Genomic DNA, 72089 nt, shown 5'->3' on the forward strand with positions numbered 1-72089 from the left:
GTTTCTGAAGCTTTCTTCCTAGAAAACTCGAATGTGTGGAGGATTTGACTCCAGGTGGAACCAATTAGCGTTTGGCAGCTAAAAACAAAAACTTACATGCTAAAATGCATTCAAAACCGTAAACTCCATAGAGAATGTCCAGAAAACACAAACACACACAGAGGCTGTAGCAAGATCTGGGATTGAGATAGCTAAAAGTCACCAGATATCTTCGTTTTCATCCAGGAGTATCTGGACAAATTGTTGTAGTTTTGAGATGAAATTTAACCAAAAAATCACATTGAAAGTGGTTTTGGAGAAAAGCACAATCTTCCTGTTTGGCAAATGCATCCAATGTCATGTTTACAGAAAGAAATATCATGTTTTCTCAGGTTTCTGGAACTTTCTTCCTAGAAAACTCGAACGAGCGGAGGATTTGACTCCAGGTGGAACCAATTAGCGTTTGGCAGCTAAAAACAAATCCTTACATGCTAAAATGCATTCAAAACCGTAAAGTCCATAGAGAATGTCCAGAAAACACAAACACACACAGAGGCTGTAGAAGGTCTGGGATTGAGATAGCCAGAACACACCAGATAGTTTTGTTTTCATCCAGGAGTATCTGGACAAATTGTTGTAGTTTGAAGTGAAATTTAACCAAAAAATCACCGTGAAAGTGGTTTTGGAGAAAAGCACTCTCTTCCTGTTCGTCAAATGAATCCAATGTCATGTTTACAGAAAGAAATATCATGTTTTCTCTGGTTTCTGAAGCTTTCTTCATAGAAAACTCGAATGTGTGGAGTTTTTGACTCCAGGTGGAACCAATTAGCTTTTGGCAGCTAAAAATAAAAGCTTACATGCAAAAATGCATTCAAAACCGTAAAGTCCTTAGAGAATGTCCAGAAAACATAAACACACACAGAGGCTGTAGTAAGATCTGGGATTGAGATGGCCACAACACACCAGAAAATTTTGTTTTCATCCAGGAATATCTGGACAAATTGTTGTGGATTTCGGGTGAAATTTAGCAAAAATCACCGTGAAAGTGGTTTTGGAGAAAAGCACAATCTTCCTGTTCGGCAAATGCATCCAATGTCATGTTTACCAATACAAATATCATGTTTTCACAGGTTTCTGAAACTTTCTTCCTAGAAAACTCGAATCTTTGGAGTATATGACTCCAGGTGGAACCAATTAGCGTTTGGCAGCTAAATACAAAAACTTACATGCTAAAATGCATTCAAAACCTTAAAGTCCATAGAGAATGTCCAGAAAACACAAACACACACAGAGGCTGTAGCAAGATCTGGGATTGAGATAGCCACAACACGCCAGATAGTTTTGTTTTCATCCAGGAGTATCTGGACAAATTGTTGTAGTTTTGAGGTGAAATTTAACCAAAAAATCACATTGAAAGTGGTTTTGGAGAAAAGCGCAATCTTCCTGTTTGGCAACTGCATCCAATGGCATGTTTACGGAAAGAAATATCATGTTTTCTCAGGTTTCTGAAGCTTTCTTCCTAGAAAACTCGAATGAGTGGAGTAATTGACTCCAGATGGAACCAATTAGCGTTTGGCAGCTAAAAACAAAACCTTACATGCTAAAATGCATTCAAAACTGTAAAGTCCATAGAGAATGTCCAGAAAACACAAACACACACAGAGGCTGTAGCAAGATCTGGGATTGAGATAGCCACAACACACCAGATAGTTTTGTTTTCATCCAGGAGTATCTGGACAAATTGTTGTAGTTTTGAAGTGAAATTTAAGCAAAAAATCACCGGGGAAGTGGTTTTGGAGAAAAGCACAATCTTCCTGTACGGCAAATGCATCCAATGTCATGTTTACAGAAAGAAATATGTTTTCTTAGGTTTCTGGAGCTTTCTTCCTAGAAAACTCGAATGTTTGGAGGATTTGACTCCAGGTGGAACCAATTAGCGTTTGGCAGCTAAAAACAAAACCTTACATGCTAAAATGCATTCAAAACCGTAATGTCCATAGAGAATTTCCAGAAAACACAAACACACACAGAGACTGTAGCAATATCTGGGATTGAGATAGCCACAACACACCAGATAGTTTTGTTTTCATCCAGGAGTATCTGGACAAATTGTTGTAGTTTTGAAGTGAAATTTAACCAAAAAATCACGGTGAAAGTGGTTTTGGGGAAAAGCACAATCTTCCTGTACGGCAAATGCATCCAATGTCATGTTTACAGAAAGAAATATCATGTTTTCTCAGGTTTCTGGAGCTTTCTGCCTAGAAAACTCGAATGTGTGGAGGATTTGACTCCAGGTGGAACCAATTAGCGTTTGGCAGCTAAAAACAAAAACTTACATGCTAAAATGCATTCAAAACCGTACAGTCCATAGAGAATGTCCAGAAAACACAAACACACACAGAGGCTGTAGCAAGATCTGGGATTGAGATAGATAAAAGTCACCAGATATCTTTGTTTTCATCCAGGAGTATCTGGACAAATTGTTGTAGATTTGAGGTGAAATTTAACCAAAAAATCACATTGAAAGTGGTTTTGGAGAAAAGCACAATCTTCCTGTTAGGCAAAGGCATCCAATGTCATGTTTACAGAAAGAAATATCATGTTTTCTCAGGTTTCTGGAGCTTTCTTCCTAGAAAACTCGAACGAGCGGAGGATTTGACTCAAGGTGGAACCAATTAGCGTTTGGCAGCTAAAAACAAATCCTTACATGCTAAAATGCATTCAAAACCGTAAAGTCCATAGAGAATGTCCAGAAAACACAAACACACACAGAGGCTGTAGCAAGATCTGGGATTGAGATAGCCACAACACACCAGATAGTTTTGTTTTCATCCAGGAGTATCTGGACAAATTGTTGTAGTTTTGAAGTGAAATTTAACCAAAAAATCACCGTGAAAGTGGTTTTGGGGAAAAGCACAATCTTCCTGTTCGGCAAATGCATCCAATGTCATGTTTACAGAAAGAAATATCATGTTTTCTCAGGTTTCTGAAGCTTTCTTCCTAGAAAACACGAATGTGTGGAGGATTTGACTCCAGGTGGAACCAATTAGCGTTTGGCAGCTAAAAACAAAAACTTACATGCTAAAATGCATTCAAAACCGTAAAGTCCATAGAAAATGTCCAGAAAACAGAAACACACACAGAGGCTGTAGCAAGATCTGGGATTGAGATAGCCACAACACACCAGATAGTTTTGTTTTCATCCAGGAGTATCTGGACAAATTGTTGTAGTTTTGAGGTGAAATTTAACCAAAAAATCACATTGAAAGTGGTTTTGGAGAAAAGCACAATCTTCCTGTTAGGCAAAGGCATCCAATGTCATGTTTACAGAAAGAAATATCATGTTTTCTCAGGTTTCTGAAGCTTTCTTCCTAGAAAACTCGAACGAGCGGAGGATTTGACTCAAAGTGGAACCAATAAGCGTTTGGCAGCTAAAAACAAAAACTTACATGCTAAAATGCATTCAAAACTGTAAAGTCCATAGAGAATGTCCAGAAAACAGAAACACACACAGAGGCTGTAGCAAGATCTGGGATTGAGATAGCCACAACACACCAGATAGTTTTGTTTTCATCCAGGAGTATCTGGACAAATTGTTGTAGATTTGAAGTGAAATTTAACCAAAAAATCACCGTGAAAGTGGTTTTGGAGAAAAGCACAATCTTCCTGTTCGGCAAATGCATCCAATGTCATGTTTACAGAAAGAAATATCATGTTTTCTCAGGTTTCTGTAGCTTTCTTCCTAGAAAACTGGAATGAGTGCAGGATTTGACTCCAGGTGGAACCAATTAGCGTTTGGCAGCTAAAAACAAAATCTTACATGCTAAAATGCCTTTAAAAACGTAAAGTCCATAGAGAATGTCCAGAAAACAGAAACACACACAGAGGCTGTAGCAAGATCTGTGATTGAGATAGCTAAAATACACCACATATCTTTGTTTTCATCCAGGAGTATCTAGACAAATTGTTGTGGATTTTGGGTGAAATTTAACCAAAAATCACCGAGAAAGTGGTTTTGGAGAAAAGCACAATCTTCCTGTTCGGCAAATGCATCCAATGTCATGCTTACAGAAAGAAATATCATGTTTTCTCAGGTTTCTGAAGCTTTCTTCCTAGAAAACTCGAATGTGTGGAGGATTTGACTCCAGGTGGAACCAATTAGCGTTTGGCAGCTCAAAACAAAAACTTACATGCTAAAATGCATTCAAAACCGTAAAGTCCATAGAGAATGTCCAGAAAACAGAAACACACACAGAGGCTGTAGCAAGATCTGGGATTGAGATAGCCACAACACACCAGATAGTTTTGTTTTCATCCAGGAGTATCTGGACAAATTGTTGTAGATTTGAAGTGAAATTTAACCAAAAAATCACCGTGAAAGTGGTTTTGGAGAAAAGCACAATCTTCCTGTTCGGCAAATGCATCCAATGTCATGTTTACAGAAAGAAATATCATGTTTTCTCAGGTTTCGGTAGCTTTCTTCCTAGAAAACTCGAATGAGTGCAGGATTTGACTCCAGGTGGAACCAATTAGCGTTTGGCAGCTCAAAACAAAAACTTACATGCTAAAATGCATTCAAAACCGTAAAGTCCATAGAGAATGTCCAGAAAACACAAACACACACAGAGGCTGTAGAAAGATCTGGGATTGAGATTGCCACAACACACCAGATAGTTTTGTTTACATGCTGGAGTATCTGGATAAATTGTTGTGGATTTCGGGTGAAATTTAACAAAAATCTCCGTGAAAGTGGTTTTGGAGAAAAGCACATTCTTCCTGTTCGGCAAATGCATCCAATGTCATGTTTAGAAATACAAATATCATGTTTTCTCAGGTTTCTGAAGCTTTCTTCCTAGAAAACTCGAATGTGTGGAGGATTTGACTCCAGGTGGAACCAATTAGCGTTTGGCAGCTCAAAACAAAAACTTACATGCTAAAATGCATTCAAAACCGTAAAGTCCATAGAGAATGTCCAGAAAACAGAAACACACACAGAGGCTGTAGCAAGATCTGGGATTGAGATAGCCACAACACACCAGATAGTTTTGTTTTCATCCAGGAGTATCTGGACAAATTGTTGTAGATTTGAAGTGAAATTTAACCAAAAAATCACCGTGAAAGTGGTTTTGGAGAAAAGCACAATCTTCCTGTTCGTCAAATGCATCCAATGTCATGTTTAGAAATACAAATATCATGTTTTCTCAGGTTTCTGAAGCTTTCTTCCTAGAAAACTCGAATGTGTGGAGGATTTGACTCCAGGTGGAACCAATTAGCGTTTGGCAGCTCAAAACAAAAACTTACATGCTAAAATGCATTCAAAACCGTAAAGTCCATAGAGAATGTCCAGAAAACAGAAACACACACAGAGGCTGTAGCAAGATCTGGGATTGAGATAGCCACAACACACCAGATAGTTTTGTTTTCATCCAGGAGTATCTGGACAAATTGTTGTAGATTTGAAGTGAAATTTAACCAAAAAATCACCGTGAAAGTGGTTTTGGAGAAAAGCACAATCTTCCTGTTCGGCAAATGCATCCAATGTCATGTTTACAGAAAGAAATATCATGTTTTCTCAGGTTTCTATAGCTTTCTTCCTAGAAAACTCGAATGAGTGCAGGATTTGACTCCAGGTGGAACCAATTAGCGTTTGGCAGCTCAAAACAAAAACTTACATGCTAAAATGCATTAAAAACCGTAAAGTCCATAGAGAATGTCCAGCAAACACAAACACACACAGAGGCTGTAGCATGATCTGGGATTGAGATAGCCACAACACACCAGATAGTTTTGTTTACATCCAGGAGTATCTGGACAAATTGTTGTGGATTTTGGGTGAAATTTAACCAAAAATCACCGAGAAAGTGGTTTTGGAGAAAAGCACAATCTTCCTGTTCGGCAAATGCATCCAATGTCATGTTTACAGAAAGAAATATCATGGTTTCTCAGGTTTCTGAAACTTTCTTCCTAGAAAACTCGAATGTGTGGAGGATTTGACTCCAGGTGGAACCAAATAGCGTTATGTAGCTAGAAACAAAAACTTACATGCTAAAATGCATTCAAAACCGTAAAGTCCATAGAGAATGTCCAGAAAACACAAACACACACAGAGGCTGTAGCCAGATCTGGGATTGAGATAGCCACAACACACCAGATAGTTTTGTTTACATGCAGGAGTATCTGGACAATTGTTGTGGATTTTGGGTGAAATTTAACCAAAAATCACCGTGAAAGTGGTTTTGGAGAAAAGCACATTCTTCCTGTTCGGCAAATGCATCCAATGTCATGTTTACAGAAAGAAATATCATGTTTTCTCAGGTTTCTGTAGCTTTCTTTCCTGAAAACTCGAATGTGTGGAGGATTTGACTCAAGGTGGAACCAATTAGCGTTTGGCAGCTAAAAACAAAAACTTACATGCTAAAATGCATTAAAAACCGTAAAGTCCATAGAGAATGTCCAGAAAACAGAAACACACACAGAGGCTGTAACAAGATCTGGGATTGAGACAGCCACAACACACCAGATAGTTTTGTTTTCATCCAGGAGTATCTGGACAAATTGTTGTAGATTTGAAGTGAAATTTAACCAAAAAATCACCGTGAAAGTGGTTTTGGAGAAAAGCACAATCTTCCTGTTCGGCAAATGCATCCAATGTCATGTTTACAGAAAGAAATATCATGTTTTCTCAGGTTTCTGTAGCTTTCTTCCTAGAAAACTGGAATGAGTGCAGGATTTGACTCCAGGTGGAACCAATTAGCGTTTGGCAGCTAAAAACAAAAACTTACATGCTAAAATGCCTTTAAAAACGTAAAGTCCATAGAGAATGTCCAGAAAACACAAACACACACAGAGGCTGTAGCAAGATCTGTGATTGAGATAGCTAAAATACACCACATATCTTTGTTTTCATCCAGGTGTATCTAGACAAATTGTTGTGGATTTTGGGTGAAATTTAACCAAAAATCACCGAGAAAGTGGTTTTGGAGAAAAGCACAATCTTCCTGTTCGGCAAATGCATCCAATGTCATGCTTACAGAAAGAAATATCATGTTTTCTCAGGTTTCTGAAGCTTTCTTCCTAGAAAACTCGAATGTGTGGAGGATTTGACTCCAGGTGGAACCAATTAGCGTTTGGCAGCTCAAAACAAAAACTTACATGCTAAAATGCATTCAAAACCGTAAAGTCCATAGAGAATGTCCAGAAAACAGAAACACACACAGAGGCTGTAGCAAGATCTGGGATTGAGATAGCCACAACACACCAGATAGTTTTGTTTTCATCCAGGAGTATCTGGACAAATTGTTGTAGATTTGAAGTGAAATTTAACCAAAAAATCACCGTGAAAGTGGTTTTGGAGAAAAGCACAATCTTCCTGTTCGGCAAATGCATCCAATGTCATGTTTACAGAAAGAAATATCATGGTTTCTCAGGTTTCTGTAGCTTTCTTCCTAGAAAACTCGAATGAGTGCAGGATTTGACTCCAGGTGGAACCAATTAGCGTTTGGCAGCTCAAAACAAAAACTTACATGCTAAAATGCATTAAAAACCGTAAAGTCCATAGAGAATGTCCAGCAAACACAAACACACACAGAGGCTGTAGCATGATCTGGGATTGAGATAGCCACAACACACCAGATAGTTTTGTTTACATGCAGGAGTATCTGGACAAATTGTTGTGGATTTTGGGTGAAATTTAACCAAAAATCACCGAGAAAGAGGTTTTGGAGAAAAGCACAATCTTCCTGTTCGGCAAATGCATCCAATGTCATGTTTACAGAAAGAAATATCATGGTTTCTCAGGTTTCTGAAACTTTCTTCCTAGAAAACTCGAATGTGTGGAGGATTTGACTCCAGGTGGAACCAAATAGCGTTATGCAGCTAGAAACAAAAACTTACATGCTAAAATGCATTCAAAACCGTAAAGTCCATAGAGAATGTCCAGAAAACACAAACAAACACAGAGGCTGTAGCAAGATCTGGGATTGAGATAGCCACAACACACCAGATAGTTTTGTTTACATCCAGGAGTATCTGGACAATTGTTGTGGATTTTGGGTGAAATTTAACCAAAAATCACCGTGAAAGTGGTTTTGGAGAAAAGCACATTCTTCCTGTTCGGCAAATGCATCCAATGTCATGTTTAGAAATACAAATATCATGTTTTCTCAGGTTTCTGAAGCTTTCTTCCTAGAAAACTCGAATGTGTGGAGGATTTGACTCAAGGTGGAACCAATTAGCGTTTGGCAGCTCAAAACAAAACCTTACATGCTAAAATGCATTCAAAACCATAAAGTCCATAGAGAATGTCCAGAAAACAGAAACACACATAGAGGCTGTAGCAAGATCTGGGATTGAGATAGCCACAACACACCAGATAGTTTTGTTTTCATCCAGGAGTATCTGGACAAATTGTTGTAGATTTGAAGTGAAATTTAACCAAAAAATCACCGTGAAAGTGGTTTTGGAGAAAAGCACAATCTTCCTGTTCGGCAAATGCATCCAATGTCATGTTTACAGAAAGAAATATCATGTTTTCTCAGGTTTCTGAAGCTTTCTTCCCAGAGAACTCGAATGTGTGGAGGATTTGACTCCAGGTGGAACCAATTAGCGTTTGCCAGCAGAAAAGAAAAAGTGTCCTGCTAAAATGCATTCAAAACCTTAAAGTACATAGAGAATGTCCAGAAAACACAAACACACACAGAGGCTGTAGAAAGATCTGGGATTGAGATTGCCACAACACACCAGATAGTTTTGTTTACATGCTGGAGTATCTGGATAAATTGTTGAGGATTTCGGGTGAAATTTAACAAAAATCTCCGTGAAAGTGGTTTTGGAGAAAAGCACATTCTTCCTGTTCGGCAAATGCATCCAATGTCATGTTTAGAAATACAAATATCATGTTTTCTCAGGTTTCTGAAGCTTTCTTCCTAGAAAACTCGAATGTGTGGAGGATTTGACTCAAGGTGGAACCAATTAGCGTTTGGCAGATCAAAACAAAAACTTACATGCTAAAATGCATTCAAAACCGTAAAGTCCATAGAGAATGTCCAGAAAACAGAAACACACACAGAGGCTGTAGCAAGATCTGGGATTGAGATAGCCACAACACACCAGATAGTTTTGTTTTCATCCAGGAGTATCTGGACAAATTGTTGTAGATTTGAAGTGAAATTTAACCAAAAAATCACCGTGAAAGTGGTTTTGGAGAAAAGCACAATCTTCCTGTTCGTCAAATGCATCCAATGTCATGTTTAGAAATACAAATATCATGTTTTCTCAGGTTTCTGAAGCTTTCTTCCTAGAAAACTCGAATGTGTGGAGGATTTGACTCAAGGTGGAACCAATTAGCGTTTGGCAGCTCAAAACAAAAACTTACATGCTAAAATGCATTCAAAACCGTAAAGTCCATAGAGAATGTCCAGAAAACACAAACATACACAGAGGCTTAGCAAGATCTGGGATTGAGATAGCCACAACACACCAGATAGTTTTGTTTTCATCCAGGAGTATCTGGACAAATTGTTGTAGATTTGAAGTGAAATTTAACCAAAAAATCACCGTGAAAGTGGTTTTGGAGAAAAGCACAATCTTCCTGTTCGGCAAATGCATCCAATGTCATGTTTACAGAAAGAAATATCATGTTTTCTCAGGTTTCTGTAGCTTTCTTCCTAGAAAACTCGAATGAGTGCAGGATTTGACTCCAGGTGGAACCAATTAGCGTTTGGCAGCTCAAAACAAAAACTTACATGCTAAAATGCATTTAAAACTTTCAAGTCCATAGAGAATGTCCAGCAAACACAAACACACACAGAGGCTGTAGCATGATCTGGGATTGAGATAGCCACAACACACCAGATAGTTTTGTTTACATGCAGGAGTATCTGGACAAATTGTTGTGGATTTTGGGTGAAATTTAACCAAAAATCACCGAGAAAGTGGTTTTGGAGAAAAGCACAATCTTCCTGTTCGGCAAATGCATCCAATGTCATGTTTACAGAAAGAAATATCATGGTTTCTCAGGTTTCTGAAACTTTCTTCCTAGAAAACTCGAATGTGTGGAGGATTTGACTCCAGGTGGAACCAAATAGCGTTATGTAGCTAGAAACAAAAACTTACATGCTAAAATGCATTCAAAACCGTAAAGTCCATAGAGAATGTCCAGAAAACACAAACACACACAGAGGCTGTAGCCAGATCTGGGATTGAGATAGCCACAACACACCAGATAGTTTTGTTTACATGCTGGAGTATCTGGACAATTGTTGTGGATTTTGGGTGAAATTTAACCAAAAATCACCGTGAAAGTGGTTTTGGAGAAAAGCACATTCTTCCTGTTCGGCAAATGCATCCAATGTCATGTTTACAGAAAGAAATATCATGTTTTCTCAGGTTTCTGTAGCTTTCTTCCTAGAAAACTCGAATGTGTGGAGGATTTGACTCAAGGTGGAACCAATTAGCGTTTGGCAGCTAAAAACAAAAACTTACATGCTAAAATGCATTAAAAACCGTAAAGTCCATAGAGAATGTCCAGAAAACAGAAACACACACAGAGGCTGTAGCAAGATCTGGGATTGAGACAGCCACAACACACCAGATAGTTTTGTTTTCATCCAGGAGTATCTGGACAAATTGTTGTAGATTTGAAGTGAAATTTAACCAAAAAATCACCGTGAAAGTGGTTTTGGAGAAAAGCACAATCTTCCTGTTCGTCAAATGCATCCAATGTCATGTTTAGAAATGCAAATATCATGTTTTCTCAGGTTGCTGAAGCTTTCTTCCTAGAAAACTCGAAAGTGTGGAGGATTTGACTCAAGGTGGAACCAATTAGCGTTTGGCAGCTCAAAACAAAAACTTACATGCTAAAATGCATTCAAAACCGTAAAGTCCATAGAGAATGTCCAGAAAACAGAAACACACACAGAGGCTGTAGCAAGATCTGGGATTGAGATAGCCACAACACACCAGATAGTTTTGTTTTCATCCAGGAGTATCTGGACAAATTGTTGTAGATTTGAAGTGAAATTTAACCAAAAAATCACCGTGAAAGTGGTTTTGGAGAAAAGCACAATCTTCCTGTTTGGCAAATGCATCCAATGTCATGTTTACAGAAAGAAATATCATGTTTTCTCAGGTTTCTGTAGCTTTCTTCCTAGAAAACTCGAATGTGTGGAGGATTTGACTCCAGGTGGAACCAATTAGCGTTTGGCAGCTCAAAACAAAAACTTACATGCTAAAATGCATTAAAAACCGTAAAGTCCATAGAGAATGTCCAGCAAACACAAACACACACAGAGGCTGTAGAAAGATCTGGGATTGAGATTGCCACAACACACCAGATAGTTTTGTTTACATGCTGGAGTATCTGGATAAATTGTTGAGGATTTCGGGTGAAATTTAACAAAAATCTCCGTGAAAGTGGTTTTGGAGAAAAGCACATTCTTCCTGTTCGGCAAATGCATCCAATGTCATGTTTAGAAATACAAATATCATGTTTTCTCAGGTTTCTGAAGCTTTCTTCCTAGAAAACTCGAATGTGTGGAGGATTTGACTCAAGGTGGAACCAATTAGCGTTTGGCAGATCAAAACAAAAACTTACATGCTAAAATGCATTCAAAACCGTAAAGTCCATAGAGAATGTCCAGAAAACAGAAACACACACAGAGGCTGTAGCAAGATCTGGGATTGAGATAGCCACAACACACCAGATAGTTTTGTTTTCATCCAGGAGTATGTGGACAAATTGTTGTAGATTTGAAGTGAAATTTAACCAAAAAATCACCGTGAAAGTGGTTTTGGAGAAAAGCACAATCTTCCTGTTCGTCAAATGCATCCAATGTCATGTTTAGAAATACAAATATCATGTTTTCTCAGGTTTCTGAAGCTTTCTTCCTAGAAAACTCGAATGTGTGGAGGATTTGACTCAAGGTGGAACCAATTAGCGTTTGGCAGCTCAAAACAAAAACTTACATGCTAAAATGCATTCAAAACCGTAAAGTCCATAGAGAATGTCCAGAAAACACAAACATACACAGAGGCTTAGCAAGATCTGGGATTGAGATAGCCACAACACACCAGATAGTTTTGTTTTCATCCAGGAGTATCTGGACAAATTGTTGTAGATTTGAAGTGAAATTTAACCAAAAAATCACCGTGAAAGTGGTTTTGGAGAAAAGCACAATCTTCCTGTTCGGCAAATGCATCCAATGTCATGTTTACAGAAAGAAATATCATGTTTTCTCAGGTTTCTGTAGCTTTCTTCCTAGAAAACTCGAATGAGTGCAGGATTTGACTCCAGGTGGAACCAATTAGCGTTTGGCAGCTCAAAACAAAAACTTACATGCTAAAATGCATTTAAAACTTTCAAGTCCATAGAGAATGTCCAGCAAACACAAACACACACAGAGGCTGTAGCATGATCTGGGATTGAGATAGCCACAACACACCAGATAGTTTTGTTTACATGCAGGAGTATCTGGACAAATTGTTGTGGATTTTGGTTGAAATTTAACCAAAAATCACCGAGAAAGTGGTTTTGGAGAAAAGCACAATCTTCCTGTTCGGCAAATGCATCCAATGTCATGTTTACAGAAAGAAATATCATGGTTTCTCAGGTTTCTGAAACTTTCTTCCTAGAAAACTCGAATGTGTGGAGGATTTGACTCCAGGTGGAACCAAATAGCGTTATGTAGCTAGAAACAAAAACTTACATGCTAAAATGCATTCAAAACCGTAAAGTCCATAGAGAATGTCCAGAAAACACAAACACACACAGAGGCTGTAGCCAGATCTGGGATTGAGATAGCCACAACACACCAGATAGTTTTGTTTACATCCAGGAGTATCTGGACAATTGTTGTGGATTTTGGGTGAAATTTAACCAAAAATCACCGTGAAAGTGGTTTTGGAGAAAAGCACATTCTTCCTGTTCGGCAAATGCATCCAATGTCATGTTTACAGAAAGAAATATCATGTTTTCTCAGGTTTCTGTAGCTTTCTTCCTAGAAAACTCGAATGTGTGGAGGATTTGACTCAAGGTGGAACCAATTAGCGTTTGGCAGCTAAAAACAAAAACTTACATGCTAAAATGCATTAAAAACCGTAAAGTCCATAGAGAATGTCCAGAAAACAGAAACACACACAGAGGCTGTAGCAAGATCTGGGATTGAGATAGCCACAACACACCAGATAGTTTTGTTTTCATCCAGGAGTATCTGGACAAATTGTTGTAGATTTGAAGTGAAATTTAACCAAAAAATCACCGTGAAAGTGGTTTTGGAGAAAAGCACAATCTTCCTGTTCGTCAAATGCATCCAATGTCATGTTTAGAAATGCAAATATCATGTTTTCTCAGGTTGCTGAAGCTTTCTTCCTAGAAAACTCGAAAGTGTGGAGGATTTGACTCAAGGTGGAACCAATTAGCGTTTGGCAGCTCAAAACAAAAACTTACATGCTAAAATGCATTCAAAACCGTAAAGTCCATAGAGAATGTCCAGAAAACAGAAACACACACAGAGGCTGTAGCAAGATCTGGGATTGAGATAGCCACAACACACCAGATAGTTTTGTTTTCATCCAGGAGTATCTGGACAAATTGTTGTGGATTTCGGGTGAAATTTAACCAGAAATCACCGTGAAAGTAGTTTTGGAGAAAAGCACAATCTTCCTGTTCGGCAAATGCATCCAATGTCATGTTTACAGAAAGAAATATCATGGTTTCTCAGGTTTCTGAAACTTTCTTCCTAGAAAACTCGAATGTGTGGAGGATTTGACTCCAGGTGGAACCAAATAGCGTTATGCAGCTAGAAACAAAAACTTACATGCTAAAATGCATTCAAAACCGTAAAGTCCATAGAGAATGTCCAGAAAACACAAACAAACACAGAGGCTGTAGCAAGATCTGGGATTGAGATAGCCACAACACACCAGATAGTTTTGTTTACATCCAGGAGTATCTGGACAATTGTTGTGGATTTTGGGTGAAATTTAACCAAAAATCACCGTGAAAGTGGTTTTGGAGAAAAGCACATTCTTCCTGTTCGGCAAATGCATCCAATGTCATGTTTAGAAATACAAATATCATGTTTTCTCAGGTTTCTGAAGCTTTCTTCCTAGAAAACTCGAATGTGTGGAGGATTTGACTCAAGGTGTAACCCATTAGCGTTTGGCAGCTCAAAACAAAAACTTACATGCTAAAATGCATTCAAAACCGTAAAGTCCATAGAGAATGTCCAGAAAACAGAAACACACACAGAGGCTGTAGCAAGATCTGGGATTGAGATAGCCACAACACACCAGATAGTTTTGTTTTCATCCAGGAGTATCTGGACAAATTGTTGTAGATTTGAAGTGAAATTTAACCAAAAAATCACCGTGAAAGTGGTTTTGGAGAAAGCACAATCTTCCTGTTTGGCAAATGCATCCAATGTCATGTTTACAGAAAGAAATATCATGTTTTCTCAGGTTTCTGGAGCTTTCTTCCTAGAAAACTCGAATGTGTGGAGGATTTGACTCCAGGTGGAACCAATTAGCGTTTGGCAGCTAAAAACAAAACCTTATATGCTAAAATGCATTCAAAAGTGTAAAGTCCATAGAGAATGTCCCGAAAACACAAACACACACAGAGGCTGTAGCACGATCTGGGATTGAGATAGCCACAACACACCAGATAGTTTTGTTTTCATCCAGGAGTATCTGGACAAATTGTTGTGGATTTTGGGTGAAATTTAACCAAAAATCACCGTGAAAGTGGTTTTGGAGAAAAGCACAATCTTCCTGTTCGGCAAATGAATCCAATCTCATGTTTACAGAAATAAATATCTGGGATTGAGGTAGCTAAAAATCACCACATATCTTTGTTTTCATCCAGGAGTATCTGCACAAATTGTTTTAGTTTTGAAGTGAAATTTAACCAAAAAATCACGGTGAAAGTGGTTTTGGAGAAAAGCACAATCTTCCTGTTCGGCAAATGCATCCAATGTCCTGTTTCCAGAAAGAAATATCATGTTTTCTCAGGTTTCTGAAGCTTTCTTCCCAGAAAACTCGAATGTGTGGAGGATTTGTCTCCAGGTGGAACCAATTAGCGTTTGGCAACTAAAAACAAAACTTACATGCTAAAATGCATTCAAAACCGTAAAGTCCATAGAGAATGTCCAGACAACACAACAAACACAGAGGCTGAGCAAGATCTCGGATTGAGATAGCGAAAAATCACCAGATATCTTTGTTTTCATCCAGGAGTATCTGGAGAAATTGTTGTACTTTTGAAGTAAAATTTAATCAAAAAATCACCGTGAAAGTGGTTTTGGAGAAAAGCACAATCTTCCTGTTTGGAAAATGCATCCAATGTCCTGTTTACAGAAAGAAATATCATGTTTTCTCAGGTTTCTGAAGCTTTCTTCCTAGAAAACTCGAATGTGTGGGATATTTGACACCAGGTTGAACCAATTAGCGTTTGGCAGCTAAAAACAAAACCTTACATGCTAAAATGCATTCAAAACCGTAAAGTCCATAGAGAATGTCCAGAAAACACAAACACACACAGAGGCTCTAGCAAGATCTGGGATTGAGATAGCCACAACACACCAGATAGTTTTGTTTTCATCCAGGAGTATTTGGAAAAATTGTTGTAGTTTTGAAGCAAAATTTAATCAAAAAACACAGTGAAAGTGGTTTTGGAGAAAAGCACAATCTTCCTGTTCTGCAAATGCATCCAATGTCATGTTTACAGAAAGAAATATCATGTTTTCTCAGGTTTCTGAAGCTTTCTTCCTAGAAAACTCGAATGTGTGGAGGATTTGACTCCAGGTGGAACCAATTAGCGTTTAGCAGCTAAAATCAAAAACTTACATGCTAAAATGCATTCAAAATTGTAAAGTCCATAGAGAATATCCAGAAAACACAAACACACACAGAGGCTGTAGCAAGATCTGGGATTGAGATAGCCACAACACACCAGATAGTTTTGTTTTCATCCAGGAGTATCTGGACAAATTGTTGTGGATTTCGGGTGATATTTTACAAAAATCACCGAGAAAGTGGTTTTGGAGAAAAGCACAATCCTCCTGATTGGCAAATGCATCCAACATCATTTTTACAGAAAGAAATATCATGTTTTCTCAGGTTTCTGAAGCTTTCTTCCTAGAAAACTCGAATGTGTGGAGGATTTGACTCCAGGTGGAACCAATTAGCGTTTGGCAGCTAAAACCAAAACCTTACATGCTAAAATGCATTCAAAACCGTAAAGTCCATAGAGAATGTCCATAAAAAACAAATACACACAGAGGCTGTAGCAAGATCTGCGATTCAGGTAGCCACAACACACCAGATAGATTTGTTTTCATCCAGGAGAATCTGGACAAATTGTTGTAGTTTTGAAGCAAAATTTAATCAAAAAACACAGTGAAAGTGGTTTTGGAGCAAAGCACAATCTTCCTGTTCGGCAAATGCATCCAATGTCATGTTCACAGAAAGAAATATCATGTTTTCTCAGGTTTCTGAAGCTTTCTTCCTAGAAATCTCGAATGTGTGGAGGATTTGACTCCAGGTGGAACCAATTAGCGTTTGGCAGCTAAAAACAAAAAGGGTCCTGCTAAAATGCATTCAAAACCGTAAAGTCCATGGAGAATGTCCAGAAAACGCAAACACACACAGAGGCTGTAGCAAGATCTGGGATTGAGATAGCCACAACACACCAGATAATTTTGTTCTCATCCAGGAGTATCTGGACAAATTGTTGTAGTTTTGAAGTAAAATTTAATCAAAAAATCACCATGAAAGTGGTTTTGGAGAAAAGCACAATCTTCCTGTTCGTCAAATGCATCCAATGTCATGTTTACAGAAAGAAATATCATGTTTTCTCAGGTTTCTGAAGCTTTTTTCCTAGAAAACTCGAATGTGTGGAGGATTTGACTCCAGGTGGAACCAATTAGCGTTTGCCAGCAGAAAAAAAAAAGGGTCCTGCTAAAATGCATTCAAAACCTTAAAGTCCATAGAGAATGTCCAGAAAACACAAACACACACACATTCTATAGGAAGATCTGGGATTGAGATACCTAAAAATCACCAGATGTCTTTGTTTTCATCCAGGAGTATCTGGACAAATTGTTGTAGTTTTGAAGTGAAATTTAACCAAAAATCACCGTGAAAGTGGTTTTGGAGAAAAGCACAATCTTCCTGTTCAGCAAATGCATCCAATGTCATGTTTACAGAAAGAAATATCATGTTTTCTCAGGTTTCTGAAGCATTCTTCCTAGAAAACTCGAATGTGTGGAGGATTTGACTCCAGGTGGAAACAATTAGCATTTGGCAACTAAAAACAAAACCTTACATGCTAAAATACATTCAAAACCGTAAAGTCCATAGAGAATGTCCAGAAAACAGAAACACACACAGAGGCTGTAGCAAGATCTGGGATTGAGATAGCCACAACACACCAGATAGTTTTGTTTTCATCCAGGAGTATCTGGAAAAATTGTTGTAGTATTGAAGTAAAATTTAATCAAAAAATTACCATGAAAGTGGTTTTGGAGAAAAGCACAATCTTCCTGTTTGGCAAATGCATCCAATGTCATGTTTACAGAAAGAAATATCATGTTTTCTCAGGTTTCTGAAGCTTTCTTCCTAGAAAACTCGAATGAGTGGAGGATTTGACTCCAGGTGGAACCAATTAGCGTTTGGCAGCTAAAAACAAAACCTTACATGATAAAATGCATTCAAAACCATAAAGTCCATAGAGAATGTCCAGAAAACACAAACATACACAGAGGCTGTAGCAAGATCTGGGATTGAGATAGCTAAAAATCACCAGATAGATTTATTTTCATCCAGGAGTATCTGGGCAAATTGTTGTAGTTTTGAAGTGAAATTTAACCAAAAAATCACCATGAAAGTGGTTTTGGAGAAAAGCACAATCTTCCTGTTCGGCAAATGCATCCAATGTCATGTTTACAGAAAGAAATATCATGTTTTCTCAGGTTTCTGAAGCTTTCTTCCTAGAAAACTCGAATGTGTGGAGGATTTGACTCCAGGTGGAACAAATTAGCATTTGCCAGCAGAAAACAAAAAGGGTCCTACTAAAACGCATTCAAACCCGTAAAGTCCATAGAGAATGTCCAGAAAACACAAACACACACAGAGGCTGTAGCAAGATCTGGGATTGAGATAGCCACAACACACCAGATAGTTTTGTTTTCATCCAGGAATATCTGGACAAATTGTTGTGGATTTTGGGTGAAATTTAACCCAAAAATCACGTGAAAGTGGTTTGGGAGAAAAGCACAATCTTCCTGTTCATCAAATGCATCCAATGCCATGTTTACAGAAAGAAATATGTTTTCTTAGGTTTCTGGAGCTTTCTTCCCAGAAAACTCGAATGAGTGGAGTATTTGACACAAGGTGGAACCAATTAGCGTTTGGCAGCTAAAAACAAAACCTTACATGCTAAAATGCATTCAAAACTTTAAAGTTCATAGAGAATGTCCGGAAAACACAAACAAACACAGAGGCTGTAGCAAGATCTCTGATTGTGATAGCCACAACACAACAGATAGTTTTGTTTTCATCCAGGAGTATCTGGACAAATTGTTGTAGTTTTGCAGTGAAATTTAACCAAAAAATCACCGTGAAAGTGGTTTTGGAGAATAGCACAATCTTCCTGTTCGACAAATGCATCGAATGTCATGTTTACAGAAAGAAATATCATGTTTTCTCAGGTTTCTGAAGCTTTCTTCCTAGAAAACGCGGATGCGTGGAGTATTTGACTCCAGGTGGAACCAATTAGCGATTGCCTGCAGAAAACAAAAAGGGTCCTGCTAAAATGCATTCAAAACCGTAAAGTCCATAGAGAATGTCCAGAAAACACAAACACACACAGAGGCTGTAGCAAGATCTGGGATTGAGATAGCCACAACACACCAGATAGTTTTGTTTTCATCCAGAGTATCTGGACAAAATGTTGTAGTATCTGGGTGAAATTTAACCAAAAAATCGCCGTGAAAGTGCTTTTGGAGAAAAGCACAATCTTCCTGTTCGGCAAATGCATCCAATGTCATGTTTACAGAAAGAAATATCATGTTTTGTCAGGTTTCTGAAGCTTTCTACCTAGAAAACTCGATTGTGTGGAGGATTTGACTCCAGGTGGAACCAATTAGCGTTTGGCAGCTAAAAACAAAAACTTACATGCTAAAATCCATCAAAACCGTAAAGTCCATAGAGAATGTCCAGAAAACACAAACACACACAGAGGCTGTAGCAAGATCTGGGATTGAGATAGCCACAACACACCAGATAGTTTTGTTTTCATCCAGGAGTATCTGAACAAATTGTTGTGGATTTCGGGTGAAATTTAACAAAAATCACCGTGAAATTGGTTTTGGAGAAAAGCACAATTTTCCTGTTCAACAAATCCATCCAATGTCATGTTTACAGAAAGAAATATCATGTTTTCTCAGGTTTCTGGAGCTTTCTTCCTAGAAAACTCGAATGTGTGGAGGATTTGACTCCAGGTGGAACCAATTAGCGTTTGGCAGCTAAAAACAAAACCTTACATGCTAAAATGCATTCAAAACCGTAAAGTCAATAGAGAATGTCCAGAAAACACAAAAACACACAGAGGCTGTAGCAAGATATGGGATTGAGATAGCCACAACACACCAGATAGTTTTGTTTTCATCCAGGAGTATCTGGACAAATTGTTGCAGTTTTGCAGTGAAATTTAACCAAAAAATCACCGTAAACGTGGTTTTGGAGAAAAGCAAAATCTTCCTGTTCGGCAAATGCATCCAATGCCATGTTTACAGAAAGAAATATCATGTTTTCTCAGGTTTCTGAAGCTTTCTTTCCTGAAAACTCGAATGTGTGGAGGATTTGACTCCAGGTGGAACCAATTAGCGTTTGGCAGCTAAAAACAAACTCTTACATGCTAAAATGCATTCAAAACCGTAAAGTCATAGAGAATGTCCAGAAAACAAAAACACACAGAGGCTGTAGCAAGATCTGGGATTGAGATAGCCACAACACACCAGATAGTTTTGTTTTCATCCAGGAGTATCTGGACAAATTGTTGTGGATTTCGGGTGAAATTTAACTAAAAAATCACGTGAAAGTGGTTTTGGAGAAAAGCACAATCTTCCTGTACAGCAAATGCATCCAATGCCATGTTTACAGAAAGAAATATGTTTTCTTAGGTTTCTGGATCTTTCTTCCCAGAAAACTCATATGAGTGGAGTATTTGACACCAGGTGGAACCAATTAGCGTTTGGCAGCTAAAAACAAAAACTTACTTGCTAAAATGCCTTCAAAACTTTAAAATTCATAGAGAATGTCCAGAAAACACAAACAAACACAGAGGCTGTAGAAAGATCTCAGATTGTGATAGCCACAACACACAAGATAGTTTTGTTTTCATCCATGAGTATCTGGACAAATTGTTGTGGATTTCGGGTGAAATTTAACCAAAAATCACCGTGAAAGTGTTTATGGAGAAAAGCACAATCTTCCTGTTCGGCAAATGCATCCAATGCCATGTTTACAGAAAGAAATATCATGTTTTCTCAGGTTTCTAAAGCTTTCTTCCTAGAAAACTCGAATGTGTGGAGGATTTGACTCCAGGTGGAACCAATTAGCGTTTGGCAGCTAAAAACAAACTCTTACATGCTAAAATGCATTCAAAACCGTAAAGTCGTAGAGAATGTCCAGAAAACAAAAACACACAGAGGCTGTAGCAATATCTGGGATTGAGATAGCCACAACACACCAGATAGTTTTGTTTTCATCCAGGAGTATTTGGAGAAATTGTTGTGGATTTCGGGTGAAATTTAACCAAAAAATCACGTGAAAGTGGTTTTGGAGAAAAGCACAATCTTCCTGTTCAGCAAATGCATCCAATGCCATGTTTACAGAAAGAAATATGTTTTCTTAGGTTTCTGGAGTTTTCTTCCCAGAAAACTCATATGAGTGGAGTATTTGACACCAGGTGGAACCAATTAGCGTTTGGCAGCTAAAAACAAAAACTTACATGCTATAATGCATTCAAAACTTTAAAATTCATAGAGAATGTCCAGAAAACACAAACACACACAGATGCTGTAGCAAGATCTAGGATTGAGATAGCTAAAAATCACCAGATAATTTTGTTTTCATCCAGGAGTATCTGGACAAATTGTTGTGAATTTCGGGTGAAATTTAAGCAAAAAATCACCGTGAAAGTGGTTTTGGAGAAAAGCACAATCTTCCTGTTCGGCAAATGCATCCAATGTCATGTTTACAGAAAGAAATATCATGTTTTCTCAGGTTTCTGAAGCTTTCTTCCTAGAAAACTCGAATGAGTGGGGGATTTGACTCCAGGTGGAACCAATTAGCGTTTGCCAGCAGAAAATAAAAAGGGTCCTACTAAAACGCATTCAAAACCGTAAAGTCCATAGAGAATGTCCAGAAAACACAGAGGCTGTAGCAAGATCTGGGATTGAGATAGCTAAAAATCACCAGATATCTTTGTTTTCATCCAGGAGTATCTGGACAAATTGTTGTAGTTTTGAAGTGAAATTTAACCAAAAAATCACCCTGAAAGTGGTTTTGGAGAAAAGCACAATCTTCCTGTTCAGCAAATGCATCCAATGTCATGTTTACAGAAAGAAATATCATGTTTTCTCAGGTTTCTGGAGCTTTCTTCTAGAAAACTCGAAGGTGTGGTGTATTTGACTCAAGGTGGAACCAATTATCGTTTGGCAGCTAAAAACAAAAACTTACATGCTGAAATGCATTCAAAACCGTAAAGTCCATAGAGAATGTCCAGAAAACACAAACACACACAGAGGCTGTAGCAAGATCTGGGATTGAGATAGCCACAACACACCAGATAGATTTATTTTCATCCAGGAGTATCTGGACAAATTGTTGTGGATTTCCAGTGAAATTTAACAAAAATCACCGAGAAAGTGGTTTTGGAGAAAAGCACAGTCTTCCTGTTCTGCAAATGCATCCAATGTCATGTTTACAGAGAGAAATATCATGTTTTCTCAGGTTTCTGAAGCTTTCTTTCCTGAAAACTCGAATGTGTGGAGGATTTCACTCCAGGTGGAACCAATTAGCGTTTGGCAGCTAAAAACAAAACCTTACATGCTAAAATGCATTCAAAACTTTAAAGTTAATAGAGAATGTCCGGAAAACACAAACAAACACAGAGGCTGTAGCAAGATCTCTGATTGTGATAGCCACAACACACAAGATAGTTTTGTTTTCATCCAGGAGTATCTGGACAAATTGTTGCAGTTTTGCAGTGAAATTTAACCAAAAAATCACCGTAAACATGGTTTTGGAGAAAAGCACAATCTTCCTGTTCGGCAAATGCATCCAATGCCATGTTTACAGAAAGAAATATCATGTTTTCTCAGGTTTCTGAAGCTTTCTTTCCTGAAAACTCGAATGTGTGCAGGATTTGACTCCAGGTGGAACCAATTAGCGTTTGGCAGCTAAAAACAAACTCTTACATGCTAAAATGCATTCAAAACCGTAAAGTCATAGAGAATGTCCAGAAAACAAACACACACAGAGGCTGTAGCAAGATCTGGGATTGAGATAGCCACAACACACCAGATAGTTTTGTTTTCATCCAGGAGTATCTGGAGAAATTGTTGTGGATTTCGGGTGAAATTTAACTAAAAAATCACGTGAAAGTGGTTTTGGAGAAAAGCACAATCTTCCTGTACAGCAAATGCATCCAATGCCATGTTTACAGAAAGAAATATGTTTTCTTAGGTTTCTGGAGCTTTCTTCCCAGAAAACTCATATGAGTGGAGTATTTGACACCAGGTGGAACCAATTAGCGTTTGGCAGCTAAAAACAAAAACTTACATGCTAAAATGCATTCAAAACTTTAAAATTCATAGAGAATGTCCAGAAAACACAAACAAACACAGAGGCTGTAGCAAGATCTCAGATTGTGATAGCCACAACACACAAGATAGTTTTGTTTTCATCCATGAGTATCTGGACAAATTGTTGTGGATTTCGGGTGAAATTTAACCAAAAATCACCGTGAAAGTGTTTATGGAGAAAAGCACAATCTTCCTGTTCGGCAAATGCATCCAATGCCATGTTTACAGAAAGAAATATCATGTTTTCTCAGGTTTCTAAAGCTTTCTTTCCTGAAAACTCGAATGTGTGGAGGATTTGACTCCAGGTGGAACCAATTAGCGTTTGGCAGCTCAAAACAAACTCTTACATGCTAAAATGCATTCAAAACCGTAAAGTCATAGAGAATGTCCAGAAAACAAAAACACACAGAGGCTGTAGCAATATCTGGGATTGAGATAGCCACAACACACCAGATAGTTTTGTTTTCATCCAGGAGTATCTGGAGAAATTGTTGTGGATTTCGGGTGAAATTTAACCAAAAAATCATGTGAAAGTGGTTTTGGAGAAAAGCACAATCTTCCTGTTCAGCAAATGCATCCAATGCCATGTTTACAGAAAGAAATATGTTTTCTTAGGTTTCTGGATCTTTCTTCCCAGAAAACTCATATGAGTGGAGTATTTGACACCAGGTGGAACCAATTAGCGTTTGGCAGCTAAAAACAAAAACTTACATGCTAAAATGCATTCAAAACTTTAAAATTCATAGAGAATGTCCAGAAAACACAAACAAACACAGAGGCTGTAGCAAGATCTCAGATTGTGATAGCCACAACACACAAGATAGTTTTGTTTTCATCCATGAGTATCTGGACAAATTGTTGTGGATTTCGGGTGAAATTTAACCAAAAATCACCGTGAAAGTGTTTATGGAGAAAAGCACAATCTTCCTGTTCGGCAAATGCATCCAATGCCATGTTTACAGAAAGAAATATCATGTTTTCTCAGGTTTCTAAAGCTTTCTTTCCTGAAAACTCGAATGTGTGGCGGATTTGACTCCAGGTGGAACCAATTAGCGTTTGGCAGCTAAAAACAAAAACTTACATGCTAAAATGCATTCAAAACTTTAAAATTCATAGAGAATGTCCAGAAAACACAAACAAACACAGAGGCTGTAGCAAGATCTGGGATTGAGATAGCCACAACACACCAGATAGTTTTGTTTTCATCCAGGAGTATCTGGAGAAATTGTTGTGGATTTCGGGTGAAATTTAACTAAAAAATCACGTGAAAGTGGTTTTGGAGAAAAGCACAATCTTCCTGTACAGCAAATGCATCCAATGCCATGTTTACAGAAAGAAATATGTTTTCTTAGGTTTCTGGAGCTTTCTTCCCAGAAAACTCATATGAGTGGAGTATTTGACACCAGGTGGAACCAATTAGCGTTTGGCAGCTAAAAACAAAAACTTACATGCTAAAATGCATTCAAAACTTTAAAATTCATAGAGAATGTCCAGAAAACACAAACAAACACAGAGGCTGTAGCAAGATCTCAGATTGTGATAGCCACAACACACAAGATAGTTTTGTTTTCATCCATGAGTATCTGGACAAATTGTTGTGGATTTCGGGTGAAATTTAACCAAAAATCACCGTGAAAGTGTTTATGGAGAAAAGCACAATCTTCCTGTTCGGCAAATGCATCCAATGCCATGTTTACAGAAAGAAATATCATGTTTTCTCAGGTTTCTGAAGCTTTCTTCCTAGAAATCTCGAATGTGTGGAGGATTTGACTCCAGGTGGAACCAATTAGCGTTTGGCAGCTAAAAACAAACTCTTACATGCTAAAATGCATTCAAAACCGTAAAGTCATAGAGAATGTCCAGAAAACAAAAACACACAGAGGCTGTAGCAATATCTGGGATTGAGATAGCCACAACACACCAGATAGTTTTGTTTTCATCCAGGAGTATCTGGAGAAATTGTTGTGGATTTCGGGTGAAATTTAACCAAAAAATCATGTGAAAGTGGTTTTGGAGAAAAGCACAATCTTCCTGTTCAGCAAATGCATCCAATGCCATGTTTACAGAAAGAAATATGTTTTCTTAGGTTTCTGGAGCTTTCTTCCCAGAAAACTCATATGAGTGGAGTATTTGACACCAGGTGGAACCAATTAGCGTTTGGCAGCTAAAAACAAAAACTTACATGCAAAAATGCATTCAAAACTTTAAAATTCATAGAGAATGTCCAGAAAACACAAACAAACACAGAGGCTGTAGCAAGATCTCAGATTGTGATAGCCACAACACACAAGATAGTTTTGTTTTCATCCATGAGTATCTGGACAAATTGTTGTGGATTTCGGGTGAAATTTAACCAAAAATCACCGTGAAAGTGTTTATGGAGAAAAGCACAATCTTCCTGTTCGGCAAATGCATCCAATGCCATGTTTACAGAAAGAAATATCATGTTTTCTCAGGTTTCTAAAGCTTTCTTTCCTGAAAACTCGAATGTGTGGAGGATTTGACTCCAGGTGGAACCAATTAGCGTTTGGCAGCTCAAAACAAACTCTTACATGCTAAAATGCATTCAAAACCGTAAAGTCATAGAGAATGTCCAGAAAACAAAAACACACAGAGGCTGTAGCAATATCTGGGATTGAGATAGCCACAACACACCAGATAGTTTTGTTTTCATCCAGGAGTATCTGGAGAAATTGTTGTGGATTTCGGGTGAAATTTAACCAAAAAATCATGTGAAAGTGGTTTTGGAGAAAAGCACAATCTTCCTGTTCAGCAAATGCATCCAATGCCATGTTTACAGAAAGAAATATGTTTTCTTAGGTTTCTGGAGCTTTCTTCCCAGAAAACTCATATGAGTGGAGTATTTGACACCAGGTGGAACCAATTAGCGTTTGGCAGCTAAAAACAAAAACTTACATGCTAAAATGCATTCAAAACTTTAAAATTCATAGAGAATGTCCACAAAACACAAACACACACAGATGCTGTAGCAAGATCTAGGATTGAGATAGCTAAAAATCACCAGATAATTTTGTTTTCATCCAGGAGTATCTGGACAAATTGTTGTGGATTTCGGGTGAAATTTAAGCAAAAAATCACCGTGAAAGTGGTTTTGGAGAAAAGCACAATCTTCCTGTTTGGCAAATGCATCCAATGTCATGTTTACAGAAAGAAATATCATGTTTTCTCAGGTTTCTGAAGCTTTCTTCCTAGAAAACTCGAATGAGTGGGGGATTTGACTCCAGGTGGAACCAATTAGCGTTTGCCAGCAGAAAACAAAAAGGGTCCTACTAAAACGCATTCAAAACCGTAAAGTCCATAGAGAATGTCCAGAAAACACAAACAAACACAGAGGCTGTAGCAAGATCTGGGATTGAGATAGCCACAACACACCAGATAGATTTGTTTTCATCCAGGAGTATCTGGACAAATTGTTGTGGATTTCCAGTGAAATTTAACAAAAATCACCGAGAAAGTGCTTTTGGAGAAAAGCACAGTCTTCCTGTTCAACAAATCCATCCAATGTCATGTTTACAGAAAGAAATATCATGTTTTCTCAGGTTTCTGGAGCTTTCTTCCTAGAAAACTCGAATGTGTGGAGGATTTGACTCCAGGTTGAACCAAATAGCGTTTGGCAGCTAAAAACAAAAACTTACATGCTAAAATGCATTCAAAACCTTAAAGTCCATTGAGAATGTCCAGAAAACACAAACAAACACAGAGGCTGTAGCAAGAACTCGGATTGTGATAGCCACCGCACACCAGATAGTTTTGTTTTCATCCAGGAGTATCTGGACAAATTGTTGCAGTTTTGCAGTGAAATTTAACCAAAAAATCACCGTAAACGTGGTTTTGGAGAAAAGCACAATCTTCCTGTTCGGCAAATGCATCCAATGCCATGTTTACAGAAAGAAATATCATGTTTTCTCAGGTTTCTGAAGCTTTCTTTCCTGAAAACTCGAATGTGTGGAGGATTTGACTCCAGGTGGAACCAATTAGCGTTTGGCAGCTAAAAACAAACTCTTACATGCTAAAATGCATTCAAAACCGTAAAGTCATAGAGAATGTCCAGAAAACAAACACACACAGAGGCTGTAGCAAAATCTGGGATTGAGATAGCCACAACACACCAGATAGTTTTGTTTTCATCCAGGAGTATCTGCAAAAATTGTTGTAGATTTCGGGTGAAATTTAACCAAAAAATCACGTGAAAGTGGTTTTGGAGAAAAGCACAATCTTCCTGTTCAGCAAATGCATCCAATGCCATGTTTACAGAAAGAAATATGTTTTCTTAGGTTTCTGGAGCTTTCTTCCCAGAAAACTCGAATGAGTGGAGTATTTGACACCAGGTGGAACCAATTAGCGTTTGGCAGCTAAAAACAAAAACTTACATGCTAAAATGCATTCAAAACTTTAAAATTCATAGAGAATGTCCAGAAAACACAAACAAACACAGAGGCTGTAGCAAGATCTCAGATTGTGATAGCCACAACACACAAGATAGTTTTGTTTTGATCCATGAGTATCTGGACAAATTGTTGTGGATTTCGGGTGAAATTTAACCAAAAATCACCGTGAAAGTGTTTATGGAGAAAAGCACAATCTTCCTGTTCGGCCAATGCATCCAATGTCATGTTTACAGAAAGAAATATCATGTTTTCTCAGGTTTCTGAAGCTTTCTTCCTAGAAAACTCGAATGAGTGGGTGATTTGACTCCAGGTGGAACCAATTAGCGTTTGCCAGCAGAAAACAAAATGGGTCCTACTAAAACGCATTCAAAACCGTAAAGTCCATAGAGAATGTCCAGAAAACACAGAGACTGTAGCAAGATATGGGATTGAGATAGCTAAGAATCACCAGATATCTTTGTTTTCATCCAGGAGTATCTGGACAAATTGTTGTAGTTTAGAATGAAATTTAACCAAAAAATCACCCTGAAAGTGGTTTTGAAGAAAAGCACAATCTTCCTGTTTGTCAAATGAATCCAATGTCATGTTTACAGAAAGAAATATCATGTTTTCTCAGGTTTCTGAAGCTTTCTTCCTAGAAAACTCGAATGTGTGGAGGATTTGACTCCAGGTGGTACCAATTAGCGTTTGGCAGCTAAATACAAAAACTTACATGCTAAAATGCATTGAAAAGCATAAAGTCCATAGAGAATGTCCAGAAAATACAAACACACACAGAGGCTGTAGCAAGATCTGGGATTGAGATAGCTAAAAATCACCAGATACTTTTGTATTCCTCCAGCAGTATCAGGACAAATTGTTGTGGATTTCGGGTGAAATTTAACCAAAAATCACCGTGACAATGGTTTTGGAGAAAAGCTCAATCTTCCTGTTCGGCAAATGCATCCAATGTCATGTTTACAGAAAGAAATATCATGTTTTCTCAGGTTTCTGGAGCTTTCTTCCTAGAAAACTCGAATGTGTGGAGGATTTGACTCCAGGTTGAACCAAATAGCGTTTGGCAGCTAAAAACAAAAACTTACATGCTAAAATGCATTCAAAACCTTAAAGTCCATTGAGAATGTCCAGAAAACACAAACACACACAGAGGCTGTAGCAAGATCTGGGATTGAGATAGCCACAACACACCAGATAGATTTGTTTTCATCCAGGAGTATCTGGACAAATTGTTGTGGATTTAGGGTGAAATTTAACAAAAATCACCGAGAGAGTGCTTTTGGAGAAAAGCACAGTCTTCCTGTTCGGCAAATGCATCCAATGTCATGTTTACAGAAAGAAATATCATGTTTTCTCAGGTTTCTTTAGCTTTCTTCCTAGAAAACTCGAATGTGTGGAGGATTTGACTCCAGGTGGAACCAATTAGCGTTTGGCAGCTAAAAATAAAAGCTTACATGCTAAAATGCATTCAAAACCGTAAAGTCCATAGAGAATGTCCAGAAAACAAAAACACACAGAGGTTGTAGCAAGATCTGGGATTGAGATAGCCACAACACACCAGATAGTTTTGTTTTCATCCAGGAATATCTGGACAAATTGTTGTGGATTTCGGGTGAAATTTAACCAAAAAATCACGTGAAAGTGGTTTTGGAGAAAAGCACAATCTTCCTGTTCATCAAATGCATCCAATGCCATGTTTACAGAAAGAAATATGTTTTCTTAGGTTTCTGGAGCTTTCTTCCCAGAAAACTCGAATGAGTGGAGTATTTGACACCAGGTGGAACCAATTAGCGTTTGGCAGCTAAAAACAAAACCTTACATGCTAAAATGCATTCAAAACTTTAAAGTTCATAGAGAATGTCCAGAAAACACAAACAAACACAGAGGCTGTAGCAAGATCTCAGATTGTGATAGCCACAACACACCAGATAGTTTTGTTTTCATCCAGGAGTATCTGGACAAATTGTTGTAGTTTTGAAGTGAAATTTAACCAAAAAATCACCGTGAAAGTGGTTTTGGAGAATAGCACAATCTTCCTGTTCGACAAATGCATCCAATGTCATGTTTACAGAAAGAAATATCATGTTTTCTCAGGTTTCTGGAGCTTTCTTCCTAGAAAACTGGAATGTGTGGCGGATTTGACTCCAGGTGGAACCAATTAGCGTTTGGCAGCTAAAAACAAAAACTTATATGCTAAAATGCATTCAAAACCGTAAAGTCCATAGAGAATGTCCAGAAAACACAAACACACAGAGAGGCTGTAGCAAGATCTGGGATTGAGATAGCCACAACACACCAGATATCTTTGTTTTCATCCATGAGTATCTGGGCAAATTGTTGTAGTTTTGAAATGAAATTTAACCAAAAATCACCTTGAAAGTGGTTTTGGAGAAAGCACAATCTTCCTGTTCAGCAAATGCATCCAATGTCATGTTTACAGAAAGAAATATCATGTTTTCTCAGGTTTCTGAAGCTTTCTTCCTAGAAAACTCGAATGTGTGGATTATTTGACTCCAGGTGGAACCAATTAGCGTTTGCCAGCAGAAAACAAAAAGGGTCCTACTAAAATGCATTCAAAACCGTAAAGTCCATAGAGAATGTCCAGAAAACACAAACACACACAGAGGCTGTAGCAAGATCTGAGATTGAGATAGCCACAACACAACAAATAGTTTTGTTTTCATCCAGGAGTATCTGGACAAATTGTTGTGGATTTCGGGAAATTTAACAAAAATCACCGTGAAAGTGGTTTGGGAGAAAAGCACAATCTTCCTGTTCATCAAATGCATCCAATGCCATGTTTACAGAAAGAAATATGTTTTCTTAGGTTTCTGGAGCTTTCTTCCCAGAAAACTCGAATGAGTGGAGTATTTGACACCAGGTGGAACCAATTAGCGTTTGGCAGCTAAAAACAAAACCTTACATGCTAAAATGCATTCAAAACTTTAAAGTTCATAGAGAATGTCCGGAAAACACAAACAAACACAGAGGCTGTAGCAAGATCTCTGATTGTGATAGCCACAACACACCAGATAGTTTTGTTTTCATCCAGGAGTATCTGGACATTTGTTGCAGTTTTGCAGTGAAATTTAACCAAAAAATCACCGTAAACGTGGTTTTGGAGAAAAGCACAATCTTCCTGTTCGGCAAATGCATCCAATGCCATGTTTACAGAAAGAAATATCATGTTTTCTCAGGTTTCTGAAGCTTTCTTCCCAGAAAACTCGAATGTGTGGAGGATTTGACTCCAGGTGGAACCAATTAGCGTTTGGCAGCTAAAAACAAACTCTTACATGCTAAAATGCATTCAAAACCGTAAAGTCATAGAGAATGTCCAGAAAACAAAAACACACAGAGGCTGTAGCAAGATCTGGTATTGAGATAGCCACAACACACCAGATAGTTTTGTTTTCATCCAGGAGTATCTGAACAAATTGTTGTGGATTTCGGGTGAAATTTAACAAAAATCACCGTGAAATTGGTTTTCGAGAAAAGCACAATTTTCCTGTTCAACAAATCCATCCAATGTCATGTTTACAGAAAGAAATATCATGTTTTCTCAGGTTTCTGGAGCTTTCTTCCTAGAAAACTCGAATGTGTGGAGGATTTGACTCCAGGTTGAACCAAATAGCGTTTGGCAGCTAAAAACAAAAACTTACATGCTAAAATGCATTCAAAACCTTAAAGTCCATTGAGAATGTCCAGAAAACACAAACAAACACAGAGGCTGTAGCAAGATCTCGGATTGTGATAGCCACCGCACACCAGATAGTTTTGTTTTCATCCAGGAGTATCTGGACAAATTGTTGCAGTTTTGCAGTGAAATTTAACCAAAAAATCACCGTAAACGTGGTTTTGGAGAAAAGCACAATCTTCCTGTTCGGCAAATGCATCCAATGCCATGTTTACAGAAAGAAATATCATGTTTTCTCAGGTTTCTGAAGCTTTCTTTCCTGAAAACTCGAATGTGTGGAGGATTTGACTCCAGGTGGAACCAATTAGCGTTTGGCAGCTAAAAACAAACTCTTACATGCTAAAATGCATTCAAAACCGTAAAGTCATAGAGAATGTCCAGAAAACAAAAACACACAGAGGCTGTAGCAAGATCTGGGATTGAGATAGCCACAACACACCAGATAGTTTTGTTTTCATCCAGGAGTATCTGCAAAAATTGTTGTAGATTTCGGGTGAAATTTAACCAAAAAATCACGTGAAAGTGGTTTTGGAGAAAAGCACAATCTTCCTGTTCAGCAAATGCATCCAATGCCATGTTTACAGAAAGAAATATGTTTTCTTAGGTTTCTGGAGCTTTCTTCCCAGAAAACTCGAATGAGTGGAGTATTTGACACCAGGTGGAACCAATTAGCGTTTGGCAGCTAAAAACAAAAACTTACATGCTAAAATGCATTCAAAACTTTAAAATTCATAGAGAATGTCCAGAAAACACAAACAAACACAGAGGCTGTAGCAAGATCTCAGATTGTGATAGCCACAACACACAAGATAGTTTTGTTTTGATCCATGAGTATCTGGACAAATTGTTGTGGATTTCGGGTGAAATTTAACCAAAAATCACCGTGAAAGTGTTTATGGAGAAAAGCACAATCTTCCTGTTCGGCCAATGCATCCAATGTCATGTTTACAGAAAGAAATATCATGTTTTCTCAGGTTTCTGAAGCTTTCTTCCTAGAAAACTCGAATGAGTGGAGGATTTCACTCCAGGTGGAACCAATTAGCGTTTGCCAGCAGAAAACAAAATGGGTCCTACTAAAACGCATTCAAAACCGTAAAGTCCATAGAGAATGTCCAGAAAACACAGAGACTGTAGCAAGATATGGGATTGAGATAGCTAAGAATCACCAGATATCTTTGTTTTCATCCAGGAGTATCTGGACAAATTGTTGTAGTTTAGAATGAAATTTAAGGAAAAAATCACCCTGAAAGTGGTTTTGGAGAAAAGCACAATCTTCCTGTTCGGCAAATGCATCCAATGTCATGTTTACAGAAAGAAATATCATGTTTTCTCAGGTTTCTGGAGCTTTCTTCTAGAAAACTCGAAGGTGTGGTGTATTTGACTCCAGGTGGAACCAATTAGCGTTTGGCAGCTAAAAACAAAACCTTACATGCTGAAATGCATTCAAAACCGTAAAGTCCATAGAGAATGTCCAGAAAACACAAACACACACAGAGGCTGTAGCAAGATCTGGGATTGAGATAGCCACAACACACCAGATAGATTTGTTTTCATCCAGGAGTATCTGGACAAATTGTTGTGGATTTAGGGTGAAATTTAACAAAAATCACCGAGAGAGTGCTTTTGGAGAAAAGCACAGTCTTCCTGTTCGGCAAATGCATCCAATGTCATGTTTACAGAAAGAAATATCATGTTTTCTCAGGTTTCTTTAGCTTTCTTCCTAGAAAACTCGAATGTGTGGAGGATTTGACTCCAGGTGGAACCAATTAGAGTTTGGCAGCTAAAAATAAAAGCTTACATGCTAAAATGCATTCAAAACTTTCAAGTCCATAGAGAATGTCCAGAAAACACAAACACACAGAGGTTGTAGCAAGATCTGGGATTGAGATAGCCACAACACACCAGATAGTTTTGTTTTCATCCAGGAATATCTGGACAAATTGTTGTGGATTTCGGGTGAAATTTAACCAAAAAATCACGTGAAAGTGGTTTTGGAGAAAAGCACAATCTTCCTGTTCATCAAATGCATCCAATGCCATGTTTACAGAAAGAAATATGTTTTCTTAGGTTTCTGGAGCTTTCTTCCCAGAAAACTCGAATGAGTGGAGTATTTGACACCAGGTGGAACCAATTAGCGTTTGGCAGCTAAAAACAAAACCTTACATGCTAAAATGCATTCAAAACTTTAAAGTTCATAGAGAATGTCCAGAAAACACAAACAAACACAGAGGCTGTAGCAAGATCTCAGATTGTGATAGCCACAACACACCAGATAGTTTTGTTTTCATCCAGGAGTATCTGGACAAATTGTTGTAGTTTTGAAGTGAAATTTAACCAAAAATCACCGTGAAAGTGGTTTTGGAGAATAGCACAATCTTCCTGTTCGACAAATGCATCCAATGTCATGTTTACAGAAAGAAATATCATGTTTTCTCAGGTTTCTGGAGCTTTCTTCCTAGAAAACTGGAATGTGTGGAGGATTTGACTCCAGGTGGAACCAATTAGCGTTTGGCAGCTAAAAACAAAAACTTATATGCTAAAATGCATTCAAAACCGTAAAGTCCATAGAGAATGTCCAGAAAACACAAACACACAGAGAGGCTGTAGCAAGATCTGGGATTGAGATAGCCACAACACACCAGATATCTTTGTTTTCATCCATGAGTATCTGGGCAAATTGTTGTAGTTTTGAAATGAAATTTAACCAAAAAATCACCTTGAAAGTGGTTTTGGAGAAAGCACAATCTTCCTGTTCAGCAAATGCATCCAATGTCATGTTTACAGAAAGAAATATCATGTTTTCTCAGGTTTCTGAAGCTTTCTTCCTAGAAAACTCGAATGTGTGGAGGATTTGACTCCAGGTGGAACCAATTAGCGTTTGCCAGCAGAAAACAAAAAGGGTCCTACTAAAATGCATTCAAAACCGTAAAGTCCATAGAGAATGCCCAGAAAACACAAACACACACAGAGGCTGTAGCAAGATCTGAGATTGAGATAGCCACAACACAACAAATAGTTTTGTTTTCATCCAGGAGTATCTGGACAAATTGTTGTGGATTTCGGGAAATTTAACAAAAATCACCGTGAAAGTGGTTTTGTAGAAAAGCACAATCTTCCTGTTTGGCAAATGAATCCAATGTCATGTTTACAGAAAGAAATATCTGAGATTGAGATAGCTATAAATCACTATATAGTTTTCTTTTCATCCAGGAGTATCTGGACAAATTGTTGTAGTTTTGAAGTAAAATTTAACCAAAAAATCACCGTGAAAGTGGTTTTGGAGAAAAGCACAATCTTCCTGTTCGGCAAATGCATCCAATGTCATGTTTACAGAAAGAAATATAATGTTTTCTCAGGTTTCTGAAGCTTTCTTCCCAGAAAACTCGAATGTGTGGAGGATTTGACTCCAGGTGGAACCAATTAGCGTTTGGCAGCTAAAAACAAAAACTTACATGCTAAAATGCATTCAAAACCGTACAGTCCATAGAGAATGTTCAGAAAACACAAACACACACAGAGACTGTAGCAAGATCTGGGATTGAGATAGCCACAACACACCAGATAGTTTTGTTTTCATCCATGAGTATCTGGACAAATTGTTGTAGTTTTGAAGTGAAATTTATCCAAAAAATCACCGTGAAAGTGGTTTTGTAGAAAAGCACAATCTTCCTGTTCGTCAAATGCATCCAATGTCATGTTTACAGAAAGAAATATCATGTTTTCTCAGGTTTCTGAAGCTTTCTTCCTAGAAAACTCGAATGAGTGGAGGATTTGACTCCAGGTGGAACCAATTAGCGTTGGGCAGCTAAAAACAAAACCTTACATGCTAAAATGCATTCAAAACCATAAAGTCCATAGAGAATGTCCAGAAAACACAAACACACACAGAGGCTGTAGCAGTATCTGGGATTGAGATAGCCACAACACACCAGATAGTTTTGTTTTCATCCAGGAGTATCTGGAAAAATTGTTGTAGTTTTGAAGTGAAATTTAACCAAAAAATCACCGTGAAAGTGGTTTTGTAGAAAAGCACAATCTTCCTGTTCGTCAAATGCATCCAATGTCATGTTTACAGAAAGAAATATCATGTTTTCTCAGGTTTCTGAAGTTTTCTTCCTAGAAAATTCGAATGTGTGGAGGATTTGACTCCAGGTGGAAACAATTAGCGTTTGCCAGCAGAAAACAGAAAGGGTCCTACTAAAACGCAATCAAAACCGTAAAGTCCAAAGAGAATGTCCAGAAAACACAAACACACACAGAGGCTGTAGCAATATCTGGGATTGAGATAGCTAAAAATCACCAGATATCTTTGTTTTCATCCAGGAGTATCTGGACAAATTGTTGTAGATTTCGGGTGAAATTTAACCAAATAATCACCGTGAAAGTGGTTTTGGAGAAAAGCACAATCTTCCGTTCGGCAAATGCATCCAATGTCATGTTTACAGAAAGAAATATCATGTTTTTTCAGGTTTCTGGAGCTTTCTTCCTAGAAAACTCGAATGTGTGGTGTATTTGACTCCAGGTGGAACCAATTAGTGATTGGCAGCTAAAAACAAAACCTTACATGCTAAAATGCATTCAAAACTTTCAAGTCCATAGAGAATGTCCAGAAAACACAAACACACACAGAGGCTGTAGCAAGATCTGGGATTGAGATAATCACAACACACCAGATAGTTTTGTTGTCATCCAGGAGTATCTGGACAAATTGTTGTAGTTTTGAAGTGAAATTTAACCAAAAAATCATCTTGAAAGTGGTTTTGGAGAAAAGCACAATCTTCCTGTTTGGCAAATGCATCCAATGTCATGTTTACAGAAAGAAATATCATGTTTTCTCAGGTTTCTGAAGCTTTCTTCCCAGAAAACTCGAATGTGTGGAGGATTTGACTTCAGGTGGAACCAATTAGCGTTTGGCAGCTAAAAACAAAAATTTACATGCAAAAGTGCATTCAAAACCGTAGAGTCCATAGAGAATGTCCAGAAAACACAAACACACACAGAGGCTGTAGCAAGATATCGGATTGAGATAGCCACAAGACTCCAGATAGTTTTGTTGTCATCCAGGAGTATCTGGATAAATTGTTATGGATTTCGGGTGAAATTTAACCAAAAATCATCGTGAAAGTGGTTTTGGAGAAATGCACAGTCTTCCTGTTCGGCAAATGCATCCAATATCATGTTTACAGAAAGAAATATCATGTTTTCTCAGGTTTCTGGAGCTTTCTTCCTAGAATACTCGAATGTGTGGAGGATTTGACTCCAGGTGGAACCAATTAGCGTTTGGCAGCTAAAAACAAAAACTTATATGCTAAAATGCATTCAAAACCGTAAAGTCCATAGAGAATGTCCAGAAAACACAAACACACAGAGAGGCTGTAGCAAGATCTGGATTGAGATAGCTAAAAATCACCAGATATCTTTGTTTTCATCCAGGAGTATCTGGGCAAATTGTTGTAGTTTTGAAATGAAATTTAACGAAAAAATCACCTTGAAAGTGGTTTTGGAGAAAAGCACAATCTTCCTGTTCAGCAAATGCATCCAATGTCATGTTTACAGAAAAAAATATCATGTTTTCTCAGGTTTCTGAAGCTTTCTTCCTAGAAAACTCGAATGTGTGGAGGATTTGACTCCAGGTGGAACCAATTAGCGTTTGCCAGCAGAAAACAAAAAGGGTCCTACTAAAATGCATTCAAAACCGTAAAGTCCATAGAGAATGCCCAGAAAACACAAACACACACAGAGGCTGTAGCAAGATCTGAGATTGAGATAGCCACAACACACCAAATAGTTTTGTTTTCATCCAGGAGTATCTGGACAAATTGTTGTGGATTTCGGGAAATTTAACAAAAATCACCGTGAAAGTGGTTTTGTAGAAAAGCACAATCTTCCTGTTTGGCAAATGAATCCAATGTCATGTTTACAGAAAGAAATATCTGAGATTGAGATAGCTATAAATCACTATATAGTTTTCTTTTCATCCAGGAGTATCTGGACAAATTGTTGTAGTTTTGAAGTGAAATTTAACCAAAAAATCACCTTGAAAGTGGTTTTGGAGAAAAGCACAATCTTCCTGTTCGGCAAATGCATCCAATGTCATGTTTACAGAAAGAAATATTATGTTTTCTCAGGTTTCTGAAGCTTTCTTCCCAGAAAACTCGAATGTGTGGAGGATTTGACTCCAGGTGGAACCAATTAGCGTTTGGCAGCTAAAAACAAAAACTTACATGCTAAAATGCATTCAAAACCGTAAGTCCATAGAGAATGTCCAGAAAACACAAACACACACAGAGGCTGTAGCAAGATCTGGGATTGAGATAGCCACAACACACCCGATACTTTTGTTTTCATCCAGGAGTATCTGGACAAAATGTTGTAGTTTTGAAGTGAAATTTAACAAAAATCACCGTGAAAGTGGTTTTGGAGAAAAGCACAGTCTTCCTGTTCGGCAAATGCATCCAATGTCATGTTTACAGAAAGAAATATCATGTTTTCTCAGGTTTCTGGAGCTTTCTTCCTAGAATACTCGAATGTGTGGAGGATTTGACTCCAGGTGGAACCAATTAATGTTTGGCAGCTAAAAACAAAAACTTATATGCTAAAATGCATTCAAAACCGTAAAGTCCATAGAGAATGTCCAGAAAACACAAACACACTGAGAGGCTGTAGCAAGATCTGGGATTGAGATAGCTAAAAATCACCAGATAGATTTGTTTTCATCCAGGAGTATCTGGGCAAAATGTTGTAGTTTTGAAGTGAAATTTATCCAAAAAATCACCGTGAAAGTGGTTTTGGAGAAAAGCACAATCTTCCTGTTCGGCAAATGAATCCAATGTCATGTTTACAGAAAGAAATATCATGTTTTCTCAGGTTTCTGAAGCTTTCTTCCTAGAAAACTCGAATGAGTGGGGGATTTGACTCCAGGTGGAACCAATTAGCGTTTGCCAGCAGAAAACAAAAAGGGTCCTACTAAAACGCATTCAAAACCATAAAGTCCATATAGAAAGTCCAGAAAACACAGAGGCTGTAGCAAGATCTGGGATTGAGATAGCTAAAAATCACCAGATATCTTTGTTTTCATCCAGGAGTATCTGGACAAATTGTTGTAGTTTAGAAGTGAAATTTAAGGAAAAAATCACCGTGAAAGTGGGTTTGGAGAAAAGGACAATCTTCTTGTTCGGCAAGTGCATCCATTGTCATGTTTACGGAAAGAAATATCATGTTTTCTCAGGTTTCTGAAGCTTTCTTCCTAGAAAACTCGAATGAGTGGGGGATTTGACTCCAGGTGGAACCAATTAGCGTTTGCCAGCAGAAAACAAAAAGGGTCCTACTAAAACGCATTCAAAACCATAAAGTCCATAGAGAATGTCCAGAAAACACAGAGGCTGTAGCAAGATCTGGGATTGAGATAGCTAAAAATCACCAGATATCTTTGTTTTCATCCAGGAGTATCTGGACAAATTGTTGTAGTTTAGAAGTGAAATTTAAGGAAAAAATCACCGTGAAAGTGGTTTTGGAGAAAAGCACAATCTTCCTGTTCGGCAAGTGCATCCATTGTCATGTTTACGGAAAGAAATATCATGTTTTCTCAGGTTTCTGAAGCTTTCTTCCTAGAAAACTCGAATGAGTGGGGGATTTGACTCCAGGTGGAACCAATTAGCGTTTGCCAGCAGAAAACAAAAAGGGTCCTACTAAAACGCATTCAAAACCATAAAGTCCATAGAGAATGTCCAGAAAACACAGAGGCTGTAGCAAGATCTGGGATTGAGATAGCTAAAAATCACCAGATATCTTTGTTTTCATCCAGGAGTATCTGGACAAATTGTTGTAGTTTAGAAGTGAAATTTAAGGAAAAAATCACCGTGAAAGTGGTTTTGGAGAAAAGCACAATCTTCCTGTTCGGCAAGTGCATCCAATGTCATGTTTACAGAAAGAAATATCATGTTTTCTCAGGTTTCTGAAGCTTTCTTCCTAGAAAACTCGAATGAGTGGAGGATTTGACTCCAGGTGGAACCAATTAGCGTATGGCAGCTAAAAACAAAAGCTTACATGCTAAAATGCATTCAAAACTTTCAAGTCCATAGAGAATGTCCAGAAAACAGAAACACACACAGAGGCTGTAGCAAGATCTGGGATTGAGATAGCCACAACACACCAGATAGATTTGTTTTCATCCAGGAGTATCTGGACAAATTGTTGTGGATTTCCAGTGAAAGTTAACAAAAATCACCGAGAAAGTGCTTTTGGAGAAAAGCACAGTCTTCCTGTTCGGGAAATGCATCCAATGTCATGTTTACAGAAAGAAATATCATGTTTTCTCAGGTTTCTGAAGCTTTCTTCCTAGAAAACTCGAATGTGTGGAGGATTTGACTCCAGGTGGAACCAATTAGCCTTTGGCAGCTAAAAACAAAACCTTACATGCTAAAATCCATCAAAACTGTAAAGTCCATAGAGAATGTCCAGAAACACAAAAACACACAGAGGCTGTTTCAAGATCTGGGATTGAGATAGCCACAACACACCAGATAGTTTTGTTTTCATCCAGGAGTATCTGGACAAATTGTTGTGGATTTCGGGTGAAATTTAAGAAAAATCACCGTGAAAGTGGTTTTGGAGAAAAGCACAGTCTTCCTGTTCGGGAAATGCATCCAATGTCGTGTTTACAGAAAGAAATATCATGTTTTCTCAGGTTTCTGAAGCTTTTTTCCTAGAAAACTCGAATGTGTGGAGGATTTGACTCCAGGTGGAACCAATTAGCGTTTGGCAGCTAAAAACAAAATCTTACATGCTAAAATGCATTCAAAACCGTAAAGTCCATAGAGAATGTCCAGAAAACACAAACACACACAGAGGCTGTAGGAAGATCTGGGATTGAGATAGCCACAACACACCAGATAGTTTTGTTTTCATCCAGGAGTATCTGGACAAATTGTTGTGGATTTCGGGTGAAATTTAACCAAAAAATCACGTGAAAGTGGTTTTGGAGAAAAGCACAATCTTCCTGTTCATCAAATGCATCCAATGCCATGTTTACAGAAAGAAATATGTTTTCTTAGGTTTCTGGAGCTTTCTTCCCAGAAAACTCGAATGAGTGGAGTATTTGACTCCAGGTGGAACCAATTAGCGTTTGGCAGCTAAAAACAAAACCTTACATGCTAAAATGCATTCAAAACTTTAAAGTCCATAGAGAATGTCCAGAAAACACAAACACACACAGACGCTGTAGCAAGATCTGGGATTGAGATAGCCACAACACACCAGATAGTTTTGTTTTCATCCATGAGTATCTGGACAAATTGTTGTGGATTTCGGGTGAAATTTAACCAAAAATCACCGTGAATGTGTTTTTGGAGAAAAGCACAATCTTCCTGTTCGGCAAGTGCATCCAATGTCATGTTTACAGAAAGAAATATCATGTTTTCTCAGGTTTCTGAAGCTTTCTTCCTAGAAAACTCGAATGTGTGGAGGATTTGACTCCAGGTGGAAACAATTAGCGTTTGCCTGCAGAAAACAACAAGGGTCCTGCTAAAATGCATTCAAAACCGTAAAGTCCATAGAGAATGTCCAGAAAACACAAACAAACACAGACGCTATAGCAGGATCTGGGATTGAGATAGCCACAACACACCAGATAGTTTTGTTTACATCCAGGAGTATCTGGACAAATTGTTGTGGGTTTCGGATGAAATTTAACCAAAAAATCACCGTGAAAGTGGTTTTGGAGAAAAGCACAATCTTCCTGTTCGGCAAATGCATCCAATGTCATGTTTACAGAAAGAAATATTATGTTTTCTCAGGTTTCTGAAGCTTTCTTCCTAGAAAACTCGAATGTGTGGATGATTTGCCTCCAAGTGGAACCAATTAGCGTTTGGCAGCTAAAAACAAAACCTTATATGCTAAAATGCATTCAAAACCGTACAGTCCATAGAGAATGTCCAGAAAACACAAACACACGCAGAGGCTGTAGCAAGATCTGGGATTGAGATAGCCACAACACACCAGATAGATGTGTTGTCATCCAGGAGTATCTGGACAAATTGTTGTGGTTTTTGGGTGAAATTTAACAAAAATCACCTTGAAAGTGGTTTTGGAGAAAAGCACAATCTTCCTGTTCGGCAAATGCATCCAATGTCATGTTTACAAAAAGAAATATCATGTTTTATCAGGTTTCTGAAGCTTTCTGCCTAGAAAACGCGGATGCGTGGAGTATTTTACTCCAGGTGAAACCAATTAGCGATTGCCTGCAGAAAACAAAAAGGGTCCTGCTAAAATGCATTCAAAAACTTAAAGTACATAGAGAATGTCCAGAAAACACAAACACACACAGAGGCTGTAGCAAGATCTGGGATTGAGATAGCCACAACACGCCAGATAGTTTTGTTTTCATCCATGAGTATCTGGACAAATTGTTGTGGATTTCGGGTGAAATTTAACCAAAAATCACCGTGAATGTGTTTTTGGAGAAAAGCACAATCTTCCTGTTCGGCAAGTGCATACAATGTCATGGTTACAGAAAGAAATATCATGTTTTCTCAGGTTTCTGAAGCTTTCTTCCCAGAAAACTCGAATGTGTGGAGGATTTGACTCCAGGAGGAACCAATTAGCGTTTGGCAGCTAAAAACAAAAACTTACATGCTAAAATGCATTCAAAACCTTAAAGTCCATAGAGAATGTCCAGAAAACACAAACACACACAGAGGCTGTAGCAAGATCTGGGATTGAGATAGCTACAAATCACCAGATATCTTTGTTTTCATCCAGGAGTATCTGGACAAATTGTTGTAGTTTTGAAGCAAAATTTAACCAAAAAATCACCGTGAAAGTGGTTTTGGAGAAAAGCACAATCTTCCTGTTCGGCAAATGCATCCAAAGTCATGTTTACAGAAAGAAATATCATGTTTTCTCAGGTTTCTGAAGCTTTCTTCCTAGAAAACTCGAATGTGTGGAGGATTTGACTCCAGGTGGAAACAATTAGCGTTTGCCTGCAGAAAACAACAAGGGTCCTGCTAAAATGCATTCAAAATCTTAAAGTCTGTAGAGAATGTCCAGAAAACACAAACAAACACAGACGCTATAGCAGGATCTGGGATTGAGATAGCCACAACACACCAGATAGTTTTGTTTACATCCAGGAGTATCTGGACAAATTGTTGAGGATTTCGGATGAAATTTAACCAAAAAATCACCGTGAAAGTGGTTTTGGAGAAAAGTACAGTCTTCCTGTTCGGCAACTGCATCCAATGTCATGTTTACAGAAAGAAATATTATGTTTTCTCAGGTTTCTGAAGCTTTCTTCCTAGAAAACTCGAATGTGTGGAGGATTTGACTCCAGGTGGAAACAATTAGCGTTTGCCTGCAGAAAACAACAAGGGTCCTGCTAAAATGCATTCAAAACCGTAAAGTCCATAGAGAATGTCGAGAAAACACAAACAAACACAGACGCTATAGCAGGATCTGGGATTGAGATAGCCACAACACACCAGATAGTTTTGTTTTCATCCAGGAGTATCTGGACAAATTGTTGTGGATTTCGGATGAAATTTAACCAAAAAATCACGGTGAAAGTGGTTTTGGAGAAAAGCACAATCTTCCTGTTCGGCAAATGCATCCAATGTCATGTTTACAGAAAGAAATATTATGTTTTCTCAGGTTTCTGAAGCTTTCTTCCTAGAAAACTCGAATGTGTGGATGATTTGCTTCCAAGTGGAAACAATTAGCGTTTGGCAGCTAAAAACAAAACCTTACATGCTAAAATGCATTCAAAACTTTAAAGTTCATAGAGAATGTCCAGAAAACACAAACAAACACAGAGGCTGTAGCAAGATCTCAGATTGTGATAGCCACAACACACCAGATAGTTTTGTTTTCATCCAGGAGTATCTGGACAAATTGTTGTGGTTTTTGGGTGAAATTTAACAAAAATCACCGTGAAAGTGGTTTTGGAGAAAAGCACAGTCTTCCTGTTCGGCAAATGCATCCAATGTCATGTTTACAAAAAGAAATATCATGTTTCCTCAGGTTTCAGGAGCTTTCTTCCTAGAAAACTGGAATGTGTGGAGGATTTGACTCCAGGTGGAACCAATTAGCGTTTGGCAGCTAAAAACAAAAACTTACATGCTAAAATGCATTCAAAACCGTAAAGTCCATAGAGAATGTCCAGGAAACACAAACACACAGAGGCTGTAGCAAGATCTCACATTGAGATAGGCACAACACACCAGATAGTTTGGTTTTTATCCATGAGTATCTGGACAAATTGTTGTATTTTTGAACTGAAATTTAACCAAAAAATCACCGTGACAGTGGTTTTGGAGAATAGCACAATATTTCTGCTCGGCAATTGCATCTAATGTCATGTTTACAGAAAGAAATATCATGTTTTCTCAGGTTTCTGAAGCTTTCTGCCTAGAAAACGCGAATGTGTGGAGGATTTGACTCCAGGTGGAACCAATTAGCGTTTGGCTGCAGAAAACAAAAAGGGTCCTGCTAAAATGCATTCAAAACCGTAAAGTCCATAGAGAATGTCCAGAAAACACAAACACACACAGACGCTGTAGCAAGATCTGGGATTGAGATAGCCACAACACACCAGATAGTTTTGTTTACATCCAGGATTATCTGGAAAAATTGTTGTGGATTTTCGGTGAAATTTAAACAAAAATCACGTGAAAGTGGTTTTGGAGAAAAGCACAATCTTCCTGTTCGGCAAATGCATCCAATGTCATGGTTACAGAAAGAAATATCATGTTTTCTCAGGTTTCAGAAGCTTTCTTCCTAGAAAACTCGAATGAGTGGAGGATTTGACTCCAGGTTGAACCAATTAGCGTTTGCCAGCCGTAAACAAAAACTTACATGCAAAAATGCATTCAAAACTGTAAAATCCATAGAGAATGTCCAGAAAACACAAACACACACAGAGGCTGTAGCAAGATCTGGGATTGCGATAGCCACAACACACCAGATAATTTTGTTGTCATCCAGGAGTATCTGGACAAATTGTTGTAGATTTGAAGTAAAATTTAACCAAAAAATCACCGTGAAAGTGGATTTGGAGAAAAGCACAATCTTCCTGTTCGGCAAATGCATCCAATGTCATGTTTACAGAAAGAAATATCATGTTTTCTCAGGTTTCTGAAGCTTTCTTCCTAGAAAACCCGAATGTGTGGTGGATTAGACTCCAGGTGGAACCAATTAGCGTTTGCCAGAAGAAAACAAAAACTTACATGCTAAAATGCATTCAAAACCGTAAAGTCCATAGAGAATGTCCAGAAAACAGAAACACACACAGAGGCTGTAGCAAGATCTGGGATTGAGATAGCCACAAGTCTCCAGATATTTTTGTTGTCATCCAGGAGTATCTGGATAAATTGTTATGGATTTCGGGTGAAATTTAACCAAAAATCACCGTGAAAGTGGTTGTGGAGAAAAGCACAATCTTCCTGTTTGGCAAATGCATCCAATGTCATGTTTACAGAAAGAAATATCATGTTTTCTCAGGTTTCTGAAGCTTTCTTCCCAGAAAACTCGAATGTGTGGAGGATTTGACTCCAGGTGGAAACAATTAGCTTTTGGCAGCTAAAAGCAAAAACTTACATGCTAAAATGCATTCAAAACCGTAAAGTCCATAGAGAATGTCCAGAAAACCCAAACACACACAGAGGCTGTAGCAAGATCTGGGATTGAGATAGCCACAACACACCAGATACTTTTGTTGTCATCCAGGAGTATCTGTACAAATTGTTGTGGATTTGGGTGAAATTTAACCAAAAATCACCGTGAAAGTGGTTTTGGAGAAAAGCACAATCTTCCTGTTTGGCAAATACATCCAATGTCATGTTTACAGAAAGAAATATCATGTTTTCTCAGGTTTCTGGAGCTTTCTTCCTAGAAAACTCGAATGTGTGGAGGATTTGACTCCAGGTGGAACCAATTAGCGTTTGCAGCTAAAAACAAAAACTTACACGCTAAAATGCATTCAAAACCGTAAAGTCCATAGAGAATGTCCAGAAAACACAAACACACAGAGGCTGTAGCAAGATCTCAGATTGAGATAGCCACAACACACCATATAGTTTTGTTTTCATCCAGGAGTATCTGGACAAATTGTTGTAGTTTTGCAGTAAAATTTAACGAAAAAATCACCGTGAAAGTGCTTTTGGAGAAAAGCACAATCTTCCTGTTCAGCAAATGCATCCAATGTCATGTTTACAGAAATATCATGTTTTCTCAGGTTTCTGAAGCTTTCTTCCTAGAAAACTCGAATGTTTGGAGGATTTGACTCAAGGTGGAACCAATTAGCGTTTGCCAGCTAAAAACAAAAAGTTACAGGCAAATTCATTCAAAACTGTAAAGTGCATAGAGAATGTCCAGGAAACACAAACACACACAGAGGCTGTAGCAAGATCTGGGATTGAGTTAGCCACAACACACCAGATAGTTTTGTTTTCATCCAGGAGTATCTGGACAAATTGTTGTAGTTTTGAAGTGAAATTTAAGCAAAAAATCACCGTGAAAGTGGTTTTGGAGAAAAGCACAATCTTCCTGTTCGGCAAATGCATCCAATGTCATGTTTACAGAAGGAAATAGCATGTTTTCTCAGGATTCTGAAGCTTTCTTCCTAGAAAACTCGAATGTGTGGAGGATTTCACTCCAGGTGGAACCAATTAGCGTTTGGCAGCTAAAAACAAAAACTCACATGCTAAAATGCATTCAAAACTTTCAAGTACATAGAGAATGTCCAGAAAACACAAACACACACAGAGGCTGTAGCAAGATCTGGGATTGAGATAGCCACAACACACCAGATAATTTTGTTTTCATCCAGGATTATCCGGACAAATTGTTGTGGATTTTGGGTGAAATTTAAAGAAAAATCACCATGAAAGTGGTTTTGGAGAAAAGCACAATCTTCCTGTTCGGCAAATGCATCCAATGTCATGTTTACAGAAAGAAATATCATGTTTTCTCAGGATTCTGAAGCTTTCTTCCTAGAAAACTCGAATGTGTGGCGGATTTGACTCCAGGTGGAACCAATTAGCGTTATGCAGCTAAAAACAAAAACTTACAGGCAAAAATTCATTCAAAACTGTAAAGTGCATAGAGAATGTCCAGGAAACACAAACAAACACAGAGGCTGTAGCAAGATCTGGGATTGAGATAGCCACAATATACCAGATAGTTTTCTTTTCATCCAGGAGTATCTGGACAAATTGTTGTAGTTTTGAAGTAAAATTTAACCAAAAAATCACCGTGAAAGTGGTTTTGGAGAAAAGCACAATCTTCCTGTTCGGCAAATGCATCCAATGTCATGTTTACAGAAAGAAATATCATGTTTTCTCAGGATTCTGAAGCTTTCTTCCTAGAAAACTCGAATGTGTGGCGGATTTGACTCCAGGTGGAACCAATTAGCGTTTGGCAGCTAAAAACAAAAACTTACATGATAAAATGCATTCAAAACCGTAAAGTCCATAGAGAATGTCCAGAAAACACAAACACACACAGAGGCTGTAGCAAGATCTGGGATTGAGATAGCCACAAACACCAGATAGTTTTGTCGTCATCCAGGAATATCTGGATAAATTGTTATGGATTTCGGGTGAAATTTAACCAAAAATCACCGTGAAAGTGGTTTTGGAGAAAAGCACAATCTTCCTGTTCGGCAAATGCATCCAATGTCATGTTTACAGAAAGAAATATCATGTTTTCTCAGGTTTCTGAAGCTTTCTTCCTAGAAAACTCGAATGTTTGGAGGATTTGACTCCAGGTGGAACCAATTAGCGTTTGGCAGCTAAAAACAAAAACTTACATGCTAAAATGCATTCAAAACCGTAAAGTCCAGAGAGAATGTCCAGAAAACACAAACACACACAGAGGCTGTAGCAAGATCTGGGATTGAGAAAGCCACAAGACACCAGATAGTTTTGTTGTCATCCAGGAGTATCTGGATAAATTGTTATGGATTTCGGGTGAAATTTAACCAAAAATCACCGTGAAAGTGGTTGTGGAGAAAAGCACAATCTTCCTGTTCGGCAAGTGCATCCAATGTCATGGTTACAGAAAGAAATATCATGTTTTCTCAGGTTTCTGAAGCTTTCTGCCTAGAAAACGCGAATGTGTGGAGGATTTGACTCCAGGTGGAGCCAATTAGCGTTTGGCTGCAGAAAACAAAAAGGGTCCTGCTAAAATGCATTCAAAACCGTAAAGTCCATAGAGAATGTCCAGAAAACACAAACACACACAGAGGCTGTAGCAAGATCTGGGATTGAGATAGCCACAACACACCAGATAATTTTGTTGTCATCCAGGAGTATCTGGACAAATTGTTGTAGTTTTGAAGTAAAATTTAACCAAAAAATCACCGTGAAAGTGGATTTGGAGAAAAGCACAATCTTCCTGTTCGGCAAATGCATCCAATGTCATGTTTACAGAAAGAAATATCATGTTTTCTCAGGTTTCTGAAGCTTTCTTCCTAGAAAACTCGAATGTGTGGAGGATTTGACTCCAGGTTGAACCAATTAGCGTTTGCCAGCTGAAAACAAAAACTTACATGCTGAAATGCATTCAAAACCGTAAAGTCCATAGAGAATGTCCAGAAAACACAAACACACACAGAGGCTGTAGCAAGATCTGGGATTGAGATAGCCACAACACACCAGATAATTTTGTTGTCATCCAGGAGTATCTGGACAAATTGTTGTAGTTTTGAAGTAAAATTTAACCAAAAAATCACCGTGAAAGTGGATTTGGAGAAAAGCACAATCTTTCTGTTCGGCAAATGCATCCAATGTCATGTTTACAGAAAGAAATATCATGTTTTCTCAGGTTTCTGAAGCTTTCTTCCTAGAAAACTCGAATGTGTGGTGGATTTGACTCCAGGTGGAACCAATTAGCGTTTGGCAGCTAAAAACAAAAAGTTACATGCAAAAATGCATTCAAAACTGTAAAGTCCATAGAGAATGTCCAGAAAACACAAACAAACACAGAGGCTGTAGCAATATCTGGGATTGAGATAGCCACAACACACCAGATAGTTTTGTTTTCATCCATGAGTATCTGGACAAATTGTTGTGGATTTTGGTGAAATTTAACCAAAAATCACCGTGAAAGTGGTTTTGGAGAAAAGCACAATCTTCCTGTTCGGCAAATACATCCAATGTCATGTTTACAGAAAGAAATATCATGTTTTCTCAGGTTTCTGGAACTTTCTTCCTAGAAAACTCGAATGTGTGGAGGATTTGACTCCAGGTGGAACCAATTAGCGTTTGGCAGCTAAAAACAAAAACTTACATGCTAAAATGCATTCAAAACCGTAAAGTCCAGAGAGAATGTCTAGAAAACACAAACACACACAGAGGCTGTAGCAAGATCTGGGATTGAGATAGCCACAAGTCTCCAGATAGTTTTGTTGTCATCCAGGAGTATCTGGACAAATTGTTGTAGTTTTGCAGTAAAATTTAATGAAAAAATCACCGTGAAAGTGCTTTTGGAGAAAAGCACAATCTTCCTGTTCAGCAAATGCATCCAATGTCATGTTTACAGAAAGAAATATCATGTTTTCTCAGGTTTCTGAAGCTTTCTTCCTAGAAAACTCGAATGTTTGGAGGATTTGACTCCAGGTGGAACCAATTAGCGTTATGCAGCTAAAAACAAAAAGTTACAGGCAAAAATTCATTCAAAACTGTAAAGTGCATAGAGAATGTCCAGGAAACACAAACACACACAGAGGCTGTAGCAAGATCTGGGATTGAGATAGCCATAACACACCAGATAGTTTTGTTTTCATCCAGGAGTATCTGGACAAATTGTTGTAGTTTTGAAGTAAAATTTAAGCAAAAAATCACCGTGAAAGTGGTTTTGGAGAAAAGCACAATCTTCCTGTTCGGCAAATGCATCCAATGTCATGTTTACAGAAGGAAATAGCATGTTTTCTCAGGATTCTGAAGCTTTCTTCCTAGAAAACTCGAATGTGTGGAGGATTTCACTCCAGGTGGAACCAATTAGCGTTTGGCAGCTAAAAACAAAAACTCACATGCTAAAATGCATTCAAAACTTTCAAGTCCATAGAGAATGTCCAGAAAACACAAACACACACAGAGGCTGTAGCAAGATCTGGGATTGAGATAGCCACAACACACCAGATAGTTTTGTTTTCATCCAGGAGTATCTGGACAAATTGTTGTAGTTTTGCAGTAAAATTTAACCAAAAAATCACCGTGAAAGTGCTTTTGGAGAAAAGCACAATCTTCCTGTTCAGCAAATGCATCCAATGTCATGTTTACAGAAAGAAATATCATGTTTTCTCAGGATTCTGAAGCATTCTTCCTAGAAAACTCGAATGTGTGGCGGATTTGACTCCAGGTGGAACCAATTAGCGTTATGCAGCTAAAAACAAAAACTTACATGCTAAAATGCATTCAAAACTGTAAAGTGCATAGAGAATGTCCAGGAAACACAAACAAACACAGAGGCTGTAGCAAGATCTGGGATTGAGATAGCCACAATACACCAGATAGTTTTGTTTTCATCCAGGAGTATCTGGACAAATTGTTGTAGTTTTGCAGTAAAATTTAACGAAAAAATCACCGTGAAAGTGGTTTTGGAGAAAAGCACAATCTTCCTGTTCAGCAAATGCATCCAATGTCATGTTTACAGAAAGAAATATCATGTTTTCTCAGGTTTCTGAAGCTTTCTTCCTAGAAAACTCGAATGTTTGGAGGATTTGACTCCAGGTGGAACCAATTAGCGTTTGCCAGCTAAAAACAAAAAGTTACAGGCAAAAATTCATTCAAAACTGTAAAGTGCATAGAGAATGTCCAGGAAACACAAACACACACAGAGGCTGTAGCAAGATCTGGGATTGAGATAGCCACAACACACCAGATAGTTTTGTTTTCATCCAGGAGTATCTGGACAAATTGTTGTAGTTTTGCAGTAAAATTTAACGAAAAAATCACCGTGAAAGTGGTTTTGGAGAAAAGCACAATCTTCCTGTTCAGCAAATGCATCCAATGTCATGTTTACAGAAAGAAATATCATGTTTTCTCAGGTTTCTGAAGCTTTCTTCCTAGAAAACTCGAATGTGTGGAGGATTTGACTCCAGGTGGAACCAATTAGCGTTTGGCAGCTAAAAACAAAAACTTACATGCTAAAATGCATTCAAAACCGTAAAGTCCAGAGAGAATGTCCAGAAAACACAAACACACACAGAGGCTGTAGCAAGATCTGGGATTGAGATAGCCACAAGACACCAGTGCTGCTCCTCCGCACGCGGAGGAGCCGCACCGGACCGGGCGCTTGTTGTTCCCCTTTTTTACAAGTCCTTTCTATAGTAAAGTAAGAATAAGTAAACAGCAAACTCCCAAAGCAAGAATGAGTAGAGAGAAATGAGAAAGAACGAAGCAACGAACTTCCCCGCGAACTCTCCAACGCACTCTCCAACCAACCCACACCACTATGCCGTCTCTCTCCTCCTATATAGTCCTCCTCCGCCAATCCCAACTCGGCTGCCCACACGCCGAGCACGCCGCTCTCCTCCAATCAGGAGCAGCTCCTGCAGCTTGTCAAGTTGGTGAGAGGCAGCTGGGTAGAAGCTGTTTACTTCTCTCCCAGCGCCATATTGTGGGAGAGCAGATGCATAGAATAAATCTTAATTCCAGTAACAGTATAGTCCGAATTGCTCCCCACAGATCCCCCTTTCTTTTTATTTTTTTGGCGTTGATACGCGCCTGTGTAAAGTTCAGTGTGATCTTCATGCTATTGACTCTTGTTTGTCGTGCTACTTCAGAGTTTGTTGAAAAATGTCCCGTATTCCAAAGATCCCAGGGATTGGTTATTCATTGTTTTCTTCCTCAAATGGAGTTTTCTTCTTCTAGATCTTCTGCTGGCAGGTTTATCAACCGAATTCTTCTCTCAGGGGTCCATATTGGTTGTGCCGCACCCTGTGGAAAAAAAAAAAACGGCGCCTCGTACTCTTCTGAGTAAGGGGAACGGGCCTTTCCATTGGTTGTCCTGTAAATCCTTCCACATTACCCACTGTATTGATTCCTTATCAGCTGATTGAGTATGCATTTCTGCAGGTGTTTTACCGTTCTTTTTCTTGTTCAAAAAATTAATTGTATAAAGAGCTAGGGCCAAGACGTCCTTGTTGGATGTGGCCATTTCCCCTATTCCCCCTTTTTGTTTAATTATTAATTTTTTTAAATATAAGTGAGCGCGTTCTACCACAGCTTGCCCCTGTGGATTGTATGGAATACCGGTAATATGGGAGATTCCGAATTCTTTCAAAAATGCAGCAAAACGCTTTGATGTATACGCTGGGCCGTTATCCGTTTTGATCACATGAGGAACTCCCCAGGCTGCAAAAGCCTGCAAGCAGTGTTGGATTACTTGTTGTACTCCTTCTTTATTCATGGCTGTGGCCATAATTACACCTGAGTATGTATCTACAGTGACGTGAACACAGCTTTGTCGCCCAAAAGAGGGGATATGTGTAACGTCCATCTGCCAGATATGTCCTGGTTTAAGGCCACGGGGATTGGCTCCCGCAGGAATCTTTGGAACTATGGTAACAACGCACTTTTCACAGGATCTAATAATATCTTCCGCTTGCTTGCGGGGAATATTAAATTTAAAACTTAAAGTGTGGGTGTTAACATGCCATTTAGAGTGATATTCTTTAGCTTGTTCCAAAGCGGTGCATGCAAGCAAGAATCTTGAATAGTGATCTGCCATCATGTTTCCTCGAGTAAGTGGGCCAGGTAAATTAGAATGAGCTCTTATGTGGCCTATGTAAATAGCATGCTCTCTTTGATTTAATAACCCCTGAATTTCACTTAGATAAGAATAGACTGAGGAGGATTTAAGAATAAGGCACTGTGTAGCGAGCATCTGAACTGCATTCACCACATATGCACTATCAGACAAAATATTCATGGGTGCACTCTCTCTGCGTAATACTGTTGCGATAATAGCTAATTCTGCATGTTGTGGAGAAGGGGATGCTGTTAAAACAAAATATCGTTGATTGTTAAATATAGCTGCTCCTGTTCCGCCTTTAGCTCCATCCGTAAATACGGTAACTGCCCCTTGAATTGGATCCCTTCGCACCTTCTGCACCCGTTTTATTGAAACCTGTGTGCAGAAGTTAACAAATGGATGGCGAGGGTAGTGATTGTCAATCTCTATTTGTAGAATGAGAACTATGTATGCCCATTGCCAGCATTCCCTTGTAAAGGCTTCTACTGCCTCTTGAGCAAAGGGAACTACACATCGCTTTGGAGTCTTCCCCGCCATTTCTGTCGCCTTTTTTATTGCTGTTAATATTAAATCAGCCACCGCAATGCCTTGGGTGTATAGTACACGCGGTGCATGTGAATGTGGGTATACAAACAACAAGGGTCCTCCTTGCCAAATGACTGCGAAGGGATACAGCTGTTCCATAAAAATTAATATTTCTAGGGCTTGTTGTGGATCACATCTTTCCATCTGCATTGCTTTAATTTGTTTTTCAATTTTCTGTAACGCCAAGCGGGCTTCTATTGTCAATCTACGAGGGGAATCAAGCTGGGCATCTCCTTCTAAAATATTGAATAATGGCATCATATCTTCGGTAGTTAATTTACAATAGGGCCTCAACCAATTTAAATTGCCACATAATTTTTGGAAGTCATTAAGGGTCTGTAACCCATCTATTGCAATTTCAAATTCTAATGGGGTTACCTTTTCAGAAGTTACTTTAAGTCCTAAGTACTGCACTACTTCCCCTTTTTGTATCTTCTCTGGCGCTACTTGTAACCCAACTTTTTCCAAATATAATAGCAGCAGCTTATATGCTTCCATTAGGTGACTTTCACTTTCAGCCGTTATTAACAAGTCATCCATGTAGTGTAAAATTTGTACTTTTGGGCACTGTTGTCGAACCGGCTCTACTGCCTGGTCAACATATAGCTGGCATATGGCAGGACTGTTAGTCATTCCTTGGGGAAGCACCTTCCATTCATATCTTTTGTCGGGACCTTGATGATTAATGGAAGGTACGGTGAAAGCAAACCTCTGAATGTCTTGTTCATGTAGAGGTATGCTAAAAAAGCAGTCCTTCAGATCGAGTACTATTAGTGGCCAATGCTTTGGGATCATAGTAGGAACCGGGAGTCCGGGTTGCAATGCCCCCATGGGTTGCATCTGCTGATTAACAGCCCGTAAATCATGCAACAACCGGTATTTCCCTGATTTTTTCTTTATCACGAATATTGGCGTATTCCATGGGGAGGTTGATGGTTGCAAGTGGCCTGCCTCTAATTGTTGTGATACTATATCATTTACCGCAGCCAGCTTTTCCTGGGTAAGGGGCCACTGTGGTATCCACTTTGGCTTGTTGTCCAGCCATGACAATGGCAGCGGCTGCATCTCAGTGGCCCCCACGAAAAACCCGTGTCCTGTCTTTTAAAATCGCCTTTGGGCTGGGCTAGGTCCCTTCTGCCTTCTCTGGAGCCTAATCCTCTCTCCTGATATCCCTTTTTATACATAATACGCCGTCCTGTAGAACTCTCCAATTGATCCTCATTTGTTAACGTCAGTCCCAATTGTTCTAAAATGTCTCTTCCCCATAATGTGATGGGGAGTGCACTAACATAAGGTTGCACATTTCCCTTGTTCCCTTCTTGATCCTGCCAATGAAGCACCTGAGCACTCCTTGATGGTGTCATGGCCGCACCTAGGCCTACTAAAGTATTATCTCCTGGCTGAAGGGGCCATGACTTCGGCCAATCATTTTCCGAAATTATACTTACATCCGCACCTGTGTCTAGCAGGCCCTGAATCGACTTTCCTCTAATGGTTAAGGTCCACAGAGGTCGATCTGCTAGAGATAGGGACAAGGCTGCAAATTTCTCCCCTTGGGGTCCATGAACATCCTGCGCTCCAATCATGATCAGTATTTGAGCCACAGGTTCTTCTGGTTTGATTTGAATAATACCCTTTGTAGATTGTATTAGCAGTTTTAACTTATCAAAAGTTAATTGAATGACTCCGGTGATGACCATTAGGCCTCTCAAAGCATTTGTTTCTTTTCCTACGATTATTCCAAGTCCGTTATGCTCTGCTGAAATTGTTTCTGCCCTCACCTCTATGGCTTGTGGCCCCATTTGAGGTGTTAGTACCGAATATTCGGTGGCTCGTAACTCTGTGCGGTAAATATTTGGTTTTGGGACCGTGGCACCCACCGATTGTTTTGGCCCCGGGGTGCAGGGGCCCACATTCCGTTTTTTTGCTGTTGACCATATACACCTGATCTTCTTATGGGGCCCGGCTCATTTGGCATCCTCTGGGGATTGCCTGCGCTGTTTATTTTAAAGTAACATTCACTGACCCAATGATTTCCTCTTCTACAGCGTGGGCAAAGGCCTGGTCTTCTCGAGTTCTCTATGCCCTGCAGATCTCGGGCTGGAAATCTGGCCCTACATTCCCTCATTAGATGCCCTTCTCGACCACATCTAAAGCATATACGTCCCCTCATGTTCTGTCTAAACTGTCGGGTTACTGCTACTGCAGCATGTGATCCAGAAACTACATCATCCATGACATCCCTACAGATTTTCAAAAAGGTAGGGATGTCCTTATGCTGCCATGGTCTAAGAGCTTCCCGACATGTTTTATTGGCCTGTTCATACGCCAATCTTTTGACTAAGGGCATTGCTTCTTCCACGGTTTCGAAAATGTTTCCTGCTGCTTCCATTAATCTGTTCACGAAATCAGCGTAAGGTTCGGTAGGGCCCTGTATTATCTTAGTTAGGCTGTGTCTTACTTCTCCTTTTCTGGGTATCACCTTCCAGGCTCTTCTTGCTATTTCCCTCACCTGTAAGAGGACAGCTGTTGGTAATCGGGCCTGCTCATCGGGACTGGCAAATCGCCCTTCTCCATTTAACATTTCCTCATCCCATGCTTGATTCCCTGTTTGATAGTTCTGCTTTGAATATTCTCGCGCAAATTCTTTATAGGCAGCTAACCACAAGAGGAAGTCACCCCCGCCTAACACCGCCTTTACTAAGTTTCTCCAATCCTCAGGTATTAGGCCTTGCTGCCCGATGATATCAAGGATTGCCTGAGTGTAACTTGCATGGGGCCCATACAATTGTACTGATTGCTGCAACTCTTTAAGTAATTTATGGTCAAGAGGCGTCCATCCCCTGTTTCCCTGTGGATCCTGAATTACAGGAAACACCTGGCCTGGTTCCTGGTACTGCTCCCAAGCAGGTTTTCTATAAACAGCTCCCCTTTGCTTGTTTTCGGTTCTTGGCCTTTCTAGCTCCTCCTGCATACCTACTCCCTCCATCACTCCTTCTTCCTCCCACTCTTCTTCAATCTCATGTGGAAAAAAGGGGCTTTTCTTTACAGGAGGAAACTTTGGTAGTACCAATGGGCGATACCGGGGTGGTGATTCATCCTTTATGGTTGAATTTGCCAGCCTTGTATGGCCAGGCATCTCTCTCGGGGGCGAGGTTCCCTCCTCAGCTTCCTTCTCCCCCCCATAAGCTTCCTGGCTCTCTAAATCCTTCTTTGATTTTCTTCTCACTTGTTCGTTACAATAGTTGCTCGCCTGGCTGCCCTGCCATAATTCTTCCTGCATTTCACTCCCCTCATTAAGCAACAACTCGATCCCTTCCGTGGGGTTCTGAAGCACCTGATCAATGAGTTGCCACAGCTTCAGCACTTCTATCGGTTCCCCAGCCTCGCGCATTTTCCGTCCCACCTGCCTCCACTGCTGTGGAAACCAGGGGGACGTCTCTACGATTGCTCTTACGAATGCATGAATTTTCCTCCCCCCTCGTTTCCCTTGCTTAGAGGAAAAGCTGCGACGAGGTGGGGAGTAGGAAGAGAGAGAGAGAGAAACCATATTTAGCCCATAGATGATCTTTAGGGAGAAACAGAGGATGGTGCCCAGGAGGAGGAAGAGGTAGCCAGTGGGCAAAGAGTAGCCAAAGAACTCCATTGTCTGTACCGTCTGTGACATGTTGGAGCAGTGAGCGTAATGGAAGACTGAGTCTCCCAGACGTTCCCAGTTAATACCTCCTTCCTAGCTTCTAATTTTCTTCCCCCGCGGCTTTTTTCCTAGGTTCTGACTAGCTTTTCACCGGCACTCTTTCCGTCCGGCCTTCCCCTAGGCTCTTTGCTAGTCTCTCTCTCCAGTAATTTCCCACTTCTTCCCGGTCTTTCCCTCCTAGGTTTCCTATCCGAGTCACGGCACCACTTGCTGCTCCTCCGCACGCGGAGGAGCCGCACCGGACCGGGCGCTTGTTGTTCCCCTTTTTTACAAGTCCTTTCTATAGTAAAGTAAGAATAAGTAAACAGCAAACTCCCAAAGCAAGAATGAGTAGAGAGAAACGAGAAAGAACGAAGCAACGAACTTCCCCGCGAACTCTCCAACGCACTCTCCAACCAACCCACACCACTATGCCGTCTCTCTCCTCCTATATAGTCCTCCTCCGCCAATCCCAACTCGGCTGCCCACACGCCGAGCACGCCGCTCTCCTCCAATCAGGAGCAGCTCCTGCAGCTTGTCAAGTTGGTGAGAGGCAGCTGGGTAGAAGCTGTTTACTTCTCTCCCAGCGCCGTATTGTGGGAGAGCAGATGCATAGAATAAATCTTAATTCCAGTAACAGTATAGTCCGAATTGCTCCCCACACACCAGATAGTTTTGTTGTCATCCAGGAGTATCTGGATAAATTGTTATGGATTTCGGGTGAAATTTAACCAAAAATCACCGTGAAAGTGGTTTTGGAGAAAAGCACAATCTTCCTGTTCGGCAAGTGCATCCAATGTCATGGTTACAGAAAGAAATATCATGTTTTCTCAGGTTTCTGAAGCTTTCTTCCTAGAAAACTCGAATGTGTGGAGGATTTGACTCCAGGTGGAACCAATTAGCGTTTGTCAGCAGAAAACAAAAACTTACATGCTAAAAGGCATTCAAAACCGTAAAGTCCATAGAGAATGTCCAGAAAACACAAACAAACACAGAGGCTGTAGCAAGTTCTGGGATTGAGATAGCCACAAGACACCAGATAATTTTGTTGTCATCCAGGAGTATCTGGACAAATTGTTGTGGATTTCGGGTGAAATTTAACCAAAAATCAACGTGAAAGTGCTTTTGGAGAAAAGCACAATCTTCCTGTTCGGCAAATGCATCCAATGTCATGTTTACAGAAAGAAATATCATGTTTTCTCAGGTTTCTGAAGCTTTCTTCCTAGAAAACTCGAATGTGTGGAGGATTTGACTCCAGGTGGAACCAATTAGCGTTTGGCAGCTAAAAACAAAAACTTACATGCAAAAATGCATTCAAAACTCTAAAGTGCATAGAGAATGTCCAGGAAACACAAACACACACAGAGGCTGTAGCAAGATCTGGGATTGAGATAGCCACAACACACCAGATGGTTTTGTTTTCATCCAGGAGTATCTGGACAAACTGTTGTAGTTTTGAAGTAAAATTTAACCAAAAAATCACCGTGAAAGTGGTTTTGGAGAAAAGCACAATCTTCCTGTTCGGCAAATACATCCAATGTCATGGTTACAGAAAGAAATATCATGTTTTCTCAGGATTCTGAAGCTTTCTTCCTAGAAAACTCGAATGTATGGATGATTTGACTCCAGGTGGAACCAATCAGCGTTTGGCAGCTAAAAACAAAAACTTACATGCTAAAATGCATTCAAAACCGTAAAGTCCAGAGAGAATGTCCAGAAAACACAAACACACACAGAGGCTGTAGGAAGATATCGGATTGAGATAGCCACAAGACTCCAGATAGTTTTGTTGTCATCCAGGAGTATCTGGATAAATTGTTATGGATTTCGGGAGAAATTTAACCAAAAATCACCATGAAAGTGGTTTTGGAGAAAAGCACAATCTTCCTGTTCGGCAAATGCATCCAATGCCATGTTTACAGAAAGAAATAGCATGTTTTCTCAGGATTCTGAAGCTTTCTTCCCAGAAAACTCGAATGTGTGGAGGATTTGACTCCAGGTGGAACCAATTAGCGTTTGGCAGCTAAAAACAAAACCTTACATGCTAAAATGCATTCAAAACCGTAAAGTCCATAGAGAATGTCCAGAAAACACAAACACACACAGAGGCTGTAGCAAGATCTCGGATTGAGATAGCCACAACACACCATATAGTTTTGTTTTCATCCAGGAGTATCTGGACAAATTGTTGTAGTTTTGCAGTAAAATTTAAAGAAAAAATCACCGTGAAAGTGGTTTTGGAGAAAAGCACAATCTTCCTGTTCAGCAAATGCATCCAATGTCATGTTTACAGAAATAAATATCATGTTTTCTCAGGTTTCTGAAGCTTTCTTCCTAGAAAACTCGAATGTGTGGAGGATTTGACTCCAGGTGGAACCAATTAGCGTTTGGCAGCTAAAAACAAAAACTTACAGGCAAAAATTCATTCAAAACAGTAAAGTGCATAGAGAATGTCCAGGAAACACAAACAAACACAGAGGCTGTAGCAACATCTGGGATTGAGATAGCCACAACACACCAGATAGTTTTGTTTTCATCCAGGAGTATCTGACAAATTGTTGTAGTTTTGAAGTAAAATTCAACCAAAAAATCACCGTGAAAGTGGTTTTGGAGAAAAGCACAATCTTCCTGTTCGGCAAATGCATCCAATGTCATGTTTACAGAAAGAAATATCATGTTTTCTCAGGATTCTGAAGCTTTCTTCCAAGAAAACTCGAATGTTTGGCGGATTTGACTCCAGGTGGAACCAATTAGCGTTTGGCAGCTAAAAACAAAAACTTACATGCTAAAATGCATTCAAAACCGTAAAGTCCATAGAGAATGTCCAGAAAACACAAACACACACAGAGGCTGTAGTAAGATTTGGGATTGAGATAGCCACAAGACACCAGATAGTTTTGTTGTCATCCAGGAGTATCTGGATAAATTGTTATGGATTTCAGTTGAAATTTAACCAAAAATCACCGTGAAAGTGGTTTTGGAGAAAAGCACAATCTTCCTGTTCGGCAAATGCATCCAATGTCATGTTTACAGAAAGAAATAGCATGTTTACTCAGGATTCTGAAGCTTTCTTCCTAGAAAACTCGAATGTGTGGAGGATTTGACTCCAGGTGGAACCAATTAGCGTTTGGCAGCTAAAAACAAAAACTTACATGCTAAAATGCATTCAAAACCGTAAAGTCCATAGAGAATGTCCAGAAAACACAAACAAACCCAGAGGCTGTAGCAAGGTCTGGGATTTAGATAGCCACAACACACCAGATAGTTTTGTTTACATCCAGGAGTATCTGGACAAATTGTTGGGGATTTTGGGTGAAATTTAAACAAAAATCACCATGAAAGTGGTTTTGGAGAAAAGCACAATCTTCCTGTTCGGCAAGTACATCCAATGTCATGGTTACAGAAAGAAATATCATGTTTTCTCAGGTTTCTGAAGCTTTCTTCCTAGAAAACTCGAATGTGTGGAGGATTTGACTCCAGGTGGAACCACTTAGCGTTTGCCAGCTTAAAACAAAAACTTACATGCTAAAATGCATTCAAAACCGTAAAGTCCAGAGAGAATGTCCAGAAAACACAAACACACACAGAGGCTGTAGCAAGATCTGGGATTGAGATAGCCACAAGACACCAGATAGTTTTGTTGTCATCCAGGAGTATCTGGATAAATTGTTATGGATTTCGGGTGAAATTTAACCAAAAATCACCATGAAAGTGGTTTTGGAGAAAAGCACAATCTTCCTGTTCGGCAAGTGCATCCAATGTCATGGTTACAGAAAGAAATATCATGTTTTCTCAGGTTTCTGAAGCTTTCTTTCTAGAAAACTCAAATGTGTGGAGGATTTGACTCCAGGTTGAACCAATTAGCATTTGCCAGCTGAAAACAAAAACTTACATGCAAAAATGCATTCAAAACCGTAAAGTCCATAGAGAATGTCCATGAAACACAAACACACACAGAGGCTGTAGCAAGATCTGGGATTGAGATAGCCACAACACACCAGATAGTTTTGTTTTCATCCAGGAGTATCTGGACAAACTGTTGTAGTTTTGAAGTAAAATTTAACCAAAAAATCACCGTGAAAGTGGTTTTGGAGAAAAGCACAATCTTCCTGTTCGGCAAATGCATCCAATGTCATGGTTACAGAAAGAAATATCATGTTTTCTCAGGATTCTGAAGCTTTCTTCCTAGAAAACTCGAATGTATGGATGATTTGACTCCAGGTGGAACCAATCAGCGTTTGGCAGCTAAAAACAAAAACTTACATGCTAAAATGCATTCAAAACCATAAAGTCCAGAGAGAATGTCCAGAAAAAACAAACACACACAGAGGCTGTAGCAAGATATCGGATTGAGATAGCCACAAGACTCCAGATAGTTTTGTTGTCATCCAGGAGTATCTGGATAAATTGTTATGGATTTCGGGAGAAATTTAACCAAAAATCACCGTGAAAGTGGTTTTGGAGAAAAGCACAATCTTCCTGTTCGGCAAATGCATCCAATGCCATGTTTACAGAAGGAAATAGCATGTTTTCTCAGGTTTCTGAAGCTTTCTTCCTAGAAAACTCGAATGTGCGGAGGATTTGACTCCAGGTGGAACCAATTAGCGTTTGCCAGCTGAAAACAAAAACTTACATGCAAAAATGCATTCAAAACCGTAAAGTCCATAGAGAATGTCCAGAAAACACAAACACACACAGAGGCTGTAGCAAGATCTGGGATTGAGATAGCCACAACACACCATATAGTTTTGTTTTCATCCAGGAGTATCTGGACAAATTGTTGTAGTTTTGCAGTAAAATTTAACGAAAAAATCACCGTGAAAGTGGTTTTGGAGAAAAGCACAATCTTCCTGTTCAGCAAATGCATCCAATGTCATGTTTACAGAAAGAAATATCATGTTTTCTCAGGTTTCTGAAGCTTTCTTCCTAGAAAACTCGAATGTTTGGAGGATTTGACTCCAGGTGGAACCAATTAGCGTTTGCCAGCTAAAAACAAAAAGTTACAGGCAAAAATTCATTCAAAACTGTAAAGTGCATAGAGAATGTCCAGGAAAAACAAACACACACAGAGGCTGTAGCAAGATCTGGGATTGAGATAGCCACAACACACCAGATAGTTTTCTTTTCATCCAGGAGTATCTGGACAAATTGTTGTAGTTTTGCAGTAAAATTTAACGAAAAAATCACCGTGAAAGTGGTTTTGGAGAAAAGCACAATCTTCCTGTTCGGCAAATGCATCCAATGTCATGTTTACAGAAAGAAATATCATGTTTTCTCAGGTTTCTGAAGCTTTCTTCCTAGAAAACTCGAATGTGTGGAGGATTTGACTCCAGGTGGAACCAATTAGCGTTTGGCAGCTAAAAACAAAAACTTACATGCAAAAATGCATTCAAAACTCTAAAGTGCATAGAGAATGTCCTTGAAACACAAACACACACAGAGGCTGTAGCAAGATCTGGGATTGAGATAGCCACAACACACCAGATACTTTTGTTGTCATCCAGGAGTATCTGGGCAAGTTGTTGTGGATTTGGGTGAAATTTAACCAAAAATCACCGTGAAAATGGTTTGGAGAAAAGCACAATCTTCCTGTTCGGCAAATGCATTAAATGTCATGTTTACAAATACAAATATCATGTTTTCACAGGTTTCTGAAGCTTTCTTCCTAGAAAACTCGAATGTGTGGAGAATTTGACTCCAGGTGGAACCAATTAGCGTTTGGCAGCTAAAAACAAAAACTTACATGCTAAAATGCATTCAAAACCGTAAAGTTCATAGAGAATTCCAGAAAACACAAACACACACAGAGGCTGTAGGAAGATCTGGGATTGAGATAGCCACAACACACCAGAAAGTTTTGTTTTCATCCAGGAGTATCTGGACAAGTTGTTGTAGTTTTGAAGTGAAATTTAACCAAAAATCACCGTGAAAGTGGTTTTGGAGAAAAGCACAATCTTCCTGTTAGGCAAGTGCATCCAATGTCATGTTTAAAGAAAGAAATATCATGTTTTCTCAGGTTTCTGAAGCTTTCTTCCTAGAAAACTCGAATGTGTGGAGGATTTGACTCCAGGTGGAACCAATTAGCGTTTGGCAGCTAAAAACAAAAACTTACATGCTAAAATACATTCAAAACATAAAGTCCATAGAGAATGTCCAGAAAACAAAAACAAACACAGAGGCTGTAGCAAGATCTGGTATTGTGATAGCCACAACCCACTAGATAGTTTTGTTTTCATCCAGGAGTATCTGGACAAATTCTCGTGGATTTCAGGAGAAATTTAACCAAAAATCACCATGAAATTGGTTTTCGATAAAAGCACAATCTTTCTGTTCAGCAAATGAATCCAATGTCATGTTTACAAATACAAATATCATGTTTTCTCAGGTTTCTGAAGATTTCTTCCTAGAAACCTCGAATGTGTGGAGGATTTGACTCCAGGTGGAACCAATTAGTGTTTGCCATTAAAAACAAAAACTCACATGCTAAAATGCATTCAAAACCGTAAAGTCCATAGTGAATGTCCAGAAAACACAAACACACACAGAGGCTGTAGCAAGATCTGGGATTGAGATAGCCACAACACACCAGATAGTTTTGTTTTCATCCAGGAGTATCTGGAGAAATTGTGGTAGATTTTAAGTGAAATTTAACCAAAAAATCACCGTGAAAGTGGTTTTGGAGAAAAGCATAATCTGCCTGTTCAGCAAATGCATCCAATGTCATGTTTACAGAAAGAAATATCATGTTTCTCAGGTTTCAGAAGCTTTCTTCCTAGAAAATTCGAATGTGTGGAGAATTTGACACCAGGTGGAACCAATTAGCGTTTGGCAGCTAAAAACAAAACCTTACATGCTAAAATGCATTCAAAACCGTAAAGTCCATAGAGAATGTCCAGAAAACACAAACACACACGCAGGCTGTAGCAAGATCTGGGATTGAGATAGCCACAACACACCAGATAGTTTTGTTTTCATCCAGGAGTATCTGGACAAATTGTTGTAGTTTTGAAGTGAAATTTACCCAAAAATCACCGTGAAAGTGGTTTTGGAGAAAAGCACAATCTTCCTGTTCGGCAAATGCATCCAATGTCATGTTTACAGAAAGAAATATGAATTTTCTCAGGTTTCTGAAGCTTTCTTCCTAGAAAACTCGAATGTGCGGAGGATTTGACTCCAGGTGGAACCAATTTGCGTTTGCCAGCTAAAAACAAAAACTTACATGCTGAAATGCATTCAAAATCTTAAAGTCCATAGAGAATGTCCAGAAAACACAAACACACACAGAGGCTGTAGCAAGATCTGGGATTGAGATAGCCACAACACACCAGATAATTTTGTTTTCATCCAGGAGTATCTGGACAAATTGTTGTAGTTTTGAAGTGAAATTTAACCAAAAAATCACCGTGAAAGTGGTTTTGGAGAAAAGCACAATCTTCCTGTTCGGCAAATGCATCCAATGTCATGTTTACAGAAAGAAATATCATGTTTTCTCAGGTTTCTGGAGCTTTCTTCCTAGAAAACTCGAATGTGTGGAGGATTTGACTCCAGGTGGAACCAATTAGCGTTTCGTTGCAAAAACAAAAACTTACAAGCTAAAATGAATTCAAAACTGTAAAGTGTATAGAGAATATCCAGAAAACACAAATAAACACAGAGGCTGTAGCAAGATCTGGGATTGAGATAGCCACAACACACCAGATAGTTTTGTTTTCATCCAGGAGTATCTGGACAAATTGTTGTGGATGACGGGTGAAATTTACCCAAAAATCACCGTGAAAGTGGTTTTGGAGAAAAGCACAATCTTCCTGTTCAGCAAATGCATCCAATGTCATGTTTACAGAAAGAAATATCATGTTTTCTCAGGTTTCTGGAGCTTTCTTCCTAGAAAACTAGAATGTGTGGAGGATTTGACTCCAGGTGGAACCAATTAGCGTTTGGCAGCTAAAACAAAAACTTACAAGCTAAAATGAATTCAAAACTGTAAAGTGTATAGAGAATATCCAGAAAACACAAATAAACACAGAGGCTGTGGCAAGATCTGGGATTGAGATAGCCACAACACACCAGATAGTTTTGTTTTCATCCAGGAGTATGTGGACAAATTGTTGTAGTTTTGAAGTGAAATTTAACCAAAAAATCACCGTGAAAGTGGTTTTGGAGAAAAGCACAATCTTCCTGTTCGGCAAATGCATCCAATGTCATGTTTACAGAAAGAAATATCATGTTTTCTCAGGTTTCTGAAGCTTTCTTCCTAGAAAACTCGAATGTGTGGAGGATTTGACTCCAGGTGGAACCAATTAGCGTTTGGTAGCAAAAACAAAATCTTACATGCTAAAATGCATTCAAAACCGTAAAGTGCATAGAGAATGTCCAGAAAACACAAACAAACACAGAGGCTGTGGCAAGATCTGGGATTGAGATAGCCACAACACACCAGATAGTTTTGTTTTCATCCAGGAGCATCTGGACAAATTGTTGTAGTTTTGAAGTGAAATTTAACCAAAACATCACCGTGAAAGTGGTTTTGGAGAAAAGCACAATCTTCCTGTTCGGCAAATGCATCCAATGTCATGTTTACAGAAAGAAATATCATGTTTTCTCAGGTTTCTGAAGCTTTCTTCCTAGAAAACTCGAATGTGTGGAGGATTTGACTCAGGTGGAACCAATTTGCGTTTGCCAGCTAAAAACAAAAACTTACATGCTGAAATGCATTCAAAATCTTAAAGTCCATAGAGAATGTCCAGAAAACACAAACACACACAGAGGCTGTAGCAAGATCTGGGATTGAGATAGCCACAACACACCAGATAATTTTGTTTTCATCCGGGAGTATCTGGACAAATTGTTGTAGTTTTGAAGTGAAATTTAACCAAAAAATCACCGTGAAAGTGGTTTTGGAGAAAAGCACAATCTTCCTGTTCGGCAAATGCATCCAATGTCATGTTTACAGAAAGAAATATCATGTTTTCTCAGGTTTCTGAAGCTTTCTTCCTAGAAAACTCGAATGTGTGGAGGATTTGACTCCAGGTGGAACCAATTAGCGTTTGGTAGCAAAAACAAAAACTTACATGCTAAAATGCATTCAAAACCGTAAAGTCCATAGAGAATGTCCAGAAAACACAAACAAACACAGAGGCTGTAACAAGATCTGGGATTGAGATAGCCACAACACACCAGATAGTTTTGTTTTCAACAAGGAGTATCTGCACAAATTGCTGTAGTTTTGAAGTGAAATTTAACCAAAAAATCACCGTGAAAGTGGTTTTGGGGAAAAGCACAATTTTCCTTTTCAGCAAATGCATCCAATGTCATGTTTACAGAAAGAAATATCATGTTTTCTCAGGTTTCTGGAGCTTTCTTCCTAGAAAACTCGAATGTGTGGAGGATTTGACTCCAGGTGGAACCAATTCCTCCGGTGCCCTGAACTCTATATTGCAGCCTCAAAACCAAAGCTCACATCAGAAAATTCATTACAAACCATGATAAATAAGTGAAATGTGAAAAAGCCAAAGAAATGCAAGAGTCCTTTGTGATATTTGGCAGGATTTAGACACAAAGAAACTGGCTGTTTCCAGATTCATCCCCCCCCCCTTCCACAGACTGACTTTGGAATTCTGATTGAATTCACCTCAAAATCCCTCTCACACTCCATTTGGAGGGAATTAGAATCTGTCACCTCAGCAGAAGCGTTCCATGTCATTTTGCAAAACACAGAAACTCATCTTGGTCGTGTGGCCTGTAGATTTCTAATCCTGAAAGGGCAATGCGCTGTGTTTTTTTTTTCTTTCATAATGGCTACTCTCCAAAATCTTGCTTGTATTGCATCAGAATACAAAATTTGGGAATAAGAAGGCAAAACTGACTCAGATCCAGAAAACATTTAGGAAATTGCCACTCAAGAAACCACAAATCGGCTGAGGCACCCAAAACAATGACAGCAAGCCAGAATTGGAGCAAGCCAACAGCTGTGCCCTGATTGAAAAAGAACCTTCCTCTTGTGCCCTGAACTCAATATGCCAGCCTCAAAACCAAAGCTCACATCAGAAAATTCATTACAAACCATGATAAATAAGGGAAATGTGAAAAAGCCAAAGAAATGCAAGAGTCCTTTGTGATATTTGGCTGGATTTAGACACAAGGAAACTGGCTGTTTCCAGATTCATCCCCCCCTTCCACAGACTGACTTTGGAATTCTGATTGAATTCACCTCAAAATCGCACTCACACTCATTTTGGAGGGAATTAGAATCTGTCACCTCAGCAGAAGGATTCTATGTCATTTTCCAAAACACAGAAACTCATCTTGGTCGTGTTGCCTGTAGATTTCTAATCCTGAAAGGGCAATGTGCTGTGTTTTTTTTTTTCTTTCATAATGGCTACTCTCCAAAATCTTCCTTGTATTGCATCAGAATACAAAATTTGGGAAGGAAGAAGGCAAAACCAACTCAGACCCCGAAAACATTTAGGAAATTGGCACACAAGAAACCACAAATCAGCTGAGTCACCCAAAACAATTACAGGAAGCCAGAATTGGAGCAAGCCAACAGCTGTGCCCTGATTGAAAAAGAACCTTCCTCTTGTGCCCTGAACTCAATATACCAGCCTCAAAACCAAAGCTCACATCAGAAAATTCATTACAAACCATGATAAATAAGGGAAATGTGAAAAAGCCAAAGAAATGCAAGAGTCCTTTGTGATATTTGGCAGGATTTAGACACAAGGAAACTGGCTGTTTCCAGATTCATCCCCCCCTTCCACAGATTGACTTTGGAATTCTGATTGAATTCACCTCAAAATCCCTCTCACACTCCATTTGGAAGGATTTAGAATCTGTCACCTCAGCAGAAGCGTTCCATGTCATTTTGAAACACAGAATCTCATCTTGGTTGTGTTGCCTATGGATTTCTAATCCTGAAAGGGCAATTTGCTGTGTTTTTTTTTTTCTTTCATAATGGCTACTCTGTCCAAAATCTTGCTTGTATTGCATCAGAATACAAAATTTGGGAAGGAAGAAGGTAAAACGAACTCAGACCCAGAAAACATTTAGGAAATTGGCACACAAGAAACCACAAATCAGCTGAGGCACCCAAAACAATGACAGCAAGCCAGAATTGGAGCAAGCCAACAGCTGTGCCCTGATTGAAAAAGAACCTTCCTCTTGTGCCCTGAACTCAATATGCCAGCCTCAAAACCAAAGCTCACATCAGAAAATTCATTACAAACCATGATAAAGAAGAAAAAAGAGAAAAAAGCCAAAACAATGCAAGAATCCATAATGATATAGGGCTTGATTTAGTCGCTAGGAAACCGGCTGTTCCCAGATTCATCCACCCCTCCAGCTGACTGCCTGTGGAATTCTGACTGAATTAACCTGAAAATCACAGTGAAACTCAGTTTGGAGGCAATTAATATCTGTCACCTCAGCCAAAGTGTTCCATTTTATTTTCATAAACACAAAAACTCACCTTGGTCATGTTACCTGTAGATTTCTAAGCTTCAAACGCCTATTTGTTGTGTTTTTTTTTTTATTTCATAATGGCTATTCTGTACAAACTCTTCTTTGCATTGCATCAGAATACAAAATTTGGGAAGGAAGAAGGCAAAGCCAACTCAGACCCTGAAAACATTTGGGAAATTGCCACACAAGAAACCACAAATCAGCTGAGGCACTCAAAACAAGGACAGCAAGCCAGAAGTGGAGCAAGCCAACAGCTGTGCCCTGATTGAAAAAGAACCATCCTCTTGTGCCCTGAATTCAATATGCCAGCCTCAAAACCAAAGCTCACATCAGAAAATTCATTACAAACCATGATAAAGAAGAAAAAAGCGAAAAAAGCCAAAGAAATGCAAGAATCCATAATGATATTGGGTTTGATTTAGTTGCAAGGAAACAGCTGTTCCCAGATTCATCCACCACTAAAGCTGACTGCCTGTGGAATTCTGACTGAATTAACCTGACAATCGCAGTGAAACTCAAGAAACCAAATTTCAGCTGAGGCACCCAAAACAAAGACAATAGCCAGAATTGGAGCACACCAACAGCTGTGCCCTGTTAGAAAAAGACCATTCCTCCGGTGCCCTGAACTCTATATTGCAGCCTCAAAACCAAAGCTCACATCAGAAAATTCATTACAAACCATGATAAATAAGGGAAATGTGAAAAAGCCAGAGAAATGCAAGAGTCCTTTTGATATTTGGCTGGATTTAGACACAAAGAAACTGGCTGTTTCCAGATTCATCCCCTCCTTCCACAGACTGACTTTGGAATTCTGATTGAATTCACCTCAAAATCCCTCTCACACTCCATTTGGAGGGAATTAGAATCTGTCACCTCAGCAGAAGTGTTCCATGTCGTTTTTAAAAAAAACATAAAATAATCTTGGTTGTGTTGCCTATAGATTTCTAATCCTGAAAGGGCAATGTGCTGTGTTTTTTTTTTTTTCTTTCATAATGGCTACTCTCCAAAATCTTGCTTGTATTGCATCAGAATACAAAATTTGGGAAGGAAGAAGGCAAAACCAACTCAGACCCCGAAAACATTTAGGAAATTGGCACACAAGAAACCACAAATCAGCTGAGGCACCCAAAACAATGAGAGCAAGCCAGAATTGGAGCAAGCCAACAGCTGTGCCCTGATTGAAAAAGAACCTTCCTCTTGTGCCCTGAACTCAATATGCCAGCCTCAAAACCAAAGCTCACATCAGAAAATTCATTACAAACCATGATAAATAAGGGAAATGTGAAAAAGCCAAAGAAATGCAAGAGTCCTTTGTGATATTTGGCAGGATTTAGACACAAAGAAACTGGCTGTTTCCAGATTCATCCCCCCCTTCCACAGACTGACTTTGGAATTCTGATTGAATTCACCTCAAAATCCCTCTCACACTCCATTTGGAGGGATTTAGAATCTGTCACCTCAGCAGAAGCGTTCCATGTCATTTTCCAAAACACAGAATCTCATCTTGGTTGTGTTGCCTATGGATTTCTAATCCTGAAAGGGCAATTTGCTGTGTTTTTTTTTTTTTCTTTCATAATGGCTACTCTGTCCAAAATCTTGCTTGTATTGCATCAGAATACAAAATTTGGGAAGGAAGAAGGTAAAACGAACTCAGACCCAGAAAACATTTAGGAAATTGGCACACAAGAAACCACAAATCAGCTGAGGCACCCAAAACAATGACAGCAAGCCAGAATTGGAGCAAGCCAACAGCTGTGCCCTGATTGAAAAAGAACCTTCCTCTTGTGCCCTGAACTCAATATGCCAGCCTCAAAACCAAAGCTCACATCAGAAAATTCATTACAAACCATGATAAAGAAGAAAAAAGAGAAAAAAGCCAAAACAATGCAAGAATCCATAATGATATAGGGCTTGATTTAGTCGCTAGGAAACCGGCTGTTCCCAGATTCATCCACCCCTCTAGCTGACTGCCTGTGGAATTCTGACTGAATTAACCTGAAAATCACAGTGAAACTCAGTTTGGAGGCAATTAATATCTGTCACCTCAGCCAAAGTGTTCCATTTTATTTTCATAAACACAAAAACTCACCTTGGTCATGTTACCTGTAGATTTCTAAGCTTCAAACGCCTATTTGTTGTTTTTTTTTTTTTATTTCATAATGGCTATTCTGTACAAACTCGTCTTTGCATTGCATCAGAATACAAAATTTGGGAAGGAAGAAGGCAAAGCCAACTCAGACCCTGAAAACATTTGGGAAATTGCCACACAAGAAACCACAAATCAGCTGAGGCACTCAAAACAAGGACAGCAAGCCAGAAGTGGAGCAAGCCAACAGCTGTGCCCTGATTGAAAAAGAACCATCCTCTTGTGCTCTGAATTCAATATGCCAGCCTCAAAACCAAAGCTCACATCAGAAAATTCATTACAAACCATGATAAAGAAGAAAAAAGCGAAAAAAGCCAAAGAAATGGAAGAATCCATAATGATATTGGGTTTGATTTAGTTGCAAGGAAACAGCTGTTCCCAGATTCATCCACCACTAAAGCTGACTGCCTGTGGAATTCTGACTGAATTAACCTGACAATCGCAGTGAAACTCAAGAAACCAAATTTCAGCTGATGCACCCAAAACAAAGACAATAGCCAGAATTGGAGCGCACCAACAGCTGTGCCCTGTTTGAAAAAGACCATTTTTCCGGTGCCCTGAACTCTATATTGCAGCCTCAAAACCAAAGTTCACATCAGAAAATTCATTACAAACCATGATAAATAAGGGAAATGTGAAAAAGCCAAAGAAATGCAAGAGTCCTTTGTGATATTTGGCAGGATTTAGACACAAAGAAACTGGCTGTTTCCAGATTCATCCCCCCCTTCCACAGACTGACTTTGGAATTCTGATTGAATTCACCTCAAAATCCCTCTCACACTCCATTTGGAGGGAATTAGAATCTGTCACCTCAGCAGAAGTGTTCCATGTCGTTTTTAAAAAAACATAAAATAATCTTGGTTGTGTTGCCTATAGATTTCTAATCCTGAAAGGGCAATTTGCTGTGTTTTTTTTTTCTTTCATAATGGCTACTCTGTCCAAAATCTTGCTTGTATTGCATCAGAATACAAAATTTGGGAAGGAAGAAGGCAAAACCAACTCAGACCCAGAAAACATTTAGGAAATTGGCACACAAGAAACCACAAATCAGCTGAGGCACCCAAAACAATGACAGCAAGCCAGAATTGGAGCAAGCCAACAGCTGTGCCCTGATTGAAAAAGAACCTTCCTCTTGTGCCCTGAACTCAATATGCCAGCCTCAAAACCAAAGCTCACATCAGAAAATTCATTACAAACCATGATAAATAAGAAAAAAGGGAAAAAAGCCAAAAAAATGCAAGAATCCATAATTATATAGGGCTTGATTTAGTCGCTAGGAAACCGGCTGTTCCCAGATTCATCCACACCTCCAGCTGACTGCCTGTGGAATTCTGACTGAATTAACCTGACAATCACAGTGAAACTCAAGAAACCAAATTTCAGCTGATGCACCCAAAACAAAGACAATAGCCAGAATTGGAGCGCACCAACAGCTGTGCCCTGTTTGAAAAAGACCATTCTTCCGGTGCCCTGAACTCTATATTGCAGCCTCAAAACCAAAGCTCACATCAGAAAATTCATTACAAACCATGATAAATAAGGGAAATGTGAAAAAGCCAGAGAAATGCAAGAGTCCTTTTGATATTTGGCTGGATTTAGACACAAAGAAACTGGCTGTTTCCAGATTCATCCCCCCCTTCCACAGACTGACTTTGGAATTCTGATTGAATTCACCTCAAAATCGCACTCACACTCATTTTGGAGGGAATTAGAATCTGTCCCCTCAGCAGAAGCGTTCTATGTCATTTTCCAAAACACAGAAACTCATCTTGGTCGTGTGGCCTGTAGATTTCTAATCCTGAAAAGGCAATGCGCTGTGTTTTTTTTTTTTTTTCTTTCATAATGGCTACTCTCCAAAATCTTGCTTGTATTGCATCAGAATACAAAATTTGGGAATAAGAAGCCAAAACCGACTCAGACCCAGAAAACATTTAGGAAATTGCCACACAAGAAACCACAAATCAGCTGAGGCACCCAAAACAATGACAGCAAGCCAGAATTGGAGCAAGCCAACAGCTGTGCCCTGATTGAAAAAGAACCTTCCTCTTGTGCCCTGAACTCAATATGCCAGCCTCAAAACCAAAGCTCACATCAGAAAATTCATTACAAACCATGATAAATAAGAAAAAAGGGAAAAAAGCCAAAAAAATGCAAGAATCCATAATTATATAGGGCTTGATTTAGTCGCTAGGAAACAGGCTGTTCTCGGATTCATCCTCCCCTCCAGCTGACTGCCTGTGGAATTCTGACTGAATTAACCTGAAAATCACAGTGAAACTCAGTTTGGAGGCAATTAATATCTGTCACCTCAGCCAAAGTGTTCCATTTTATTTTCATAAACACAAAAACTCACCTTGGTCATGTTACCTGTAGATTTCTAAGCTTCAAACGCCTATTTGTTGTGTTTTTTTTTTATTTCATAATGGCTATTCTGTACAAACTCGTCTTTGAATTGCATCAGAATACAAAATTTGGGAAGGAAGAAGGCAAAGCCAACTCAGACCCTGAAAACATTTGGGAAATTGCC

This window comes from Oryctolagus cuniculus, chromosome 19 (genome assembly GCF_964237555.1).
Source record: "Oryctolagus cuniculus chromosome 19, mOryCun1.1, whole genome shotgun sequence".
NCBI classification, from domain to species: domain Eukaryota; kingdom Metazoa; phylum Chordata; class Mammalia; order Lagomorpha; family Leporidae; genus Oryctolagus; species Oryctolagus cuniculus.